Source organism: Tasmannia lanceolata, unplaced genomic scaffold (assembly GCF_043159265.1).
Source record: "Tasmannia lanceolata isolate RefF3 unplaced genomic scaffold, GAP_Taslan_0.1 ptg000044l, whole genome shotgun sequence".
In the NCBI taxonomy this organism is placed as follows: domain Eukaryota; kingdom Viridiplantae; phylum Streptophyta; class Magnoliopsida; order Canellales; family Winteraceae; genus Tasmannia; species Tasmannia lanceolata.
In genome coordinates, this window is record NW_027518721.1 from 18,275,159 (window position 1) to 18,347,247 (window position 72,089).

The 72,089-nt window shown below is 38.7% G+C and overlaps 2 protein-coding genes across 2 annotated transcripts; both read right to left on the reverse strand.

The window, feature by feature from the left end:
* Positions 1-23,559: 23,559 nt before the first annotated feature.
* Positions 23,560-26,953, reverse strand: LOC143863883 (putative lysophospholipase BODYGUARD 1). The gene is made up of 5 exons (XM_077374662.1): positions 26,820-26,953; positions 26,451-26,704; positions 25,846-26,045; positions 24,550-24,817; positions 23,560-24,047 (listed from the first exon to the last, which is right to left on the reverse strand). Exons 2-5 carry the CDS (start codon positions 26,700-26,702, stop codon positions 23,733-23,735), a joined length of 1,035 nt encoding a protein of 344 aa, XP_077230777.1. The 5' UTR covers positions 26,703-26,704; positions 26,820-26,953; the 3' UTR covers positions 23,560-23,732.
* Positions 26,954-37,111: 10,158 nt separating this feature from the next.
* On the reverse strand, positions 37,112-42,538 carry LOC143863882 (uncharacterized). Its single transcript, XM_077374661.1, has 4 exons — positions 42,236-42,538; positions 41,388-41,587; positions 39,257-39,530; positions 37,112-37,599 (listed from the first exon to the last, which is right to left on the reverse strand). Exons 1-4 carry the CDS (start codon positions 42,485-42,487, stop codon positions 37,285-37,287), a joined length of 1,041 nt encoding a protein of 346 aa, XP_077230776.1. The 5' UTR covers positions 42,488-42,538; the 3' UTR covers positions 37,112-37,284.
* Positions 42,539-72,089: the final 29,551 nt, after the last annotated feature.

Below are 72,089 nucleotides of genomic sequence, written 5' to 3' on the forward strand. Positions count from 1 at the left end.
CACTACTAGATGAAAGGTAGAGACTCACTACTAGATGAAAGGTAAAGACCAACTTTGTATAGCTATTTAAACCCATTACTTCATTATACTAGATGAAAATATCATAGAGCTGTTAACTGATCTCACGAAATTAATTTGAACTACCTTTAAACTAAGACAAATTAGAAATCTAAGACAATTTTGTATGAACACAAACCTATGTCATTATCTTTGGCATTCAACAGGGCAGAAATATGCGTATATAAGATTAGATAACAGGTACGTATATATTAATCATGATGACACAATACATAAGATGTGAAAATGTTCTTCATGTGAGTGAAATGGGAATGACAAGACAATAGAAAAGTGCAACCTGTTACAGTACAAGTGTTAATATTCTGAAGCAAAGGGAAATTCATATTATGAAATGATATCTATCAAAATTAATTAATCAGGAAACCACAAATGCCCCAAACGCCAATCCCTTATTTCTGCTAAATCATTTTGTCAAAATAACCAACAATCCATTTGCAAGGCAATTAAAAATCCAATCTTGTGTAATTAACAGGGCCTCAAAATAAAAACATGTAACATGTAGTGAAATGGAATTATGACTTCTAATACCTGCACACATTCATGGACATACATGCACATTCACACATACACACGCGCACACACACACACACACACACACATAAATACTTTCACATACGCATACATCCACACCTTCAAACACACATATATTCACACTACCATATGCACACTCTTTCATCATCAGGTATGATCATGATAAAGCTCACAACTGTTCTAATCTATAAAAATCAAACTAATAATAAAAATAAAAAATAAATGAAGAAACTGGAATTGACTCACCTGTGTTGAGCTAGAGCAATATCGAAATAGGTGCTTATAAATGCAGAGAATCCCCAAAGCAAAATCTTTCACCAAATAGCAGATTTACCAGATCTGACGAATAATTTCACTGTAGCTCTAACTCTTTTTTCTCAGAAATACAAATTTTGGCAAAGTAATCAAAGGCCTAGCTCGGATCTCTCATCAACACTGTCTAAAGCAAATCCTTTCTTCTTTTCCTTTCTTTGACCTCTGATTTCCTATTCTAATCTCATTTTCTCTTTGATCTCCACAAATTTTGAGATAAAAATCAACAAAAACAAAAGGAAAACAATAGATCTGCTAGTTTCAAAGAGGTTTAAGAATAGAATCGAAAATTTAGGGTTTGTGATTTGAGGAAAGTCTCTCTCTGCGAATTTTTAAGGTTAGAAAATGATGAAATTTAACAGGGAATGAAGATCCGTAAAAGAAAATTGATTGGAGACTGGCCGGAGTTCCGATCAGAGATGACCGGAGAACAAGATTTGATCGGAAAAAATGGAGCTCAGTTAGGGTTTAAAGGTCAGAAGTACGGTTTTTAAGATGGAAGAGGTTTTCCAGATCAAATCTCAAGATTTCTATGATTGAAAATCACTAATTTCAAGCTCCAAGCTCTGATTTCAGGTTTATAGGCTTTGATCTATGATTTAGGAAGCAGATAGGGTTTCAAATTGAAAATTTTAGGGCTTCTAAAAACAAATCTGAGAGATGAAAATAGTGAGATGAAAGAAAAATAGCAACGGGGAAGAGATTACTTGTCGGAACTTGGCTGGAATCCGGTTAAGCTAGCCGGAGAAGATGGAATTCCGATCGGAAATTGTTAGGGTTTCAGACGAGATTTAGATTCTCTCACTTGCTTTCTCTCTCTTTCTCTTTCTAAAACCGACTTTATTTTTTTTTAAACTAAAAAATGAGAGAATACGAATATTTATATCAAAAAAATAGGGTGCGGATATTGGCACTACTCCCTTTGATTGGCGCGTGGTTGCGCGGAAATTGATGAGCGCGCGACACAAGCGTGTCTTATTCTAATTTAAAATCGCATCGAACAAGATAAATTCGCCCCCCTACCAGATAAATTCACCCCTCTTTTGCGAACTTGCACTACGACTTTGCCCGACTCGTTCGCTAGGCAAACGAACTCAGATATCGACGAAATTTTGCAGGGACCTTAATGGGACCCTAAGCTAGCATAGGGTGAAGTTTGGGACCCTAGCGGATTGATTTGGTGGGGGTTTGCATAAAATTGGAGGGTTTAGGGCACAGTCAAAATGGGGTGTCTACAGATGCCCCTCTTTGGCAGAGCGTGCTTGTCGCTCGAATGTCAAAGCTGAAATAGACAACACATTTTGACTGGCCCAAAATTGATTTGAGAGAAAGAAAAATGAAGGAGATGATTTTGTGAATATTGGACTTTTGGAAGGATCAGATACCTCAGGGGTTGTGATATGGAATGGATGTTTCAGGGGTTTTAAATGGAAGAGGTGCCTCATGGGTCTTGAATGGAAAGGTCGCCTCAGGGGTCTTGGAATGGAATGGATGCCTCATGGGTCTTAAATGGAAGAGATGCTTCAGGGGTCTTGAATGGAAAGGTCGCCTCAGGGGTCTTGAAATGGAATGGATGCCTCAGGGGTCTTGGAATGGAAAGGTTGCCTCAGGGGTCTTGAATGGAATGGTTGCCTCAGGGGTCTTGAATGGAAAGGTTGCCTCAGGGGTCTTGAATGGAAGAGATGCCTCAGGGGTCTTGAATGGAAGAGATGCCTCAGGGGTCTTGGTTCTTCCTACGCTCGGGGTGAACACTATTCAAGGAAAATTTAGATTTTACGGTCAGGACGAAAAACTCTCAGGAGAAATTGGGTTCCACGCTTGGAGCGAATACTTTCAGGATGAATTTTGGTTCTACGCTTAGAGCGAAATGCTTTCAAAGAGAATTCGGATATTTTGCTCAGTGCTGATGTTTTCTGGGATAATTCGGTTTCTTCACTCGGGGTGGATGCTCTTAGGGAGAATATGGTTTCTTCGCTCGGGGTGGATACTCTCAGGGAGAATATGGTTTCTTCACTCGGGGTGGATACTCTCAGGGAGAAAATTGGTTTCTTCACTCGGGGTGGATACTCTCAGGGAGAAAATTGTTTCTTCACTCAGGGTGGATACTCTCAGGGAGAAAATTGGTTTCTTCACTCGGGGTGGATGCTCTCAGGGAGAAAAATTGTTATCTTCACTCGGGGTGAATACTCTCAGGGAGAAAAGTTGTTCTTCACTCAGGGTGAATGCTCCCAGGGAGAAAAAAGGTTCTTCACTCAGGGTGGATGCTCTCAGGGAGAAAAAAAATATTTCTTCACTCGGGGTGGATGCTCTCAGGGAGAAAATTGCTTCTTCACTCGGGGTGAATTACAAACTTCATTTGTGAGTAGAAACTCCGCTGGGGATAATAAGGCAAACTCTCAATGGAATGATAAGAAGAACTCTCATTGGAATGGTGAGACAAATTTTCAAAGGATTACAAACCCTCAAAGGATTGCTGAGACAGACTCTTAAAGGAATTTGATTGAGGAGTTGAATCCAAAGACTGTGTTCAAGCTCCTCTTTTCTTCAATTGTTGAGAATAATCATCTCAAACATTGTTCATTTGATATCTTTTATGACCTGATTACTCAGGGCATAAAAGATGCCCCTAGTTTGATTTTACTTCCATGACAAATTCACAAGAGAGCAAAACACAGGAAAATGGTTAAAAATGCTTTCATTTCTTGAATATTTGAGGTTACAAAGCTTTCAGGTTTACAATAGACTGCATCTGCCTAACAACCGCTTTTAATTTCTGATGATCTTTGCCATTCCGTATGAACTTGAAAACTTGCTAGATGGACTTGAGAATCTACCATCTTCTGAACTTCGTTCTGCTGTATATTACCCTTGAGGAGACACAAATTCATCATTTTTCACATTCGCCTTCTTGCTTCTTGCTACCCCAGCTTTGGGAGGGATATTAAACTACACAGGCTTCCCCACACATAACTCTGAAGCTTAACCTCAACATGACAGAGAAAAGACCTGGACTACCCACAAATGAAGACTTTGATAGACACAATGACTTAGACTCGAAGAGAGACTAAATATGCTTCTTAATCTGATAAGTATTTTAAGATGGTATAGTCTACCACTCTTGGAATCTTTTGAAAACCGTATTTAAAGGTGTTTTATTCCTCTTTCCAGTATTTCCATCATGGTTATTATCCCTTTGGATTGCTTAGTCTTAACCTCCTTAGCTTATAAAGTGTTAGAAGAATTTCTACTGGCGCTCACTCAGACTTTGGAGTAGTGCCACCGAAGAAATGAAAGTCTTGCTGGCTTTCAGAGGTTTTGTCCTTTATAAAGTCAGTGCCATGACCAAATCGCCTTTTCAGGTTTTTGATTTGGCGGACCGCATGCCTTAATTTTTGCCTGGACTGTCTGCCCTTGCAGATTTTCCATCCAGCAGGCTCTGCACCCTAATTTTTGCCTAAGCCGCCCTTTCGGGTTTTCAGCTTAGCGGGTGAATGACCCTAACTTTTGCCTAGACCGCCCTTGTGGGTTTTCAGTCTAGCGGGTCTAAGACTCCATCATTTTTTTCTTTTCTTTCTGTTTCTCTACAAACCTGGGCCTAAGTACATCAGAAGGACTTTTAGGTAGGCTTGGGTTCAAACAGGTTAACCTTTGGTAAGTTTTCATGTATTTGACCGAATCTGGCCCTCCAGACTGCCTACGTATCCCCAAAGAAATGGGAATCAGGTCCGCGTAGTTCGCCCATTTGGGTTTCAAGAATTGTTTGTTTTGTTTCTTTCTTTTTTGAAGATTTGAAAGATTTGAAGGATTTGACCGAACCTGAATTGATCAGGCTACCTACATACCCTGTAGAGAGGGATCAGGTCATGACGTAGTTCAGGCTATTATCTTTTATGACGCAAGTCATAAAAGATGCCCCTGGTTTGAGTTTATCAAAGAAAGAATGTTTTCATTTTTAAGCTCAAAAGGGTTTTGCAAATGGTTTTTGACTTTGAGGTTGTTGGCTTTTAAGCTCTGATCGATCAAAGATGCCTCTTGGTGTATCTAAGCATAATACTTCTTTAGTTGGTCCAGATTTGTAGGTTCTGTTAATTTTTCTCCATTTTCATTGAGGAGTCTTACGGCTTTTCCAGGCAGGACTTTATCAACAATGTAAGGACCAGACCAATTTGGCCTGAACTTCCCTCTGGGATCAAACACCGGTGCCAGGTAAGACTTCAAAACGAGATCTCCTGGCTTCAACTCTCGGACCTTGACTTTCTTGTTGAAGGCTCTTTCGATTCTTCTCTGATACCCTTGGATGTGATACAAGGCTCTCAACCTCTTTTCATCAATCATCTGCAATTCCTGATGTCTGGCTTTGGCCCACTCAGACTCTGGCAGATTCGCTTCCATCATAACTCTTAGGGACGGGATTCTCACTTCAACAGGGAGGACTGCTTCCATTCCATACACTAGAGAGTATGGAGTTACACCTGTAGAGGACCTGATCGATGTCCTGTAAGCCCATAAAGCAAAAGGAAGCTTGTTCGACCAGTCCTTATAAGTCTCGGTCATCTTACTGATTATGACCTTGATATTCTTATTCGCTGCCTCTACAGCTCCGTTGGTCTGCGGTCTGTAAGGAGATGACTTGTGATGCTTGATTTTGAACTCTTCGCACAGGTGGACTACCTCTTTCTTGAAGTGAGATCCATTATCAGAAATCAGCTCATTAGGTACTCCATATCTGCAAATGATATTCGCACGAATGAACTTCGCAACTGTATTGGAAGTTATGGAAGCATATGAACCAGCTTCTATCCATTTTGTAAAATAGTCAATGGCCACCAAGATGTACTCGTGTCCACTCGACGATTTAGGATAGACTTTGCCAATGATATCAATCCCCCATACTGAAAATGGTCATGGCGAGGTCATAGAATGCAGCTCTGACGGAGGCACATGAATAAGATTCGGATAGACTTGGCATTTATGACATTTCTTCACAAATACGAAACAATCTGTTTCCATTGAGGGCCAATAGAAACCGAGTCTAAGGATCTTCCTTGACAACATTTTACCGTTCATGTGAGGGCCACAAACACCTTCATGTGTTTGTTCTATGAGCTCTGCAGCCTGATCTTCATCAACACACAGAAGCTGTATTCCGTCAAATGACCTTCTGTACAACTCTTCACCACAGATAATGAAGTTGGCAGCGAACCTCTGAAGAGTTTTCCTCTCTTTGCTGGAGGCCTCAGGTGGATGCCCCTTGCCTGAAATGAAATTTCTAATGTCAATGTACCACGGCTTTCCGTCTGGACATCTTGCTGATATCTCTATCGCATTCACATGAGCGGGAGCCCATTGCAACCTTACAGCTAAAGGCTGAACCTCCATTGTCGCGGAAATATCTAACATTGATGCCAAAGTGGCTAAAGCATCAACAAAATGATTCCTTGTTCTCGACAGATGAGTAAAGGTGACATTCCTAAACTTCCCGACCAGAGATGCAAGATAAGTGTGATATGAGATCAACCTTGCCTCTTTTGTTTTTCAATCTCCATTTATTTGACAAATGATCAGGATTGAATCTCCGAATACATCGATGTCTTGAATTCGCAAAGCCAAAGCTGCCTCAAGTCCTGCGATGCATGCTTCATATTCGGCCATGTTGTTGGTGCATTCGAATTGCAACTTGATGGATATCGGGATGTACTCCTTCTTTGGAGATACCAAAACTGCCCATATTCCTTGACCATGATTATTGGCAGCTCTGTCAAAGTACATAAGCCACTTGGAACTCAGAGTCTCTTCTTCAATGTCCATGATCTCTTCATCAGGAAAATCAGCCTTCAGAAAAGCATTCTCTTCAATAGGAGCATCAGCCAACTGCTCAGCGATGACCCGTCCTTTAATTGATTTCTGAGTGACATAAGTGATGTCAAACTCAGACAACAATAGCAACCATCTGGCTGTTCTTCCTGTAAGAGCGGGTTTCTCGAACAAATATTTCAGCGGATCCATCCGTGAGAGCAGAAATATTTTATTCGACAACAGGTAATGTCTAAGCCTTTGAGTCGCCCAAACCAATGCTAAACACGTCTTTTCCAAAACAGTGTATTTGATTTCATACTCTAACATCTTCTTGCTGATGTAGTATATGGGTTTTTCTTTCTTAGACCCCACATCCTGTTGAGCAAGCATACAACCCATTGCTGTATCCGTGATGGACAAATACATCAACAACGGTTGACCAGGAATGACTGGGGATAAGACAGGATGCAAAGACAAACACTGCTTGACCTTTTCAAAAGCTTCCTGACATTCTTCATTCCATTTCTTAGAGGAATTCTTTTTCAATAACTTGAAGATGGGTTCACATGTCATAGTTAAATGAAATATGAATCTCCTCAAGTATTGCACTTTGCCAAGGAATCCACGAATCTGCTTTTCTGTCTTTGGTGGTTGCATTTCTTGGATTGCCTTGATCTTCTGAGGATCTACTTCAATTCCTCTCTCGCTGACCATGAATCCGAGCAACTTTCCTGATGTGACCCCAAATACACATTTATTTGGGTTCAAGCGAAGTTGAAACTTTCGGATTCGTTCGAAGAACTTTCTCAAAGCGATTGTATGCTCCGGCCGAGTTTTTCCTTTGACAATCATGTCATCTACATAGACCTCGACTTCCTTATGAATCATGTCATGAAGAAGAGTAGTCGCAGCCCTCTGATAGGTAGCACCAGCATTCTTGAGACCAAACGGCATCACTCTGTAGTAATATGTCCCCCACTGAGTAATAAATGCCATCTTCATCATGTCCTCAGGCGCCATTTTGATCTGGTTATACCCTGAGAATCCATCCATAAAGGATAAGAGTGCATGTCCAGCGGTATTGTCAACCAGGATATCAATATTCGGAAGCGGAAAGTCATCTTTTGGACTTGCCTTCTTCAGATCTCTGAAATCGACACACATCTTGACTTTCCCATCCTTCTTGGGCACCGGTACAATATTTGCAAGCCATTCAGGGTATTCAACTACCTTGATGAATTTCACTTCGAGTAGTTTCTTAACCTCATCATGAACTTTCAACTCCCATTCTGTCTTAAGTTTTTGGAGTTTTTGCTTCTTCGGCTTGATGCCAGGGATTAGAGATAATTTGTGTTGGACAATGTCCTCACTCAATCCCGACATGTCGTCGTAAGACCAAGCAAAAACCTCCTTAAACTCTTTTAGCAAGGTGATTAATTCTTTGCGCTCTTCAGGAGATTAAAATTTGCCAATCCGTATCTCCCGAATTAAGGTTTCATCACCTATATTTACGGTTTTAATTTCCTCTTCAAGTGGTTTAGCTCGGAGACTCTCCTCTTGTTGAATCATATGTTTGATTTCAAGGGGAGTTTCGTCGGCTACCTCATTAGAGGGGGAGTTTTTTATTATCATTATTAGTTACTTGATCAGGTTTAGAAGCAGAATCAGTAGAAGAGACAAGTACAGGAATATAAGCAAAAGAGTCTTTTATTTCTTTAGAATGAATGATTACATCAGATGACTCGCCCACATCAGGCGTTACAGACTCTAAAACAGGATGAAAAAATAAGTCGACATTAGTATCGACACAACCAGAAACATGTACAGACAAAGAATCAATGAAGATGTCATCAGATTCGGACTTGACGCCACCAAGAATAGACTCGTCACCCACTCCAGGAGTAGAACCGACCTCTACAGTACCTGCATCAAAAGAAAAGTTAGAAATGACAGACTCTGGGACGGACTCAGAAACTGACACAAATTTTGAAACGACTGACTCTTTTGAAGGGACTGGACTATACTGAAAGAATACTTGGGGTATAACCTGTGAGGTCCAGTTATCCAGAGGTCCCTCAGCTAGGGTAATGGAGCTTTTTGGGTTTATGAAGGGTGTGTCTCCTCCAATCATCGCAATGACTGGTGCCTCAACTTGGAACAAGGATTCTAGGAGCTCTGATTCAAATGTCTCAACCCAATCTGAGTCTTGCTTCTCTGATTCAGCTGCCTCTGCAATCTGCTCAAAGAAAAAGTTCTTCGGCAGTTCATCTGCGAAGAAGATTTCAAGACCTGGCAGCTTTTTCCCAGTCTCATCATACCAAGGCTCAGAAAAACCGTAAAACGGACAATCAGCCCCTTCCTTTCTGAACCTGCCATTCATGACCATGCTAAACGGTCCCATTGGAAACTCGAAACCCCGGCGGCGGCATGTAGCCCATCTCAACATGTATGCTTTCATTTCTTGGACTTCCTTTCGAGTAGGCTGATACCCTAACCCGAATAATCCATTCATCGCCTTCATTATTGGCCATTCAGTCAGGCCTTGCAGATTTCTTCCCAGGCCAGCTCCCGGGATATAACCAAACCATCGCATCATCCTTGCAACACTAACATTGGTGCTTGATAGAAACATGATTTCCTCATTCATGGCTTCCTTCATAGTTATAGTAGAGACCTCTACTGAGAATCCTGTCAAGCTGACATCCTTGGCACTTTCCTCAACTGATTCAGCAGTTAACTGCCCAATTTCAGGCTCTGGATCTCCTCATACTGTAATCACCCTGTTATTCCGGACGAATTTCAATTTCTGATGTAATGTTGAAGGAATAACTCCGACCTTATACAGCCAAGGTCGGCCCAAGAGAAGAAAGAAAGAGGCTTTGATATCAAGCACTTGGAATTCGACTTCAAAAGTCTCTCCTCCAATTTCGATTGCCGTCGCTAATGTCCCAATCACACCTCTTCTAGTGCCGTCATATGCGAGTATACCCTGCTCAGATGGTATGAAATCTTCCGGTCCAAACCCCAGGGTAGTGGCAGTACTTAATGGGCAAACATTCAAAGCTGACCCATTATCAATCAAGACTTCCGGCACTCTCTTTTTGTTGCAGATTATGGTGATTCGGAGAGGGCGAACATGGTCTCTTCCTTCTGGAGGGAGGTCTTCGTCAGTAAAAGACAGATCTCGGGAAGCTCTTGTCACGGCCACTAAACTGACCAGTTCATCAGGAGTAATCTCAACTGATACTTGGGACGAATTCAACTCACGGAGTACTACCTGTCTATGCTTTGGCGATGCCAACAGTAAACCCCATATGGACACATTGGCTTGCGTCTTCTTCAACTGTTTCAGCAAATTGTCCTCCTCATCATCTAAACTCTGCTTCTGCTTTTGGTTCTGATGGTCAACCCCTCTTGCAACCTCAACGGGATTCTCGACTCTGAGCTCGGCCGGTTTAAAGACACGTCCACCACGTGTAACATGGCGGAGCTCATCACATGGATCATCCAAAAGTGATAGGTCTTCATCCTCTAACCTTAAAACATATGGGACTTCTTCTTTACTCTCTTCCTCTTCATATTTAAGGACATATGAACATTCTGCAGATTCTGCAAATTCCCCATCTCGAGCAGACAGTACGTAAGGCTTCTCATTTCCTGCATCTTCATCTCCCTCTTCCCATCTCAGAACATACGGCTCCTCAGAGATTACTGCACAGATACGGGAATAGTTTAGAACTACTTCTTTCGTAAGAATTGCATAAACATTTGGTGGGGGAGTTGCATGTGTTGGCAAAGGATTGCGAGTGACATTAGGAGCTTCAACAAAAATTTTCTTTGCCTCAATCATGTCTTGGATCTTATGTTTCAAGGCCATACATCTATCAGTCAGATGTCCGACACTCTGATGATACTCGCAGTAGTAATCCTTCCTCCAATACCTCGGAAGAGGATTCGGAGCCTCCCTGGGTTCTAGCAACTCAATTTTCTTATCTCTCAACAGCTTTTTCAATGCTATCGAAAGAGAATACGGCAAAGGATCGAATCGTCTTGGCTCCTTCCTCTCTGGGCGACCTTCGCTAAAGTTTACCCTCCGTGCTGGCGGAGCGGTATTCACATTGTGAACTTCCTTAGGTGCCACCATTGGTCTTTTTCCTTCTCTTGAATCAGAAGGAACTCTCGATCTCAAACCCTTAGACAATGCATCTTCTATTTGGGTTCCCGTTTTAATGAGATGATTGAAATCAAGAAAGTACTGGATGGCCATGTGATGATAGTATTGCGGTGACAAGTTCTTCACCACGATTTTTATTTGCTCCTCATCTGGCAGACGATGAGTCATCTGTGCGGCCTTCCTTCTTCATCTGCGGATGAAGGAAGTGAAGGTTTCATTGTGGCCCTGCTTCAATGCTTTCAAATCTCTTTTGGTTACGTCGATCCCCTCTTCCATGGAGAATTGCTCGACGAACCTATTGGCGATGTCTTCTAGGGTTCGGATCTCTTCAGATTTCAGGCTCAGAAACCACTTTTTAGCCACTCCGACCAAAGATCGAGGAAACAAGAGAGCAACCTGCTCTGGAGATAGACCATGCTGCTGCAGGAGCGGAAGAACAGACATCAAATGACTTCTAGGACACCCTGTCCCATCATATTTGTCCATGTCTGGCACTTTGAATCTCGGAGGCAGTGTGACTCCTGGATAAATCATAAAGTCTGCCATATTCAGCTTCTTCAGGCCTTGGAACTTTATATTCTCCATCTCTTGGGTCAGCTTGTCCAGTCTGTCTGCAAATACCCTACCCTTATCAGCTCTCTCCAGATGAGGGAGGCAATTCTCTTCTGCATACTGACCATCCTCAAAGTCATCTTCATCAGCAAACACTGCTGGTCTGCCTATCATAGGAGGTGGAGGAGGTATGATTGAAGGATGTTGGGGGGCATTCTCTCTAGAAGTAGAACTTCTATCAGTTTTTAGATGGGCTATTTCTTCATTAATGGTACCCAACTGCGCCAGAATAGCCTTCATCATCTCATTAGTGTCCAGGGCATTATGTCCATTTTCTGCCATTGGTTCAGGTGCAAATTGGATGGGTGAAGGAATTTCCTGGAGATTAGAGAAAGGTAATGCAGGGGAGGTAAAAGAGATTGGTGAGGAAGAAAAACGACTCAGCCTGGAATCAGCGGACTGACGGGACCAGGTTGATTTTGAAACAAGGGTTTTCTTAGGAGCAATGGCTGCTCAATCAAGAATCCTGAAATAGGAGTATAATCACTAGATTAAAACATTGATAATCGAGATAACATATTCTGGTCAAACAAGAATAAGGTAAAGCAAGAACATATTTCATTGATGATGTCTGAACGAGCTACAAAGATAATAACAAGTAAAATAAAAGATATGATGCCATAACAAATGAAACTCTGGATAAACAGATGTTCATGACAAAAGATAGATGAAAATTCTCAATCATCTCTTTCTTCTAGTCTGGTCCTTTTAGGCAGATGATTTTCAATTTCCTCCATCAACCACTGATAATAACCTGGGGACACTCCAGCATGCACTCCTCCTCCAGGTGTTGTTGCTCCAATTGTCCCTCGAGGAGTCCTATCTCGCATACTATGCAAAAGATCTTCAGATTTATGCACCCAATCTTCACAAATGCTTTTGGCAAGATGACAATTAGACTTTTCAAAGGGATGGACTGGTGTTGGACGATAATACTCTGTTTTAAAACCCAAACAAGGACATTCAGTCTGGAGTCCTCCGTATTGACGGAAGATACGGTCTGGGAAATAGAAAGAAGTTTTCTCTAAACCAAGAAACTGAACACCCCTACTGGCTTTGGTCTTGATTATTCCCCAATGACCAAGGAAGAACCTCCAAGTAATCTGGTCGTCTTGACGGGAACTTAACCAATCAGTCCATTCCGATTTGGTAAATTTGAAAGCCTTATGTTCCCACGACCTATGCTTGGATAAAACGATTTCATAGTGTGTTGAAGGTATGAAGATTCGAAGTTTCAAGCAGAGCCAGACATATAAAAGAACTGGAGAACCCTTGAAAGAAGTAGAAACTTTATTGGCAATATCGTCCAATCCATTAAGGGTTTCAGCGAGAATAGTTGGCACTGGATCACTTCCTCGAGAGATTTGGTCAACAAAGTCTAGAAGTGCAGGGGAAGTGTTGTCGCCTTGGTGAAAAAAGAGCCACCTGGCATAAACACAAAGAACTAGAGCATGAATGCGACTGGTTTGATGCTCCTGAGTGCACTTCCCTAAATCAAAAAATGCTTTGACCATTTGCGGAACTGATAAACCCTTATCATTTAAAAAGAAACTGACAGGGTTAGGCGACGTGGGAAACAATTTCTCGAAACTAGTATTGTACCCCAATTTAGATTCAAGTTTGACTAGGGGACCTTTGCAACCATAGCCTAACAAATGACACCAGTCCTCAATGATTGGACACATTTCTTGCTTGCCAAAGCGAAATACATGAAGATCGGGTTGCCAAAATTCGACCGCTGCATTGAGGAAATTCCAATCTATTTTGATGTAGGGTAAACTTTGGAGTGCATCAAGATTATGACCAGCAAGGTTTTCTACATGACGATATCCTCTTTCATCATTCATCCACTTCTTCAATTTATCATTAGACATGATGGTTCACCTGATAATCAAAGGAGATAAATAGGATAAGAATAGGGTCAACCCTAAACACTGAGTTGCAAAAGGAAAGGTATTGACAATAAATCATATACTCAAAGGATACAGGTAGGATATAAACAGATCAAACTTTTCCATCCATGATCTCGATATGATCCAAGGGTGAAAAGATAAATGATAAATACGGATCAAATAGATAGTCAAAGGATGATAGACCATGGCCATAATAATGGCAAAGTAAGGTCAAGGACTAGATCTAAAATCTGCATGATGGATGGATACATGTTTGATCGACTTAGACTAGAAGCTCCTACTAAGAAGTAGGTCCTGGTCTAACAATCAAGGAATACAAGGATGGAATTTATCATTGATGAAACAAAATATAGACCATGGCCATAAGAGTGTCAACACAGAAGCCACTGACCAGGTCCAAATTTTGAGAAATGAATTGATATCAAAGGTAAACTTAGACCAGGAAACCTCACAAGATGAGTAGGTTCGAGTCTAAGGATCAAATTTTACCATCAACAGATCGAAAAATAAACCATAGCCATGAGAGTGACAAAGAAGGAGCCACAAGCTAGGTCTAAATCTGAAAACTAAATTGATGTAATTGATTTGAATTAGATAGGGAAACCTCATTAAATATGAAGGTCCTAAACTAATAATCAAAATAAATAGGCATATATACATATATATACCCTAACCAGGAGCACCATCCCTAGTCTAATCTAGCGGAGTCAAAGCGGTCTTGACTCATGACAGACTGGTGAGTGTACTAGGACTACGTCTGTAGCCACGTAAAGTGAGCTACCCTAGTTTAAAAATAGGATAAGGCCCCTAACTCTAGGCTCCACATGTGTAAGCAACACATATGTTCGTCCATAAATGCAAACAAAAGGACCATGCAATAATATAAAGAGAGTAATGTCGCGAGGTCCACCTGGCCGGGTACATAGTTACGTGTATGCTGTGACTATCGCCCAGCATACGAACTATGTCCGTTTTACACACAAGGTATCCAGGTGTTGAGATACTACTGGTGCGATGGCGCTAGAAGGCGGGTATAGCTCTCACGGCTCCTACTTATAGTATCTCTCCGAGAGTAACCTGATAGTATATCCACAGCAATCCATAGCAGAAAGTAACCACAAAACAGATATATATGCAAGGGATGAGAGTGAGTGTGTGAATCCTTGTTTTCTTTACGCACTTATTTGGTGCCCCTGGATTCTAATGACAAAGGTTCTCATTTATAATGATTTTAACCCAAAATTCTTCAAAATTAGTAACAAATGGCATTTTAATAGAGTTAGGCAATGTTCCAAGAAATTCCAAGCAGAGTCGCCAGCCTGTGGACCCCGATCCGAGAGAGACGGTGAGGAACGAGCCCCACGCGCGAAGTCTCTCTGGATAATCCACGTGAATGGAGAGCTCTACCAATGAACTCTCGAAAGAAGTGCCTCTCACAGCATGAGTGGCGATATAAAAGGTGAGATACCTCTCGATTCGGGGACTAGCCCAGATTCGAGGCGTACCTTAAACAAAGAAGAGCCGCCATCTAAGGAAGTGGGCCAAGGATCCCATACTATGCTCTGTTGCAACAGATAACCAGAGATTATAAAAAGAGGGTTCGTGCCTGGTTACGAATTCGGAAGGTCTAAAGAGCACCTCATCCGCCCAAGTGCAAACACCTGGTCTCTTATGCCATTTATTTAATAATTTTGAAGAGTTTTGGGCGAAAGTCATATGAAATGGGAACGAATATTTCTGAGAAGACGTCTATCTAATCATGCATGTCTCGGAGATGAATAATAAGCACACATAAAAGAAATGAAAGAAGTGTCGCCTAAGAATAACTAGGTTATGAGTATCATACCTAATTAGTGTCTGAATTCTGGTGTGCAAACACATGCATGCTACAGCTAAAGGTATAGGATCTGTACATGAAAGTAAGAAAATACAGCAAAACACACAACACAATTCAATTTTATACATGATTGGACAAAAATGAGTCCTAACTCTAATGCGACCTGACTCGGACCAAGATGGCCGTCCATCCCAGCTGCTCTACGTATCCCGGCCTCGGGAAGAATCGGAGTCAACGTAGTTCGATGCCCTATTCTAAACTACTATGCCTAACCATCTAGAACCGCTATCCTAACCTCGATCCACTAGACTCGACTGATTTTTAAAGCCTTTTTTGTACAATTGCTTAAGTTCATGTGAATTGTAATTTTTAGGACTCTCTATATGCCCTAACTAATGCAAGTTGATTAGCCTTAAGCTAATGCAGGTGGGCCCTATATCCTATGTGTAACTAGGCTGTGCAACCTAAAGAAAACCATGGGCTGACTATATGCTTCCTAGTCTAGCCATCGGTTCGCCTGAATGTCTAACCGATCGACTTGAGGCCTCCTAACTCTAGGGACACTCACACAACAGGACACATCATATCAACAAATCAGGACAGACTCCTAACTCTAAAACACCTCAAACAGCTACGACAGACTCCTAACTCTAGGGGAAGATCTTTTTGAAAAGGTTTTGAATTTTTTTGTATTTTTGGGAATGTTTGAAATGTTTATTTTTAAAGGTTTGGCTGGACCTGGGATGTGGATCCCAAGCTACACTACGTACCCAGTTGAAAGGGATCAAGCCAACGTAGTTCGAAACCGAATTTCCTAACTACTCTCCAAAGGACTCAAGATTTTTGAGATTTTTGGTTTTTCAGATGTTTTGTGACATAAGAGGACAGAATCCTATCATCATAAGGGGAGGACCGACTCCTGATATCCCGCAAAGGTTGGACAGCATCCTATGCTCTGCGGGGGGAATGAACAGAATAACAACTCTGCAAGGGTTGGACAGCATCCTATACCTTGCAGGAGCGGATAGAAAAACACATGATATGATTAGAGATTGGATAGAATCCTAACCCCTATGATGATAGGATTGACTCCTGAAAGAAGGACTGACTCTCTAGCTAAGGGCAGACTCCTATGCTAAGGATTGACTTTGAAATTAGAAGTTCTAAGAAGGAGGTGCTAATGAGACAAAGCCTGTCTCCAAATAATTTGACCTTTTTTACTGAGACGTAGCTTGTCTCTTTAAAAAAAATGGGTGGGCTCTAGATGACTCTTTCATTGCCCTTGCAATAAAAATGACCTAATGGTTTCAAGGTTCTTGTCTAAAAGACCGGGTTAGTCTTATAACAAAAAATAGGGGAGTGCTATTCAGACTTATGCAAGTCCCCTAAGGATGGGCTTGGGCTATCGCCTTCATCGCCCCTGCGATGAATGAATTTAATTTGATGGACTTAACTAATCTCTAAAATTTAAAAGATAAATGATTAAAGCTTAACATTAATATCACCTTATATTTGTATGTACACCGTCAAGTCAAGTCTTTTGATATCCTAAGAGCTATCATTTTTTAGTACAGCTTATCTCATAAAGTTCATTTTAACAACACTATATTCAGTCTTCCAAGCCAAATGTTATACAGTCAATCTTAAAATAAATCCTGCATATTCAGTTCGTTACAACCATAAGACATTTCATACCATAATGAAATCACAACAATGAGATAACCTGTCATTCCAGCTTATTACTAAGCTATCATCTTCTATTAACATAAGAATAAGTAAACTTTGATTTAGAAAAACAAGAAACAAATTACTTCAAAATGCCCTTATTTATGTACTAATTATCATAAGACAATTAATAAGTTTTCAATATCAAGAAATACTTAACATTTTAAATCTTCAAATTATACCCCTTCTTACAATATTTAGTTATTGGCTACGCTCATATAACACCAGATATGCTTATCAAGTTATATATGCTTGTCATCTTAAGGATATTCTTTAATAATTTCAACAAGATGATCATAATACTAACAGAAATTAGTCATATGGTTCAACACAAACATTAAAAGTAAACAATGCTAATGTCCTGGATCAATGATGTAAACATGAAGCCTATACTTATACATTTACCTGTTTATCTTTCCCTGAATAAAAAAAATTACCAGAACTCTTCTTACAAACTTTCTAAAACCTCATTTTAAATCAACAGATGATGTTTACTCCTGTACCATTGGAGACCCACTACTAGATGAAAGGTAAAGACCAACTTTGTATAGCTATTTAAACCCATTACTTCATTATACTAGATGAAAATATCATAGAGCTGTTAACTGATCTCACGAAATTAATTTGAACTACCTTTAAACTAAGACAAATTAGAAATCTAAGACAATTTTGTATGAACACAAACCTATGTCATTATCTTTGGCATTCAACAGGGCAGAAATATGCGCATATAAGATTAGATAACAGGTACGTATATATTAATCATGATGACACAATACATAAGATGTGAAAATGTTCTTCATGTGAGTGAAATGGGAATGACAAGACAATAGAAAAGTGCAACCTGTTACAGTACCGGTGTTAATATTCTGAAGCAAAGGGGAATTCATATTATGAAATGATATCTATCAAAATTAATTAATCAGGAAACCACAAATGCCCCAAACGCCAATCCCTTATTTCTGCTAAATCATTTTGTCAAAATAACCAACAATCCATTTGCAAGGCAATTAAAAATCCAATCTTGTGTAATTAACAGGGCCTCAAAATAAAAACATGTAACATGTAGTGAAATGGAATTATGACTTCTAATACCTGCACACATTCATGGACATACATGCACATTCACACATACACACGCGCGCACACACACACACATAAATACTTTCACATACGCATACATCCACACCTTCAAACACACCTATATTCACACTACCATATGCACACCCTTTCATCATCAGGTATGATCATGATAAAGCTCACAACTGTTCTAATCTATAAAAATCAAACTAATAATAAAAATAAAAAATAAATGAAGAAACTGGAATTGACTCACCTGTGTTGAGCTAGAGCAATATCGAAATAGGTGCTTATAAATGCAGAGAATCCCCAAAGCAAAATCTTTCACTGAATAGCAGATTTACCAGATCTGACGAATAATTTCACTGTAGCTCTAACTCTTTTTTCTCAGAAATACAAATTTTGGCAAAGTAATCAAAGGCCTAGCTCGGATCTCTCGTCAACACTGTCTGAAGCAAATCCTTTCTTCTTTTCCTTTCTTTGACCTCTGATTTCCTATTCTAATCTCATTTTCCTTTGATCTCCACAAATTTTGAGATAAAAATCAACAAAAACAAAAGGAAAACAATAGATCTGCTAGTTTCAAAGAGGTTTAAGAATAGAATCGAAAATTTAGGGTTTGTGATTTGAGGAAAGTCTCTCTCTGCGAATTTTTAAGGTTAGAAAATGATGAAATTTAACAGGGAATGAAGATCCGTAAAAGAAAATTGATTGGAGACTGGCCGGAGTTCCGATCAGAGATGACCGGAGAACAAGATTTGATCGGAAAAAATGGAGCTCAGTTAGGGTTTAAAGGTCAGAAGTACGGTTTTTAAGATGGAAGAGGTTTTCCATATCAAATCTCAAGATTTCTATGATTGAAAATCACTGATTTCAAGCTCCAAGCTCTGATTTCAGGTTTATAGGCTTTGATCTATGATTTAGGAAGCAGATAGGGTTTCAAATCGAAAATTTTAGGGCTTCTAAAAACAGATCTGAGAGATGAAAATAGTGAGATGAAAGAAAAATAGCAACGGGGAAGAGATTACTTGTCGGAACTTGGCTGGAATCCGGTTAAGCTAGCCGGAGAAGATGGAATTCCGATCGGAAAATGTTAGGGTTTCAGACGAGATTTAGATTCTCTCACTTGCTTTCTCTCTCTTTCTCTTTCTAAAACCGACTTTATTTTTTTTTAAACTAAAAAATGAGAGAATATGAATATTTATATCAAAACAATAGGGTGCGGATATTGGCACTACTCCCTTTGATTGGCGCGCGGTTGCGCGGAAATTGATGAGCGCGCGACACAATCGTGTCTTATTCTAATTTAAAATCGCATCGAACAAGTTAAATTCGCCCCCCTACCAGATAAATTCACCCCTCTTTTGCGAACTTGCACTACGACTTTGCTCGACTCGTTCGCTAGGCAAACAAACTCGGATTTCGACGAAATTTTGCAGGGACCTTAATGGAACCCTAAGCTAGCATAGGGTGCAGTTTGGGACCCTAGCTGATTGATTTGGTGGGGGTTTGCATAAAATTGGAGGGTTTAGGGCACGGTCAAAATGGGGTGTCTACAACATCATACGGAAATGATTTTTTGGGAACAACCGATTTATATTGTGGCCCATCAAATGGATGTTTTGGATCATCCTATGGTATAAGCTATACATTACTTTTTGAAAAATACTCGACTAAACGGACTTCCACTACAGGTTGTATGACAAAAATCATTTCCATAGGATGATCCCAACCCATAGATCTACAGAGGTTTACAAAATATGTCATTCCTCTATAGATTATAGGGATAGGATCATCATATGGGAATGATGAAATGGACGGGTTGGATCATCCTCTTGTGTAAGCCATGAAATACATTTTGAAAAATACTTCGCTACATTTTTATTTTTTAATAGGCAAGCTGGTGGTTGGCAGGGTTTATTAAAAAGTACTTCACTACATGGGCTTACACCATGTACATTCTCCCTGTGTAGTATTGTAATAATTTTGTGACAAAACTTGGAAACCAAAAAATATTTCGTACACTCGCTACTTTTTTTATTTCTACATGACAAAATAAAATTGAAACCAACCCTATTTAAGTTTTATTTAGAGGTACCTTCAATTTATGACAATCTCCGTCGTGTAAGCCCACATAGTGGAGTATTTTTCAGAAAGTACTGTACGTCCTACACCAAACGATGATCCAAACCGTCCATATGATGGCCGACAACGTAAATAGGTTGTTCCCAAAAAAACACATTTCCATATGATGATCCTATACCTACAGTTTATAGAGGAACAACATATTTAGGAAACATCTATAGATCGGAGGGTTGGGATCATCCTATGGAAATGGATTTTTGGCACACAACATACTTACATTGTGGCCCGTCAAATGGATGGTTTAGATCAACCTGCGATGTAAGCCGTACGGTTTGGATCATCCGAGTTTTCATCAGGAATGCTTCTTGCAATTCAAATAGGTGGTTCATTATCTATCAGAGAGAGATTAGCTGTGAAAAAAAAATCCCGAATCTAAAGGGAGAGAGAGTTTGATATAGAAACAGATTATTAAAGAAATTAACTGACTTAAAATCCTGAATTTGAAGGGAGAGGAAGAAATTGGATTTTGCATCTTAAAGGACATAGGCTGTCATTTTCTAATTTTAGAAGGATTGGAATGGTCCAAATAAAAAATAGCATTTAATAGGTGCGGCATAATTGACAATTCCCAATTTAGAAAGGACACGTAAGCCCTTTTGATACCAAAGTACATGTGTCTTACTTATACAATTTGTAATTTAAAGGGAAAAAAATAGTTGTCTCCGTCCAAACAGAGAGGACGTGGGAAGAAAAAAACAAAGCTCAGTTAATACAGGGTACGCCTGACTCTTAATTCAGCAATTGAGGGTAGAAAAGACTCTTCAGTCGAGGATACCCTCGACTTATAAAAACACTCACATGCTTCTCATATACCCTTTTCACGAGGGTTTATTCATGATAAACTTATCGAAGCAGTGTTACAAAATGCAAAGAAAATAGATTTTAAGCTTAAAACTGAATTTTGTTGTTTCCCCCATTTTCAAGATAAATCCATTTTCTTTGCATTTTTTGATTCTAAAACATTAAAACCAAGCTTCAATTTATGGTTGCTTGCATGATACTAAGATCACAACGTATATCCCTATTATCCTTGGAATTATTACTCAATTTGAAGATAAAAATCCTTGGAATTATCCCTATTCTACTCGCTTTCGTCGGAAGTCAAAACAAAACTTCGGACTTCCAAATAGAAGCCAGTATACGTAACCAAATTACTGGTTCCATTGACTTCCGACGAAAGGCAGTAGATTTGGTTCCCTAATGGTTTCGAGGTATAAGATGTGGTTCCCTAGTGGTTTCGGGGTATATGATGTGGTTCCCTAGTGGTTCCGGGGTATAAGATGTGGTTCCCTAGTGGTTCCGGGGTATAAGATGTGGTTCCCTAGTGGTTCCGAGGTATAAGATGTGGTTCCCTAGTGGTTCCGGGGTAGAAAATGTGCTTCCCTTGTGGTTCCGGGGTATAAAATATGGTTCCCTAGTTGTTCCGGGGTATAAAATGTGGTTCCTTAGTGGTTACGAAGAATAAAATGTGGTTCCCTAGTGGTTCCGGGGTATAAAATGTGGTTCCCTAGTAGTTTTGGGGTATAAAATGCCGTTCCTTAGTGGTTCCAGGGTATAAAATGTGCTTCCCTAGTTGTTCTGGGATATTAGATGTGGTTCCCTAGTGGTTCCGGGGTATAAGATGTGGTTCCCTGGTGGTTCCGAGGTATAACATGTGGTTCCCTAGTGGTTCCGGGGTATAAAATGTGGTTCCCTAGTGGTTCCGGGGTATAAAATGTGGTTCCCTAGTGGTTCCGGGGTATAAGATGTCGTTCGCTAGTGGTTTAAGGGTAGAAAATGTGGTTCCCTAGTGGTTTCGGGGTAGAAAATGTGGTTAGAATGAATGGATCCCATATGATGATCTGAACCATTACGATGATCTGAATTTGCTAGTCACCTTCGCCGAGGTCACTTGTCGGCTTGGGGCCTATCGTTTGATGCAAAGATTGGCAGAAGTAACATGGGTGCAAAGGTGGCTAGCAAAAACATTATAGCAAAAAATAGTAATCATTACGGATTGTGGCAGAAGTTCTCATGACTAAGATACATAAAGTAGGATCCAAAGAACACTTTCAATCCAATCCAATCGATAAGAGATTTGAATGGATCCTGACTAAGACATAGGTCGATCCGTTGACACCCCTATCTTTTATTAGCAAGAATTATACGAGATTAATCTTAATACTAGAGTATGATTATCCTTAACTCCCTCGTTAATTACCTACTCCCTACACCCATTAGTCCTAAGAGACCTCTTAACCTACACCTATTATCATGGACATTGAAGATTAACACCTGAAGGAGTTTCATTCCCCTCTATCCCCCCTCTTCAGTCACCCTCATTCGTAGGACCAGCTAACAAGTTCTTGTTACAACATTTAATTACTCTGATTTCATTTGGGAAAGCCCCAGTAAGTTAAATTTAGAATGAACCATGCAAATGCATGCTCATTTTCATTTTCTTTATTTTAATTCACAGGCACTCTTAAATTAATTATATCAGATATTCTTCAATGGATATCACCTTTAATCCCCCAAAATTCTCTAAATAATATTCTCAATTTACAGTTATAATGTCCTTTCCTCTTTATTTTATTTTCTTTCATTACATTCGCATTACAGACCTTTAAAATCCTAAAGAGTTAGGAGGATGAAACAACTGTTTGGGAATTTGGAAAACCCCCACATATTGTGCCAGTTAGGGGTGCAACTCCGGTCGATTTTTGGGAATACGGGTTGAGCTTTTACAGTAAAACCGGGTTGGTTCTGGTTGATTCCAATTTTTTTCTTTTTTTTTAGCAAAAGCTCATCCTGACCCCACCCAAATTGCGCCCCTTGCCATTGTATGCAACAACATATTAATAACCTTTATTTTGTGATAATACCCTGATTTTTTTATGAATGACAATCATACACCGACGTTGGTAACAATCATAAACTTGCTTAACTTCGTATCATTAATTATCGTAGTGATAAATATAGGAGGTGGTCCAGGTTAAGTTAAATATTTTGTGGGCGGCAAACGGAGGTTAGATCATGTCAATATGTATAGGCTATTGATATTGGCACTACCATGTTTTAATAATTGCATAAACTATGCTTGCCTTTTCTTTTTTAATTGGCTTCGGAGGTTTTTGGGCACTGTAATAACCTTTTGAGCTTTTTAAGGGAAGTGATATATTAATTCACCCCTTTTTCTTCCTCGAGCCAACCCCCTCTAGTGTATTTATGACTACTATTTCTACTCTTTCCCAGTTTAAATATAATTAAAAGAAGATGAGTTAGTGCAATTATCAAAACATGTTAGTGCAAGCTTCATTAGGCTATGTAAATCCAACATTGTAAAAAATTCAAACCAACACTATTGCAATAGAAGATTTATGAGAAGGAAATAGAAGATCAATATGAAAATGAGCTAATCCAAAGTACAATAGAAGATTTATGAGAAGGAAATAGAAGATCAATATGAAAATGAGCTAATCCAAAGTACACAAGGGGAGAGATATACTCCTCACAAAATGTATTATTTTACGAGAAAAGAAAGAAGAAGCTAGGTAGATAAGTTAGTGGGCTCTTCTCCAAGTAGAAGTTCCCTTAAGATTATATCCCCAACACCGTCAGCAAACACGAATAAGTGGCCACCATTAGGAATTTCATGATACTTAATCCAAGGAAGCTTCTTTGAAACATATCGTTGTAGTTCAAACGGGACAAGCCTATCCTCATGACCTTGCCAGAGATGAACGGATCCTTCATTGTTAGGGAATGGATTGCTTAGATCCATCGGATCAAATTCCCATTTTCCAAATCCGACCATCATATCCCGATGCAGGGATTCGTAATCGCCTTGTTGTCTTGTATGATCCTGGAATTAAGATAAAAAAACTAATTAATAAAAAGAGTCATTATTATTTCCCCAATAATTAATTGACTTATCATTCTAATGAAAACAAATGACAATGTGTAAAATGGCAGGCCTCATCCCATCAATAACATGAGATGTAAAATGGTAGACCCAACCTTATGCATGGGTTTGGGTGGAGATGGTGGACCATCAAAACGTGAGGTGTAGAATGTCGGGCCCCACCCATGCTAGGCATGGTTATAAAATGCTGGGCGCCGCCCCATCATAGCATGATGTTTAAAATAGTGGGCCCACCGGAGCAAGTGTAAAATAGAGGCCCTCATCCAAGCTATGCTTGGGTCTAAACTGTTAGGCCCATGTGGTATAAAGAAACAGTTTTCCAATGAAATTTTTTCTTGGAAAGAAAGCTAACGACAATGGAAAGAAACATATATTTATTATAGATGAATAGATAGGTAGATAGACTGATAGATATGGGTCTTTGTTTGAGAAGATTAGGTACCTCAAAGTGGGCCCCGGTTGCTATCATCTTCTGAAAGATCTCCTTGTCTTGCTGAGAGAAAATATCAGGGCTTCCTTGAGTAATGCTTAAAGAAGGGAACCACTTCTGAGTCATCCACCAGTACAAAAAGGATGGTGCATAGTGAGCGATCCGAAGGGTCCATCGGTCCTGTACGAGTTGTTGTTCGTAGGCATTTCTTGAGAGGTTGGCCGGAAAAGAAGGCCACCACCGGTTTATAACAGGAGCTATTAGCGCTACACCGGCTAACCTACAAGAACATAAGGAACAAAAGCCACAGAATAGAAATCAGAGTCCAAATGATGTGGGTCCGTTCGTGTCAATGCATCCCAACCTTTTGATTGATCTTTTGGATCCAATTCTAAATGTGTGTGACATCGACAGATGATGAGGGTCCCTTTCGAGTGTCTCATGTGTGACATATACACAATTCTTAATTAATCATTTGGGACTCAATCAAATACCGTTGAAAAATAATCTCAGGTGTCCGAAATCCGAGGAAGGAAGGAAAAAAAACTCATAGAAGAAGTTTTTTCTTCCTAATAGTTCAAACAACCAAACAATTTCCCACCATAGTCCGGTCAACCAAACATGGGATTTTTATTTTACCGGGATACTTCTGGGAAGGTTTTTTTCCCACCAATCTCCCAGGAAGTTTTTTGTTCCACAAAAATCCCAAGAACCAAAAAAATTCCGGCAACCAAACGGAATTAGGGGACCATAGCAGAAGGGATTTCACAAACTGTATTTTCGGTATATATTAATATAATATAATATATATTATAAAGAAAGTAAAAAATTCTCCCAAATGAATATTGAATTAAATCAATCTATTTCTCTTGGCTTGACTTATGCCAAAAACACAAGCAAAATAGTAAACACACTATATTTTCTTGGGATTTGCTAGGAAATTTCACGGAAAGGCATTTCGCGGCTGAGTTTTTCATGAGAGAACAGCCACCTCCGATGAATTAAATGAATAAGACAGAATCTGCTGAAAAGTGAGCCTGCGTGGCTGTCTCTCTGCAAAAGTGAGCTGCGAAATGACCCTTCGTGAAATTCCCTAGCAAATCCATGTTTTCTTTATAGGTATAGACTTAGACAACGACACTCTTAACTTCACCATACATAGATAGTAGGATATGCGGATCCTACTGGACCCAACTAAGGATTCGAATAAATCATGACTTAGAAATATGTCGATCCAATTCGAATGGGCCCGCCGAAAGCTTAATCATACCTATCATTGAAAAAAAAAAACCCTAATAATAATAATACCTGTGGGGTATGTATTTAAGGCAGCTCCATGCAGTGTAACCCCCCATTGACATTCCAATCACATAAAATTTGGGTCCCATCTCCAACTGGTCGGCCATCTCTTCAATGTCCATAGCTTCGCTCTTCACCGTTCGTTTTGGATTCGGATCGCTTTCTCCATACCCAGCTCTATCAAATGACAAGAAATAAATCCCAAGTTCCTGAAAAATCAAATGAAAGCAACACCACATTGAATAAGTGAAATCAATCAAAAGGGCTTCGAGCCTTCTTTTTTCGATGGATAAGCTGGGGTTTTGGCAGGACCCTACCGGTTTATTAGATAAAGAGAAAGATGATACATTTATGGGCACAATAAGCCTTCCCTAACTCGGAACACGTGAGAGAGGGAGATCCAAAACTCGGGACTGGACGAACACTAAAATTAAGGGTTTGGATTCTTCCATTTGATAAAACATTAAGGCGATGTTTCTTTGTACGTAATATGGGTGTAAATTAAATAAATTTTATGACCATTTTTTATATGGAAAAATGATCGTAAATTTTGTTTTACTACCAATTTACATTGAGGGAGATTAATGAAGAAAAAATTGAGATTCAAATCCTACCGGGGATACTGGAATTCTGAATTCTTTGCTGCTGCGGAAACCATGAGCAAGGATGATTTTATACTTGGCAGATTCTTTTGGGGCTCCAGTTTCTTTGTAGGCTAGATATCTTCCATCTCTGAGTCTGATTCTAGGCGAAATTACAGGAGGACCATTTGGAGTGCCACAAACCTTTGGAGGGGGAGGTGTCATGGCCTGAAAAGCCCATCCCAGAAAACCCACCACCAAAACAAGTACTATTCTTCCAAACATCTCTGAAAAGGTACAAAAAAATAAAATAAAAATCTCAGGTGTTTACATACATAAAATGCATAGAATATCTGTGAAATGGGATGGTGAGAAGTAGAAATTAAGCAAGAAAAAGCCCACCTAGAAAGGATTTCTAGGGGTCTCTGATGTTCAAAAGAGAGCACTCAGTTTGAAAGGAGGTGTTTGCCTTTGGCCACCGAACATGTAAAAGTAGATGGGTGAGCAACCTTTAAATAAAAGAATGACCGCTGAACAGTCAAAGTCGGTATTCATATTTGCAAATATGATTTAATCTAATTTAAGGGCTGCTAAGAAGACTAAAACCCGTTTTTCTAAAAATAACATTGTTTTGGAATAAGACAAATAGGCAACAAGACAGGTAAATAACATTGAAAATCAGGGCCCAATTTGACTTATATAGAAATGATAAAAATACTCTTACAGTGGTGTAAAATTTCAGCCTATCTAAGGTGGCTGGATGTAACCAAACCTGACCGGAGTCTCTTTAATTACTCTTCTTTGGCTTCCTCCTCCCTTCCTTCTTTTCTACTTTTTCTTATTCTTCTAGATCTTCTTCCTTCTTTTTTCTTCTGTCTCTGGTGGAATATCAAGAAAGGACATGGGAAATATGGGGATAGATGGAAATGGTGTAAAATGGAGATTTTCACTGATTCTTTGATTAATTACATAATATCCTTATTAGTCTTTATATAAAGGACTTGGGATTAACAATTGAAAGATATTAAGATAAAAATTAGGGAGATAATCCTAATCTAGTTTAGTAACCCAATCTAGCCTAACTTCTGTATCAGGTTTAATATTATCAACAACTTGATCTTAATTGCCATTCCAAAAAAAAAAAAAAAACACACACACACACAACCTGATCTTAATCCAATGGTGAGATTTGATAATATATTTTATACACTAACATGCCTCCTCAAACGTATGTGGATTGGAAATCTACATACGCTTGATTACAATACAATTTCCCAATTAAGAAATGGAAATTGAATTCGTCAATTTTCGACGGTGATTATGATGGTCCACTGATGATGGTGGTGATTGATGCTGGTTGCCGAAGAGAATGTCGCTTGCAAGATGAGTAGCAAAGAGCCTCAATGGGCTGGAGCAAACTTGAACCACAATTGGGGATTCTTCATATGGGTTGGTTTTAGATACTAATCTACATAGCATTAGTTTGGGGAAATGATAACAACCCCCCCCCCCCCCCCCCCCCCCCCCCACACACACACGCACACTCACTCACTAACGGTTCCTGTGAGAATGGTTCACTGCTTCAGGATAAATTCACGCCCTTTAACATTTTTGGGGGATTTTATCTGTTAGAGAGAGAAGCGTGTGTGTGTGTGTGGTGGGGAGGAGATATCCTTTCCCTTAGTTTATTATAGACTGGTGTCTGAATGTGAAAAAGTGGGCATCCATGTCATCATGTGTTATGATGATTCGGTTTAAGTACCGATCTTCATGGGAGAGGAAATCTCTTAGGCAATAATGTGGATGGCAATGGCCATTTTAATAATCTTGATACGGTCGAAGGAGGTGGGTTGTTTTATGAACACAATGAAATCAGTGGGTTGACATCTTTGTAGCAAAAAGTGAAGACAAGGGTGAAGCTCTATAGGGCCGCTTGCTAATAGTGATAGGGGGCTATTTTCTTAGTGTAAGAGAAAGAGCATGCAAGTGATGATATGGGGAGGTCGAGTGATGGGCGGAGGCAAAAGATTTCAAGCAGCCACTATTGATAGAAGCGAGAAGTAAATGAGTTTTCAGTGGTAGTGGGGAGCGGTGATGGATGGGTGGACGGCTAGATCGGTCGTTCCTTAGAGAATGGAACTGCTTATGTTTTGATTAGTGACTAGTAGAGGGCTTCGGTCTGATGACGAGGTTTAGGAGTCACTTGCGATGTTTCACGACAAAGCAAGTCAGGCACGCAAGGTTGTGGCCTACGGGGCTTAAACCTACAAGGACAACAAAACAAGGAAGCTATGTTCACAAAACACACACAAAAAGAAATAGAGCACAAAGAGTCATGATACCAATTTAAAATTGTTGGCTTATAGAGGCCATCCGTCCTCCCGGGGGGTGGAGGGGGGGGGGGGGGGGGGGGGGGGGGGGCTTATGGGTGCGTGAACCTCGTGTGGACTTGAAAAGAGGCTTGACAGCTCGGATTGGGGTGCACCCATGAGGTGTGTAGCACCTTATACCCATCCCTCGCTTAGTAAGGGGGCTCTGCAATGCCGTTGATAGTAGTACCGGGTGCTGTGCTGTGGTGGGCCTTGGCTTTAAGAGAATTAGTTGCGCCTCTCCCATTACAAATTGGTTCTGGAAACTTAGTTGCACTAACAATCCTACAAAAATGATGATTTTCAGTGAATCTTTGATTGATTACATAACATCCTAATCAATGAATATATGCATAACATTAAGATAAAAACAGAGAGAAATTACGATAGAATGAAATATTATCTTAATCTAGTTTAGTATCCAAATCTAGCATAACTTCATTATCAGGCTTAATCTAATCTAACTACCTGACCTTAATCCAATGATGAGATTTGGTAATATCTTACACACTCTAACAACTAAGGATTAAATGAGGGAAATAGTGCTTAAGGGGCAGCTTTTTTATACACACAACATTTTTATCGGTGGTCATTAAAAACCAATTTCACCAACGTACATTTACCGATAAACAAAACAAAACTTTGGTATAATGAATCTATATAGGCAGTTTTATGTGACTGTCGATAAATACAATTTGCCAGCGGTAAATAAAATAACATTTACCGACACTTAAAATCACCTGTAATGATGCAATATAATGGCCCGTAAAACCCATAATTTGATCAGTGCCGACCGTTGTGAAACTGATCCAAATTCTAATGTACATTTTGGATTGATTTTCCAGAAGACATTGAACTATTTTTGCCAGCCAGACCCTCCTCAAACACTATATAGACAAAACAGATGAAAAGTTTTCTCTTGATCTCAGTAGCTTATACAATTGAGGGTTCGAGGCTTAGCTATGCCTGGAAATCAAAGCAGGCACAACACTCCCAGATTTTGTAACCATTCACACGTACCCCAAATGGCTTAACAAAGCAAAAAATAGAATATGAATGGACACCATCAGCCTGCAATCGATGCAAGCACTTCAGTCACACAAATAAGACATGCCCAAAGAGAGAAGTTGGAAATCAGAGTAAAAGGGCCAAAGAAAGGAGACCCAAATCTCAAAAACCATTGATTGATAAGACAGATTCTACAGAAGCCCAGAATGATCGAGCAACCACAAAAGGAAATAATGTCAATCTATATAGGTTGTCGCGAGGATGAGTCCCATGACGAGCCTAAGACCCCTGTTCTCTTTTTCTCGATCTCTCTCTAGTTCGCGAAACAGGAAATACTTCTCAAAAATGAATCTATCCCTAAGTTAAAATTCAAAAAGCCCGTTTCACACGGCACCCGCCTTTTATGGCACAACCAAAAAGCCTGTTTTCACACAGCACTCGCTCCAAATTTTAACTTTGAGTAAAAAACGTACAAAAGTTTCATACACCATTTCAAAATACGAAATTAGGTTCATTGAATTCTCCTCACCGCAAGGAGTCCAATGGATTTGGCCGTGCGCGATTTGGAGTCCAATTGAAGGAGTTATGGTCTTCCAAAGTTCTCGAAAACTCCCGAAAAACTCTGGAAACCCGATTTCAGACAAACCAAAATTGCTCACACCATTTCAAAGCATGAAATTAGGTTTTATGGATTCTCCTTGCCGCAAGGAGTCCAACGGATTTGACCGCGCGCGATTTAGAATCCCAACGAAGGAGTTACGACCCGAAACCCCCGAAAATCTCCAAAAATCTCTGAAAATACACACATAGCTTATACTGGGCATCAGCATTCTGTAGAATTTCCGAGCACTCGGAGCGACACCCCTCAACTAAAGCCATTGTTCTGCCAAATTTAGGATAACTCGAAGCTACACCACTCAACTAGGGTCGTTGTTCCGCCGAATTTAAAAAAACTTGAGGCTGCGCTGTTCAACTAACGTCGTTGTTCTGTCGAATTTTGGGAGAATTCAGAGCTACACCATCCGAATAGCGTCGTTACGCCGCCGAATTTTCAGATGGTGTTCTCGTTTCATCGGAAAAATTACATTAATTTTCCCGTTTTCCGCATTTCTATTATAAAACCCAGTATTGGGTAGTTATAGGGTTCGATGTTCCTCTTGCTCTGAATCCTATAACGTAAATCCCTACCATCTCTTTGTAAATAGGGCTACGTTCCCTCTCCTTATCCCACCACTTTATCTCCGGTCCCACCATAGACAAAAGAAATAGAGATGAGAGCTTAGCACTCCGACGGTGTTGGACAAACGGAGGGAACCAAAACCCACCTCTTCTTCGTCGTTTTAATTATCCAGATTAAGGTGGTCGTTACGTGACTCAGGAGTAATCCCTCGAGGACCCGAATCACGCAGTTCTCACCCCTACGCTAGAGGTATTCAAAGAATCGCCTAGGTCTTATCTATACACAATATGTCAATATAAAGGGATATTCAGATGTCCATGGACAAGCCACATGTTATTTAAAATCTAATTAGCATAAGCTTTTCTTTAACTATTAAAATTTTAATTATAAGAACTTCTTGAAAATCATTTTTATTGCTATTAAATGCCTTACATAACAAACATCTACAGTTAAGCAATCTATTTATCGTAATGTGATTTAAATATATGCAAATATTTTACGCAAGCAAATATAAATAAAAAAAATGAAAAAAGTAACAATCCTACAAGAAAGGATAAAAAAATCAGAAACAGGAATCCATCTGTGGGATCCAAGGTGATCATTAAGATCATATGTTAACAAGGATCTATTGATTTCTTATGGGTTACTATTTTGTTTATCTTTCTCAATCGATTAGCCCTCTTTCGATTGCAGGAAGAACATTGTTTATGGAAAATACTTTTCCAATGATATTTTGTCTCACCTGACTTAAAGAGAAATTATGGCTTATTTAGAGGGAAAATATTAGAAATTGGTCACTCTAAACAAAATTTGAACCGGTATGGTTCAAGCCACCTTTTTCATTTGTAATCAAACAAGGAAAAAGCAATAAATTTAGGAATTTTTTTTCCTTTTCCATTATTTTCTAGAAAATTCTTGTAATCCAAACGGGGGCTTAAAGGAGTTATAATTATATATTAAAAATTGTGTTCTAATCAAGTTGGAAATGATTGGAGAACATCTAGACACTATTTTTCTTGTCATTTTTAACTTAGCTCTTCCTTGTTGTGCAAACACAGCTTCATTTATGAATACGTCACAAATTAAATCATAAGTTCCAGGAAAGAAAAAGAAGAAGAAGGGATGGTGATTTTCTTGGGTTGATTCTGAAGCACTCTTTTCACCTCAAAGTAACGGTCTCTTTCTGTCACAAGACAGATCAAGACTTATTTTACCAAACGACGACATTATACATTCCAATATAAAATGCTACAGAGAAGCTGAGAAATTACATGATAAAGTGTTTCTCCGGCCCTTCATCATATAATTTCTCTAGAAGTTATTACATATAGTAATAGAACACTAGTTATTGTTAGTTAATAGGAGTTTTTATATGGTGTCCGCCGGTCAAGTCCGCGCACTTTTTAAGATGCTGATGTTGGATTAAATATCAAGGGTGGTACGTTTGACGTGCCACCTTGACACGGTCGGCCACTATATAATTTCTCAGTTATTAGATGGCCTACTATATGTTTTTTTATGCAAGTGATTAAGCAATTCCGGACAAAGTCATTTCGCAACCCCTCTTTTTCAAAAGAGAGTAGTTCATGGCTAAATTAGTGTAAACAGTGGGCCCCTCTCAACCACTGATCGTTCAATATTGGAACCTTCCATACGGTCACAGGATATACACGTTAGCCCGACTTGGGCCTCATGCATAGTTTGATTCTCTTCCCACTAAGAATTCTAAAATTAAAGTTCATCTAGAACATATGAAGTCGCCACCACGTACCGTTTAGAAAAAAAGTAATAATAATACAACTAACCTTGAAAAAACAACCAGAGACTTTTCGGAGAATTATTTGATAATTATGCCTTTTAGTGCAGTTAATAGTGTTGGTGCCGAAATCAGCTTTGGTCAAACCGGGCTTCCGTAGAGCTCCGATCTATGCACGTCCTGCGCTAAAAAACATGCACTAGGGTTCTCGGAGTTTGGACTTGTATTCACCCCATTTTTTCAAGATCGGAGTAAGGAAAGGTTGCCGCGATGATGACGATGATCCCAAAGGCTTCGCCTCCCTTATTGAATTGACCATTTGCCATTTCATAGTCACGGATAACGGAAAGATTCTCGAAACCAAGTAACCTAAAAGTACATCCAATATCAACCCAAACTTGTCAGAGCCAGATTGCAAACATGGCCCCGAGCTTACCAATCTGAGATCCCAGAGGTCAAACCCGGAAACTAGCAGACACCCAGAATATTCCCAGTTTCCAAGAACCTAGCATAGCTTAGGATTGTAACCCATTCTCCTAATCATAACTGGTTATGAGTTACGATCGTAAATCACATGATAAAAATCGTAAAAAAACAAGAACACAACTTTTAGTCCCAGATCGAGAATTGGGTGAATCTGCATTGTTTTCCACGCCTATAAATAAGTAGGTACGCTAGGCATTCAAGGAGAAGCATCTTAGGCTCCCAAGTGCACTTGTGAGGGCTAACCCTTGCCCCTTTAGTGCCTCTGGAGCTTGATAAACTACCGAAGGAGGCCAGAGCTCTGCCGGAATCCTCGCAGGAGAAATTCCCAAGGAGCATTCTCTTTCCACCGTCGAAATTCCGGCAAATTTGCCTGAAAGAGTTCCCTAAGCAGTTGGGGCGGCGCCATCCTTCGTCGCAAAATATAAGGGATTCGACAATCCCTAGGGTAATCCCTTCCCTTCTTCTCCTTTCTTTCATTGTCATTTCCATTTCTACTTAGTAGTCTTGTACCAAGCTAGTCTAGGGGAACCCATGGAGCTTGGGGCTCCTTAGACCCCAAATCCCATGGCAACTCGCCCATTTCAAGTAGACATAGAGTAATTTACTTTCCTTGCATCATCCCCTTTCCCCACTCCATGTCCCCTCTCAGCTCTCCAATCCCTTCCAAAAGTGACATTAAGCATTCCCCTTGGATGTGCCTTGATTTTGGGATTTTGTAGGGCTCCTCAAACCCCACAGATCTGATCTGTTGTGTCTCTAATTTGAAAGCCATTTGAAAATGCAAATGTATGCAAATTTTCATTTTCATTATTTTAATTCATATGCACTTTGAGATTATATTAGATATTCTTAAATGGAAGTCTCCTTTAATCCTCCCAAATTCTCTAAATAATATCATAAATTTCCAGTTATAATGCCTCGTCCTTTTTATTTTATTTTCTCTCATTACATTCCCATCATAAACCTTTAAAATCCTAAAGAGAGTTAGGAGGAGCAACTCAGGTCGAGTTTTAGGAAGTTGGGTTGAGCTTTTACAATAAAATTGGGTTGTGTCGGGGTTGATAATCGATTCCAATTTATTTTTAGGCCCTGTTTGTTTTGGATTTTGCGAACCGATTGTGAGTCCAAAACTCATTATCTGACTCAAAATTAAACGTAAATTGGAGTCTAATAATCAGTTTTAGACTCACAATCAGTTCTCAAAATCCAAAACAATCAGGGCCTAAGCAAATGCTCATCCCGACGTGACCCAAGTTGTGTCCCTAGCCATTGTATGCAATACCATATTAACTAGTTGCATTCCCGTGCGATGCACGGGGCGAAGAAAAAAATATTATCTTACGGATTTGTACAAATAAATTTAGAAAATGTCCTATTTTTATGGGATTCTTTATTGGAAAACTTTATTGTGTTAAATGCTTATTGCAATTTACATGAAATCAATTTAGAAAAGTTCCTATTTTTTGGGACTCTTTATTAGAAAATTTTATTGCGTTAAATGTTTATTAGAAAAAAGATACTTTATTAAGGTTATGTGTGACAGAGGAATACGTGTGAAATGATGTGCAACATCCCCTTAAAGCGTTTTTAAATTTGGGAATGCAATGGGGGTGCCACGTGGCGCCACCCCAGTTTACCACATTCAGCTTACCACGTAAGCACAAAAGCAAGTGTTGTTTCATTTTCTTTTTAGTATTGAAGATCCACTATGAGATCAGAATGGTTAGAAGATGCTAAAGTTTGGATAAATATGGGGCTTTCTCAAATTATTTTGTGGGAAACATGCTCTTGCTATATACATGATAGGGATAATTCTGGACCAAATATCCCATCAATCTGTAGAGACGAACGCATGTGGCCAAAAATAAATTAACATGCACAGATGAAAAAATAATCATCCATTGGAGCATTAAATTGCATTTTCTTGATGATTGGCATGTTATGTTTGGAAATGAAGAGGGAAGAAAGGGTGAAGAAAATCAGATCAATTATCACCTTAGTTTCATTCATGGAAAATATCTTAAGACCATGGAAATGTTGCTACCTTAGGAAGTCATGTATATGTCCCAGGAATTCTATTAGTGATTCAGATAACACTTCAAACAAACTGTAATTTGGCTTCGATTGATATTTTCTCTAACTGTAATCTTTTTGGGAATGGCTAGCATTCCTTTCATTCAAAAGCAAGTGATTTTCAAAAAGTACAGTACTTTTTGGATGATCCTATGGTGTGGGATATATAGTACATTTTGAAAAATGAAGAACCAGACCGGCTTACACCATATAAAAACAGCAAAAGCAATATGTCCCTGCATACTCAATATTGTAGGAACAACATTTGTCTTGATAATCACATGGTAATCTGTTACATCCTATAGAACGCCATATAAAACCCCCTCGCAGAAAATTACTGGATAGAGCTAAGCTAATTACAAAAGTTTGAAGAGTTTCCACCCATCAAAACAACCTATATAACATGTAACTTACGAAGGGCATCACTATATCAGTATTGGCAATTGCAAGACTCTAGACCTGCCACTCTTCAAAACAGTATTTGTAGCATATCAGTACTCAGCCCATCGCACCATAGTTTTCCACCAACAGAAACAAAAACAATAAACAGGTCGAAAAAGAGGGAAAGCGATAAGAGAAAATGGTTTAAAGAGAAATATAGAAGGTGAATCTTAGATGAGTGAGGGGGGTTTGTAAGAGGCCCGGTCAGTGGTGTGCAACCTCCGTCATCGAGATCCCACTATCTCGTGTTGAAGGATCGTGGCGAGTATGGATTAGGGAGCTGCGACGGACCATATTGAGGCTCACTCTTCAACAACACCCAAGCTCCCATTGCTCTAATTGTAGAAATGTGGGAGGAAGAAGATGAGAAAGGCCTATTTATTTGATAGCTTGGAATACAAAGCGTATTTTTTGTCAACGCATTTAGAAGGGGTGGGATCGTGAGTTTAATGGAGGAAAAGAAAAGATGTTTCAATATGTTTTGTATTTCCTTGCAAATCTAACGGAAGAATTAAAGAAATTTTATCAATGAAGGTAGAAAAAGGAAAGTTTACATGTGTTTTTATTTCCTGTAACGGAAGAAGTAAAGAAATCTTATTAAGAAAGGTAAGGATATCAAGAGATTATAACGGTTACGCGGTTGAAGGGAGAGAGAATATGGGATAGCAAGTGAAATCGGGCAAATGTGGGATGTGAATAGGAAGGGTTGCATACATTTGGAAGGTTACTAATGATAATAAAGGAGGTGATGTGGCATATGGTTGAAGAATTTGGAACGTTCTGCAATAATAGGTCTTTTTAACGATCAAAGAGAACTCATGCATTCTAAAATTGCGTTAAGAGATAGTTATCGATATGATTTTTTTAAATTGCTGGATAGAGGAGGGGCTGCCACTTTACTTATATATATATATATATATATATATATATATATATATATATATATATATATATATATATATATATATATATATATATATGATAACCTTTATTTTACGATATTGCCCGCCCTTATTTTTTATGAAATGACAAACATACCCCTACCATGTTCTCAACGGAGGCTAGATCACCTCTATATGTAAAGGCACTACCATGTTTTAGTAACTGCATAAACTCAGCTTGTATTTTCTTCTTTAATTGGCTTATGGGAGCTGTTGGGAACTGTAATTACCTTTGACAGCTGTTTAAAGGGAAATGATATATTCCCCCATTTTAAACTTGGGACAGCTCCCTCTACTCTAAAAGAGTAGTCATAAATGCACTAGAGCGGGCTGTCCCAAGTAAAAAGAAAGGCGAATATATTACCTCACCTGTTTAAATAATAAAAGACAAGATGAGTTACTGCAATTAACAAAACATGGTAGTGCCAACATCAGTATCCTATGTAAATCCAGCATATATTGTAAAAAATTCAAACCAACACCTTTGCAATAGAAGATTTCTGAGACAGAAATAGAAGATTAATAAGTAAGAAAATTAGCTCATACAAAGTACGAAAGGGGAGGGAAATACTCCCCACAAAGTGTGTATTATTTTAGGGGAAGAAAAGAGAAGCTAGGTAGATAAGTTAGTGGGTTCTTCTCCAAGTAGAAGTGCCCTTAAGATTATATCCCCAACACCGTCGGCAAACACGAATAAGTGGCCAGCATTAGGAATTTCATGATACTTAATCCAAGGAAGCTTCTTTGAAACATATCGTTGTAGTTCAAACGGGACAAGCCTATCCTCATGACCTTGCCAGAGATGAACGGATCCTTCATTGTTAGGGAATGGATTGCTTAGTTCCATCGGATCAAATTCCCATTTTCCAAATCCCACCTTCAAGTCCCGATGAAGGGATTCGTATTCGCCTTGTTGTCTAGTCTCATCCTGGAATTAAGATAAAAAGCGAAATAATAAAACAAGAGTGTCATTATCAAAATAAAGGAGTGCCTATATTATATCCCTAACAATTAATTAACTTATTAAAGGATGGCATTCTTGGCCTCATGCTATGCATGGGTGCAAAATAAAAATAGGCCATCAAAACATAAGGTGTAAAAATGGGGGCCCACCCTATGCATGGACTTAGGGTAGCTAGATATTGTCGGACCCATCAAATTAGAAGGTAAAATGGTGGGTCCTACAGTATCAAAACATGATGTGTAGAATATATGGTAGTCTTATAAGTATTTCTTTTTAATGGTAAGACGTATTTAATTATTAACACATGGAATGCTATGCATGAATGTAGAGTGATGGGCCTCACCTTATCAAAACATGTGTTGTAAAGTGATGGCCCCACCCATTCTATGCATGGTATGGGCGGCCCAGTGCACGAGGCTCTCGCCAGTGCGGAGTCTGGGGGGGTTAGATGTACCCATCCTATGCATGATGTGTAAAAATAAAAATAAAAATCTGTCGTAGAAGAACTTTGTAAAGTTTTTCATGGCAAAGGTTTTCCAATTTGCAATAAAAAATTTCTTGAAATGAAAACGAATGACGAGGTAAAAAACCACGATTATTATATACTAGTATTTTGAGCCCATGCTATGCATGGGGTAAAATGGTGCGTCCTACACCTTCAAAACATGAGGTGTAAAATAGTAGGCCCCACCCTAATGCATAGGTTTGGGTAGAGGTGTTGGACCAGGCCACCTCATCAATAACATTAGGGTTAAAATGGTGGGTCCAACCCTAAATGCATATGTTTGGGCAGAAATGGGACTACCCCATCAAAACATTAAGTGTAAAATGGTAGGTTCCATCCCATACAAAACATGACGTGTAAAACGTTGTGTCCCCCATTGTTGAAAAATGGTGGGCCCCACCCTATACATGGGGTTTAGGTGGAAATGGTGGGCCATCCTGTAAAACAATGTGCCCCCCATCGTTGTAAAATGGTGGGCCCCACCCTATACATGGGTTTGGGTGGAAATGGTGGGCCATCCTTTTTTTATGTGATGGGCCTCACCCATGCCAAGCATAGTTATCAAATGTTGGGCAACACCCTTTCGAATCAAAACATGAGATATAAAGAAAAGTTTTTTCAATAAAAATAGGGCAGTGATAAATGGACCCCCCTAATCTCTCTCTCTCTCTCTCTCTCTCTCTCTCTCTCTCTCTCTCTCTCTCTCTCTCTCTCTCTCTCTCTCTCTCTCTCTGTGAGCACTGCCCTATATGGGGGTCAACCGGTCAAGTTAAGATATATGGGGGTTAGATTTATCACTGCCCTAAAAATATTACACAGAAAGAAAGCGAATGACAATGGAAAGAAACATGCTTAGATAGATAGATTGATAGATAGTATTTGCTAGGGACCATCCCAGAAGTCATTTCTTGGCTCGGACCGGCTGTTGCATGAGAGAGCAGCACATAGGATGAATTAAATGAAAAAGACAGTGAGCATATGTGGCTGCTCTCTCATTCGACAGCGGATCCCAGAAATGCCTTCTGTGATGGTCCCTAGCAAATCCTTACATAGATAGATAGATAGATAGATAGATAGATAGATAGACGTGGGTCTTTGTATGATAAGATTAAGTACCTCAAAGTCAGAGTGGGCCCCGACGACTATCATCTTCTGAAAGATCTCTTTGTCTTGCTGAGTAAACATCTGAGGGTTTGCTTGAGTAATGCTTAACGAAGGGAACCACTTTTGAGTCATCCACCAGTACAAGAAGGAAGGTGCATAATGAGCAATCCCAAGTGTCCATCTGTCCTGTACAAGATGTTGATCGTAGGCATTTCTTGTGAGGTCAGCCGGAAAAGAAGGCCACCACCGGTTTATTACCGGAGCTATTAGTGCCAGGCCTGCTAACCTATAAGAAAATAACCGATAAAAACCACAGATTAGAAATCAGAGTCCAAATCAAGGTTGCCTTGCTTGACTCAGACAAACCGAGTTGACCCAAACTCAATTTTAAACTCAACTTTATGAGAAGCACTTTTTGATATTAGGCTGGTCCCCTTATATAATTCATGGATTTTAGCAAATAATTATCTGTTGGAACAAAAAGGATAAACAATAAAATGGAACTGCAATAATATGAACTTAGATAAAAGTGAAAAGACAAAACCGAGTATAGAATCCTCAAAGATAGAAGTAGAGCTGCTATCGAACGCTCAAGACGTTATTCATCTCTATTCCGGTGCAAGGATTTGATGACCGAACCGTCTCCAGGAACAACAACTGAGTGTTGGTGCACCTCCCAAATACTTAAAGGCGCTCCGAGACTCTCTAAACAACAAAAATCGGGCTCTATAATATTCGGTTGTGGAACATAATCTCACAAATTAAATTGTGGACCAACATCACACAGAACTTTGAGGCTTAGTATGTGGACCTTAATCTCATAAGAAAATGGTTGGCTTTTCTCTCAATTTGCAATGTTCTCTCAATATTTGGTGGTGTCAATGCTTCACCTAAGGCATCTATTGATAGGGTCCTAGAGCAAGCCAAGAGTCTCCATTAATGGATTAAACCAAAGGTCACCATTAATGAAAGAACTCAAAGGACACCATTGATCGGTAATCCAAAAATCACCATTGATGGTAACTATGAAGAGTTAGGCATTTAAAAAGACATAGCCATCATGAACATATTAATCTACACCAATAAATAGCAGTGTTGCATGGATTCATATTGGTGTGTCAAGATCCGACACGGATTCGAAGTGTTGGATTCGGCAAACCCCCAAAAGTAGGATTCAGATTCGGTAATTTTTAAATAAAATAAATTTTCAAATTTTAAAATTTTAATATGTGTGTGCGTATTCATGAAAAATTTGAGGGTAGAGGGTTGAGGCGAGTTTTGAATTAAGAGAGTTTAAGGAGGAAGGGGGTTGATGTTCGGGGGTCCAAGCACTAGGGTTTTTATTAAAATAGTATGGGTTGTGCTTTCATATAAAAAAGTTAAGAAAAACATACGTTTAAAGGAAAAATATAAATGATTCACATTTCAAAAGAGACAACGATGAATCGGATTTGCTTGAAAACAACAGGATTCGTGCGGGATACGGCTACGACAAGAATCCGTGTGTGTCCCACGTGAATCCATATCCGATTCAGATGCGGAGACATGTCGACACGGATTTGGTAGAGGAGGGCAAAAATCCATGCAACATAGTTAAATAGATTCATTAATGAAACGCATTCATTCATCCATTTATGTCATGAATATTTGAATTTCAATGAATACGAAAACCCACCATACATCACTATATAAAGCCACATGCCTAATTTGTACAATCCATTGCTTTGTCTAACTTTATGCTTCTAGGGGAGTATTTGAAACTATCTTGAGTTTTTATTAATTCATTCAGAAATATAATTTCTTAATGAGATTAATTAAAAAAATCCAACATTATGTAATGGTCTGTGATAAGACATTATGTCTAAGAAGAATAGAAAGATCAACCCTTAACTGGTGAGACAGAGACAGATAATGAGACAGAGACAGAGACAGATAAAATCCAACATTATGTAATTGGCGAGACACATGTGTGACGTATGGGACTCGATCAAATACACAGATAGTAGGATATGCGGATCCAACTGGACCCAACTATAGAATCAAATAAATCATGACAGAGAAATATGTGGAGGCAATTGAAATGGAATGGGCCCGTTGAAAGGCTAATCATGCATACCATTCAGAAAAAAGAAGAAGCCTATACCTGTGGGGTATGTATTTAAGGCAGCTCCATGCAGTGTAACCCCCCATTGACATTCCAACCACATAAAATCTGGGTCCCAACTCCAACTGGTCGGCCAGCTCTTCAACGTCCATAGCTTCGCTCTTGACTGTACGTTTTGGATTCGGATCACTTTCCCCATACCCAGCTCTATCAAAGGACAAGAAATAAACCCCAACCTCCTGGAAGTCAAATGAAACCCACACCACATTTAATAATAAAAACCAATATAAAGGGCTTGTATCCTTCCTTTTCATAGACCATTAGTAAAAAAAAGTGATGAGATATTGGATCAAGTGGCAGGATCCTTTATCTCCTTTCATCACGTGCGAAGGTCTGCTAATAGTGTCTCACAGTCAGACTGTACGTGTTGGATCACCGTGGTGCTAGATTAGGCAAGTGGGTTGAATGTGGTAACCTAGGTAGGTTAGGTAGCTAGCTTTAATTAGCAATTAGGCTAATTTTAGTAGGTAGGATTTCTAGAATTATCTCTTGACTTGGTTATGTTTATCTCTTTCTATGTTTAACCCTTTGAGTGTTCTATATAATCACCCATTAGGTATCCAAGAATAATAGAATTTCTCTGATTTTGTCAAATAGTGATGTTGTAGGCTATCCAGGGAGGGAGCTTCTAGGGGTTCATCATTGGAAGTTATAGATTTCCTTCCTCCTTGAGGGGTCATGGTTTGGGATTTTTGGCTCTTTTTCTACTTGGGTTTTCTTGTATTTGATCACCTAAATGACAGGTGGCTTCTGCGATTTCATTCTTTATTAATATAATTCTTTGTCATTCAAAAAAATAAAATAAAAAACTGAGATTCAAATCCTACCGGGGATACTGGAATTGTGAAAGCTTTGCTGCTTCGGAAACCATGAGCCAAGACGATTTTAAATTTAGCCTTTTCCTTTGGAACACCAGTCTCTTTGTAGGCAAGATGCCTTCCATCTTTGAGTCTGATTCTAGGTGAAGTTACAGGAGGACCATTTGGAGTGCCACAAATTTTTGGAGGGGGAGGTGTCATTGCCTGATAAGCCCATCCCAAAAAACCCACCACCAAAACAAGTGCTATTCTTCCAATCATCTCTGAAAAAGTAAGAACCAAAAAAAAATTCTCAGGTGTTTACATAAATAAAATGCATAGAATATATGTGAAATGGGATGTGAAAAGTAGAAATTAAGCAAGAAAAAGCCCACCTAGAACGTATTTCTAGGGGTTTCTATGGTTCAAAAGAGAGCACTCAGAAATTGGCTTTTTCAAAGATGTTTGGGTCTCCCAAACGACAGAGCTTTGGAATGAGACACGTACACAACAAGACAGATAAATAACATTGAAAATGAGGGCCGAATTTGACTTATATATAAATGGTGAAAATTTTTCTACAGTGGCGTAAATTTTCAGCCTATCTATGGTGGCTTGATGTAACCAAACCTGACCGGAGTCTCTTCTCTCAGTCTTCTTTTTCTTCTTTTCCTTATTCTTCTATTTCCTTTTTCTCCTTCTTCTCAGTTGGAATAGCAGGAAAGGAGACTTGAAATAGGGTAAAATGGAGATTTTCACTGAATCTTTGATGGATTACATAATATCCTTATAGTGTTTATATAGAGCACTTTAGGAATAGGCGAATAGCATTGGAAAGATGTTAAGATAAGAATTAAAGAGATACCATTTGCTTTTGTTAGAATATGTGGGATCCAACAGTTGGATTGGGTTAAGATCTCACCGTTGGATCATCTTGGAGGTAGATTGGGTAAGTTGGCTAAATGAAGCAACTAGATACATTAGCCAAGTGGATTAGAAGAGGCATGCAAGAGAGATTAGGAAAGTAGATTTGATTAGGTTAGATTAGAATATTCTAGTGTTATCTCTTTCCATCGTTGTCTTGATTTATTTCTATGTTTATCATGTAAGTGCTCTTTATAAGCACCATCAATTGTCTTTGTAATTTATCCAAGATTAATATAATTCTCTCAAATTTTACAGCTTTTGCGTTGGAAAAAAAATTAAATAGATAATCCTAAAAAAGAAGAATAAGTTAGTTGAGGAATGCTAAACTCAGGAGCGCCCTTGCAGAAATTGGAGGAAAGGGCACCCCATTGGTTGCAACCTCACAAAGTGCAATAAATGCTCTTTGAATTTTACACATTATAAATGCACTTTGTGAAGTTGCAACCAATGGGCGCCCTTCGGTCTAGTATCCCTATATAAATAGAAAAATGAAAATAGAGTAAAAATCCAACAATCTAAATCCAAGAAGTTTTGGCCACAAAATAAAAAGGGAAATGATAAATCCGCCCCTTTTGATCACCAAGAACACCCCTTGTCAGTGTTTGTGGCAATCAGGGGCATTGAATTCTTCTGACATAAGTACCACAACCCCTCTTTGGTCATTGATACACTGCCAGGGGGTGTTCCTGGTGATCAAAAGGGGCGGATATATCACTTCCCAATCAAAATCAGAAACACGAATCCATCTGCTGTACGTGGGATCGATAATTAAGATGTTATTTTGTTTGTCTTTCTCAACCGATTAGCCTCTTTGGATTACAAGAAAAACATTATTTATGGAAAAAAAATTTCCTAGGATTTTTTTTTCTTGGCTTATTTAGATGGAAATTATTAGAAATTGGAGGTCTCTAAACAAAACTTGAACTGATATGGTTCAGGCCACCTTTTTCATTTGTAATCAAACAATGAATAAAGCAATAATAAATGGGAAATGTTATCAGCACTACTGTATTTTAATGAGGGCACTCCTCACTTTATTAAAAGTACTGTATGGCCCTCACCATAAGATGCCCCAAAATTTATTTCCATAGGTTGATCCTAACCCTCCGATCTGAATGTTAGACGGTTGATCCTAACCCTCTATAGATCGGAAGGTTAGGATCAACCTATGTAAATGATTTTTGAGGCACAACCTATTTAGGCTGTGGCCCATCTAATGGACTATTTGGATCATCCTATGGTGTGGTCCATACCGTACTTTTAATAAAATGAGGAGTGCTCTAATCAAAAGACAGTAGTGCTGATAATATCTCCCTAGTAAATTTAGAAAAAAAGGTTTTTCTTTTCCATTCTTTTATAGAAAATTCTTGTAATCCAAACGGGGCCTTTAAGGAGTCATAATTATATATGGAAAATTGTGTTCTACTGTAGTTGGCAATGACTGTGGAGAACATCTAGACACTTAATTTTTTTTTTTTTTGAAGAAATCTAGACACTTAATTTTCTTCATTATTAAGTAGCTCTTCATCATTGTCATCTTCTTCCTTACCGTGCAAACACAGTTTCATTTGTCAATACGTCACTAATTAAATCATAATTTCCAGGAGAGGGAAAAAAGAAGGGATGGTGACTTTCTTGGGTTGATTCTGAAGCACTCTTTTCATTTCGAAGTAACGGTCTCTTTCTTGCACAAGAGTAAGACTTACTTGTACAGTCAAACAACATTATAGATTCCAATGTAAAATACCCATGTTTTTTATATGATGTGTGGCCGTATAATACCCATATTTTTTCAAAGAGTAAGGTATGGCCCATACCATAGGATGATCCAAACCGTCCATTTGTTCGCCCACAACGTAAATAGGTTGTGCCCCCAAAATCATTTCCAGAGGATAATCATAACCCTCCGATCTACGGAGGTTTCCATAATGTGCGGTCCTCTAAAGATCGGAGGGTTAGGATCATCCTTTCGAAATAATTTTAAGGGCACAACTTATTTACGTTTTGGCCAAACAAATGGACGGTTTGGATCATCCTATGATGTTGGCTGTGTGCCCTACTTTTTGAAACATAAGGGTTAATACGCGCGTCCACACAACATATAAAATCTCGTCTAAAAGACACATACTGATCCCTACTTCTACCTCGTTTAAGTGATCAGATCTGTTGATCCTGACCACAACTATTAGGCCGATCACCAAATAGCACTCGATCAGATGATCCGAGGCCTCCATTCCATCAAGCAAAGTTTGGGGGTTTCACAAGAGAAAATAACCATTATTGTTGTAGTAATTTGCATAAGATGTCCATTTGAGATGGGACCAAGATCACGTAGGCGGCCTCCTGATTTTCTACAAGATCAAATGTCTCTATCACAAATAATTGTGCCCCTATGTCCCGACCAGGAGATATCAATTAAAATAAGGTATTAGAGATTATTAATTAGTATTGATCGTAAAAGCGACTTTTTACATAGTCGTTCTCATATTTGAAAAAATACCCAGAAGATATCATTTATAATAAGATATTAGATATTATTAGTTATTAACTGTGGAACTAAGTTAGGCTTTTCAAATTTGAATTGAGCATTAGAAGTTATAATTGTATAGTAATAGAAGATTAGTTATTGTTAGTTATAGATGGCCAACTATATATGTTTTTTAAGGGAGTGACTAAACAAATTTCGAAGAAAAAAAGAACATTTCTCAGTCCCTCTTTTTCAAAAGAGAATAGCTCATGGCTAAATTGTTGTAAACAGTGGGTCCTTCTCAACTACTGATTGTCATAAAATATGTACGTGATTCGGACTTGGGCCAGCATACTTAGTCTGACTCTCTTGCCTGCTAAGAATTCTAAGATTGAAGTTCATCTAGAACACATGAAGTCGCTACCACCAACCGTTTAGGGGGGAAAAATGCCACAACTACCTTGAAAAACAACCACAGACTAGTTAAAAATTTATTTGAAAACTATGCTTCATTCGTTAGTTGGATTTCAAGAATTAGCATCATGCATTGTTAGAATTTTTTTTTTTTTTTTAAAATAATAATAAAAGATTTGAAAAGTCAAAGATGCTTTTTCTTTTTGTTTAAAAATTTGGAGGGAAGATTCAAATTATGTTTTAAAGCAAAAGACTTTTGCATGTGTGGGGACTTGAACCCAAGATCTTGGTGAGTGTGCTTGTGGTGTGTTTTCAAAACCAAAGGCAAATTAATAGTCCCACATCGCTTTGGAAGAAAAGTCTTCTCATCCATATAAGATAGAGAGTTGGAGAAAAGCTTGAGCCATCAAGGGGCTTTAGCATTTGTTGGGTCTTGGGCTTTTAGAAGAGCACAAGCGCATATGTAAATCACACACGCGCGCGCCTCGCCTCGCCGGGCCGTGGCCGTGGTCCGGGTTTGGGTATTAAATAAGAAAAGGTTATTTTTATTGCCCAAAAACGGTTTTTCTTTCTACCCCATGTTTTTTATAAAGATACACCCCTTAATTGCAAAACCGTTTCAAATCTCAACAGTCACAAATATGACTGTTGGAGAGAAACGTTTTTTTCTTTTAATGGTGATTAATTATCCTCCAACAATCATATTCTCATCTATAAAAAGAAGAGAACAGCACCATTGGAGAATATAGTTTTTACAGAAAACATCAAAGTTTCTGCTTGTCTTCTTCCTTACCTCCGTTCTGATCTGAGCACAGTTCTACGGTGATTCCGGGTGGACCAGTCAGCGAGTGCACGTGGACTGGAACCAACTTTGGCTGTTTTATCTTGGAGCATCGGTTCGCGGATCTCGGTTTGCACCGGTAGGGGGCGGATACGATTCTTAAGGAGAGTGACCAGTGGCACGACTCAGCCTTCTTCTTCTCGATCTGTTTTACAGAAACGTTTTCTACAAAAGCTAAGTACTGATTTATTTACATTTCTAATTTCTGGATTCAATCAAGCCATATATCAGACCCTACTGGACAACATCTAATTTGTCCAACAATCTTAAGAATCGTATTTTTCAAATCTGATCATATGGCTTCTGATAATCCGAACCCAACTTCTGTTGATACCATCTCTGTTGAGAATTCCAATCCAACAGTTGTTCGCACCTTTGTTGTGAACAGAATTCTCAACACCATTCCAGATTTTTCCAAGATCGAACGCCTTACTGGATTGAACTATAAAAGATGGAAACAACAGATCTTTTTTGCTCTACAACAAATTGGTGCCGCTTTTGTTCTTACACAATCAAAATCATCTGAAGATTCTGCTGATTTTGAAAACTGGAATAATGCTGATTATATTTGCAAGAACCATCTCTTGAATGGTTTGTCAAATGACCTTTATAACGTATACTATTCATTTGAACATGCTGCTGATCTTTGGAATGCATTGGTAACTAAATATGATTTAGATGATGCTGGAAATAGGAAATATGTGATAGGGAATTTTTTAGACTTTGCTATGGAAGATGGGAAACCTATATCTGCTCAAATAAATGAGTATCAGTTCCTAATTGGAGAATTGGCTAAGGAAGGTATGAAGTTACCTGACACATTCGTAGCTGGTTCTCTTATTGAGAAACTGCCTTTGTCTTGGAAAGATTTTAAAATCGGAATGAAGCACAAGACAAAAGAATGGACCTTAGACCAAGTAGTTGTTCGGATTAAAATCGAAGAGAAAAACAGACTAAAAGATAAGCAACAAAATGCCAAAGAGTATACCTCTAAGGCAAACATTGTTGAGACTAAGAATGATGGGTCTAAGAATCTGAAGCCGAAGAAGGAAAAGAACTTCAAGAAATTTGGACCCAAAAAGAAAGGAGTCTGTTTTGAATGTGGAAAACCCGGACACTACAAGAAGGACTGCCGACACCAAAAGACTGGTTCGTCCAGTGCCAAGGTTAATTTAATCGAGGCAGATGTGATTGCAGCGGTTGTGACTGAGGTAAATCTGGTGGAAAATCCAAAGGAGTGGGTTCTGGATACTGGTGCTACCAAGCACATTTGTGGAAACCGAAACTCCTTCTACAACTACACCTTAGTTAAGGAAGGGGATCAAGTTTTCATGGGGAACTCACAGACCTCAAAAGTCGTTGGTAAGGGCAAGGTCTTGCTAAAGTTAACTTCAGGGAAAGTACTTGCACTTCAGGAGGTGCTGCATGTGCCGGATATACGGTGTAACTTGGTGTCTGGTGCTCTCTTGAACAAGAATGGACTAAAGCTCACTTTTGAAGCAGACAAGGCAATCATTAGCAAAAATAATGTGTTTGTAGGGAAGGGCTACAATGCAAATGGTTTATTTGTTCTTAATGTACTTGAAATCCTGAATGAAAAAGTATCCTCTTCTTCTGCTTACATTGTTGAGTCCTTTGATATTTGGCATGGTAGATTAGGACATAGAAGTGCACCTTACATTTAAAGACTTTGTAATTTAGGTTTAATAAATGAAAAAATTGAACCTAGTAAAGAAAAATGTGAAATATGTGTTGAAGCAAAATTCACAAAGAAACCTCACTTTAGTGTTGAAAGAAAATCTGACTTATTAGAGTTAATTCATAGTGATCTAGCTGATTTTAGAAATCTTGAATCTAGAGGAGGTAAAAGGTACTATGTGACCTTTATAGATGATTACTCTAGATACACTAAAGTATATCTTCATAGAACTAAAGATGAGGCTGAACAAGCCTTTATCAAATATTAAAATGAAGTGGAAAATCAGTTAGATAGAAGAATTAAAAGACTTAGAACAGATGGAGGTACAGAATACTCTATAACTAAGTTCTGTGATGATAATGGTATTATCCATGAAACCACAGCCCCATACCAACCTGAATCAAATGGTATAGCAGAACGAATGAACAGAACATTAAAGGACATGTTTAATGCTATGTTGATAAGTTCTGGTTTACCCTTGAACTTGTGGGGGGAAGCACTTCTTTCAGCTTGTTATATATATAACAGGATACCTCCAAAGAAAAAGGGTCAAATACCATATGATCTGTGGCATAACAAAATGCCTAGTTTATCTCATTTGAGAGTTTGGGGTTGTTTGGCTAAGGTTGGAATACCATAACCTAAGAAAAGAAAACTAGGACCTAAAACATGTGATTGTGTATTCATAGGATATGCTCAAAATAGTACAACCTACAGATTTCTAGTTTTGAAATCAGTTGAAAATATCCTTGAATATAACACTATAATTGAATCTAGGGATGTTGAGTTCTTTGAACATCACTTCCCTATGAAGAAAGAAATTCCTAAAGAACCTAGTAATGATTCAAGAAATCAACCTGAAACTGAAAAGGAATTGGATTCTGAGTTTCAAGAACTCAGAAGAAGTAAAAGACAAAGAAAAGAAACAAATCTAGGAGATGGGATGTTCACCTATCTAATAGATAAAGATCCTGTAACTTACTCTGAAGCTGTAACATCTCCAGATGCTGTATTTTGGAAAGAAGCTATTAAAAGTGAATTAGATTCCATAATAGAAAATCACACTTGGGAACTAGTGGACCTTCCACCTGGAACAAAAGCACTAGATAGCAAGTGGATATTTAAAAAGAAGCTAAGACCTGATGGGACAATTGACAAGTTTAAAGCAAGACTAGTAGCTAAAGGCTTTAGACAGAAAAAGGAGATAGATTATTTTGATACCTATTCTCCTGTTGCTAGGTTATCCACCATTAGGATATTATTAGCTATAGCTTCTATTCATAAATTGGTAATACATCAAATGGATGTAAAAACAGCTTTCTTAAATGGAGATTTAGAAGAAGAAATTTACATTAAACAACCTGAAGGATTCATTGTGTCTGGTCATGAAAACAAAGTTTGTAAACTAATTAAGTCACTGTATGGTTTGAAACAAGCACCTAAACAGTGGAATGACAAATTTGATAGTGTCTTAATTACAAATGGGTATAAGATAAATGAATCCGACAAATGTGTTTATAGTAAGTTTAATGGGGATAAAGGTGTAATACTTTGTGTATATGTAGATGATATACTAATTATTGGTACTAATCTGGACAGTAAAATCTACTAAGAGATTTTTAATGTCAAACTTTGAAACCAAAGATATGGGTGAAGCTGATGTAATCTTAGGGATGAAGATCATCAGAAAAGAAAATGAAATAATATTGTCTCAGTCTCATTATGTAGAGAGCATTCTAAGGAAATTTGGACAATATGATAGTTCACCTGCAAAGACACCTTTAGATTGTCAGGTACACCTAGAGAAAAACAAAGGTGAGATGGTATCCCAAAAGGAATACTCAAGGATTATAGGTTCAGTGTCATATTTGATGAACTGTACTAGACCTGACATTGCTCTAGCAGTTGAAAAACTTAGTCAACACACTCATAGACCAGGACATGAACACTGGCAGGCTTTGACTAGGTTGTTAAGGTACCTAAAGGGTACAATAAACTTTGGACTGCATTTTAAGGGGTATCCTGCTGTCTTAGAAGGCTATAGTGATGCGAATTGGATCTCTGATTCAAGAGATTCAGTGTCTACCAGTGGATATGTATTCACCTTTGGTGGTGGTGCGATTTCTTGGAAATCGGTTAAACAAACTTGTAGTACAAGTTCCACTATGGAAGCAGAATTTATAGCCTTAGCCCTAGCAGGAGCTGAAGCCGAATGGCTCAGGAATTTTATGGCAGATGTGCCTTTATGGCCAAGGCCGGTTCCCTCAGTGTCTTTACACTGTGATAGTCAAGCTGCTTTAGCCAAGGCCAAAAGTAAGACCTATAATGGCAAAAGAAGGCATATACGCCTGAGGCATAATTTGGTAAAGCAATACTTGAGTGAGGGAATAATAGCACTCGACTTTGTAAGGTCGGAGAGGAATCTGGCAGATCCTCTGACAAAGCCACAAATAAACAAGGTGGTTTATGAGACATCGCAAGGAATGGGGTTAAAGCTCGTGGCATGAACCATTAGTGATGGACACCCAACCAATGTGAAAGGAGATCCCTGGAATTTGGTTCAATGGGTACTAACAAGTCACCGGATGGTTTGTTAACACTATCACCCCCTACTCCTAGATGCAAAATGATGAAAGATAGTGTTCACTGCAAATGAGAGAGGATGAGTTATAGACTCTTAATCAGATCATAACCTGTAATGGGTGGTATGTTACTTGCAGTGCATACTTGATGACTGACCTAAGTGAATGTGGAGGTAAGGCCGCTTCCTATGAGAATTTAACGAGTAATTCTCTAGAACATTCATGAGAACCAAGAGGGGAACAAGGCCAAAATGTTCCAAAACTGTGAATGAATCACCAAGGAATCGAATGTAGAGTGTGGATAACAGGTTAGTCAGTTACACCCACGATTAAAGGTTGAAGGAGTCTAACTCTACCCGTACTCGGTAACGTAATCTGTTTATCCTAAATATCGGTTGAAGTCCAAAAGACACCGGTATGAATTCACTCTATTTTCTAATGTGCTCAGATACTTCCGTTTTCAATTTTCAACTGTATTTTGAATCTTGTGGGGGATTGTTAGAATTTTTTTAAAAAAAATGATAATAATAAAAGATTTGAAAAGTCAAAGATGCTTTTTCTTTTTGTTTAAAAATTTAGAGGGAAGATTCAAATTATGTTTCCCTCTCTTGTTTTAAAGCAAAAGACTTTTGCATGTGTGGGGACTTGAACCCAAGATCTTGGTGAGTGTGCTTGTGGTGTGTTTTCAAAACCAAAGGCAAATTAATAGTCCCACATCGCTTTGGAAGAAAATTCTTCTCATCCATATAAGATGGAGAGTTGGAGAAAGGCTTGAGCCTTCAAGGGGCTTTAGAATTTGTTGGGTCTTGGGCTTTTAGAAGAGCACAAGCCCATATGTAAATCACACACGCGCGCGCGCGCGCGCGCCTCGCCACGCAGGGCCGGGCCGTGCCGTGGCCGTGGTCCGTGGTCTGGGTTTGGGTCCGGGTTTGGGTATTAAATAAAAAAAGGTTATTTTTATTGCCCAAAAACGGTTTTTCTTTTTACCCCATGTTTTTTATAAAGATACACCCCTTAATTGCAAAACCGTTTCAAATCTCAACAGTCACAAATATGACTGTTGGAGAGAAACGTTTTTGTCTTTTAATGGTGATTAATTATCCTCCAACAGTCATATTCTCATCTATAAAAAGAAGAGAACAATACCATTGGAGAATATAGTTTTTACAGAAAACATCAAAGTTTCTGCTTGTCTTCTTCCTTACCTCCGTTCTGATCTGAGCACAGTTCTACGGTGATTCCGGGTGGACCAGTCAGCGAGTGCACGTGGACTGGAACCAACTTTGGCTGTTTTATCTTGGAGCATCGGTTCGCGGATCCCGGTTTGCACCGGTAGGGGGCGGATACGATTCTTAAGGAGAGTGACCAGTGGCACGACTCAGCCTTCTTCTTCTCGATCTGTTTTACAGAAACGTTTTCTACAAAAGCTAAGTACTGATTTATTTACATTTCTAATTTCTGGATTCAATCAAGCCATATATCAGACCCTACTGGACAACATCTAATTTTTCCAACAATCTTAAGAATCGTATTTTTCAAATCTGATCATATGGCTTCTGATAATCCGAACCCAACTTCTGTTGATACCATCTCTGTTGAGAATTCCAATCCAACAGTTGTTCGCATCTCTGTTGTGAACAGAATTCTCAACACCATTCCAGATTTTTCCAAGATCGAACGCCTTACTGGATTGAACTATAAAAGATGGAAACAACAGATCTTGTTTGCTCTACAACAAATTGGTGCCGCTTTTGTTCTTACACAATCAAAATCATCTGAAGATTCTGCTGATTTTGAAAACTGGAATAATGTTGATTATATTTGCAAGAACCATCTCTTGAATGGTTTGTCAAATGACCTTTATAACGTATACTATTCATTTGAACATGCTGCTGATCTTTGGAATGCATTGGTAACTAAATATGATTTAGATGATGCTGGAAATAGGAAATATGTGATAGGGAATTTTTTAGACTTTGCTATGGAAGATGGGAAACCTATATCTGCTCAAATAGATGAGTATCAGTTCCTAATTAGAGAATTGGCTAAGGAAGGTATGAAGTTACCTGACACATTCGTGGCTGGTTCTCTTATTGAGAAACTGCCTTTGTCTTGGAAAGATTTTAAAATCGGAATGAAGCACAAGACAAAAGAATGGACCTTAGACCAAGTAGTTGTTCGGATTAAAATCGAAGAGAAAAACAGACTAAAAGATAAGCAACAAAATGCCAAAGAGTATACCTCTAAGGCAAACATTGTTGAGACTAAGAATGACGGGTCTAAGAATCTGAAACCGAAGAAGGAAAAGAACTTCAAGAAATTTGGACCCAAAAAGAAAGGAGTCTGTTTTGAATGTGAAAAACCCGGACACTACAAGAAGGACTGCCGACACCGAAAGACTGGTTCGTCCAGTGCCAAGGTTAATTTAATCGAGGCAGATGTGATTGCAGCGGTTGTGACTGAGGTAAATCTGGTGGAAAATCCAAAGGAGTGGGTTCTGGATACTGGTGCTACCAAGCACATTTGTGGAAACCGAAACTCCTTCTACAACTACACCTTAGTTAAGGAAGGGGATCAAGTTTTCATGGGGAACTCACAGACCTCAAAAGTCGTTGGTAAGGGCAAGGTCTTGCTAAAGTTAACTTCAGGGAAAGTACTTGCACTTCAGGAGGTGCTGCATGTGCCGGATATACGGCGTAACTTGGTGTCTGGTGCTCTCTTGAACAAGAATGAACTAAAGCTCACTTTTGAAGCAGACATGGCAATCATTAGCAAAAATAATGTGTTTGTAGGGAAGGGCTACAATGCAAATGGTTTATTTGTTCTTAATGTACTTGAAATCCTGAATGAAAAAGTATCATCTTCTTCTGCTTACATTGTTGAGTCATTTGATATTTGGCATGGTAGACTAGGACATAGAAGTGCACCTTACATTTAAAGACTTTGTAATTTAGGTTTAATAAATGAAAAAATTGAACCTAGTAAAGAAAAATGTGAAATATGTGTTGAAGCAAAGTTCACAAAGAAACCTCACTTTAGTGTTGAAAGAAAATCTGACTTATTAGAGTTAATTCATAGTGATCTAGCTGATTTTAGAAATCTTGAATCTAGAGGAGGTAAAAGGTACTATGTGACCTTTATAGATGATTACTCTAGATACACTAAAGTATATCTCTTAGAACTAAAGATGAGGCTGAACAAGCCTTTATCAAATATAAAAATGAAGTGAAAAATCAGTTAGATAGAAGAATTAAAAGACTTAGAAGAGATAGAGGTACAGAATACTCTATAACTAAGTTCTGTGATGATAATGGTATTATCCATGAAACCACAGCCCCATACCAACCTGAATCAAATGGTATAGCAGAACGAATGAACAGTACATTAAAGGACATGTTTAATGCTATGTTGATAAGTTCTGGTTTACCCTTGAACTGTTGGGGGGAAGCACTTCTTTCAGCTTGTTATATATATAACAGGATACCTCCAAAGAAAAAGGGTCAAATACCATATGATCTGTGGCATAACAAAATGCCTAGTTTATCTCATTTGAGAGTTTGGGGTTGTTTGGCTAAGGTTGGAATACCAGAACATAAGAAAAGAAAACTAGGACCTAAAACATGTGATTGTGTATTCATAGGATATGCTCAAAATAGTACAGCATACAGATTTCTAGTTTTGAAATCAGTTGAAAATATCCTTGAATATAACACTATAATTGAATCTAGGGATGTTGAGTTCTTTGAACATCACTTTCCTATGAAGAAAGAAATTCCTAAAGAACCTAGTAATGATTCAAGAAATCAACCTGAAACTGAAAAAGGAATTGGATTCTGAGTTTCAAGAACTCAGAAGAAGTAAAAGACAAAGAAAAGAAACAAATCTAGGAGATGGGATGTTCACCTATCTAATAGATAAGGATCCTGTAACATACTATGAAGCTGTAACATCTCCAGATGCTGTATTTTGGAAAGAAGCTATTAAAAGTGAATTAGATTCCATAATAGAAAATCACACTTGGGAACTAGTGGACCTTCCACCTGGAACAAAAGTACTAGATAGCAAGTGGATATTTAAAAAGAAGCTAAGACCTGATGGGACAATTGACAAGTTTAAAGCAAGACTAGTAGCTAAAGGCTTTAGACAGAAAAAGGAGATAGATTATTTTGATACCTATTCTCCTGTTGCTAGGTTATCCACCATTAGGATATTATTAGCTATAGCTTCTATTCATAAATTGGTAATACATCAAATGGATGTAAAAACAGCTTTCTTAAATGGAGATTTAGAAGAAGAAATTTACATTAAACAACCTGAAGGATTCATTGTGTCTGGTCATGAAAACAAAGTTTGTAAACTAATTAAGTCACTGTATGGTTTGAAACAAGCACCTAAACAGTGGAATGACAAATTTGATAGTGTCTTAATTACAAATGGGTATAAGATAAATGAATCCGACAAATGTGTTTATAGTAAGTTTAATGGGGATAAAGGTGTAATACTTTGTGTATATGTAGATGATATACTTTGTGATTTACATATGGGCTTGAGCCTTCAAGGGGCTTTAGAATTTGTTGGGTCTTGGGCTTTTAGAAGAGCACAAGCCCATATGTAAATCACACACGCGCGCGCCTCGCCTCGCCGGGCCGTGGCCGTGGCCGTGGTCCGGGTTTGGGTATTAAATAAGAAAAAGGTTATTTTTATTGCCCAAAAACGGTTTTTCTTTTTACCCCATGTTTTTTATAAAGATACACCCCTTAATTGCAAAACCGTTTCAAATCTCAACAGTCACAAATATGACTGTTGGAGAGAAACGTTTTTGTCTTTTAATGGTGATTAATTATCCTCCAACAGTCATATTCTCATCTATAAAAAGAAGAGAACAGCACCATTGGAGAATATAGTTTTTACAGAAAACATCAAAGTTTCTGCTTGTCTTCTTCCTTACCTCCGTTCTGATCTAAGCACAGTTCTACGGTGATTCCGGGTGGACCAGTCAGCGAGTGCACGTGGACTGGAGCCAACTTTGGCTGTTTTATCTTGGAGCATCGGTTCGTTGATCCCGGTTTGCACCGGTAGGGGGCGGATACGATTCTTAAGGAGAGTGACCAGTGGCACGACTCAGCCTTCTTCTTCTCAATCTGTTTTACAGAAACGTTTTCTACAAAAGCTAAGTACTGATTTATTTACATTTCTAATTTCTGGATTCAATCAAGCCATATATCAGACCCTACTGGACAACATCTAATTTGTCCAACATGCATGACATTAATTATTGTCTAAAATAGTCACCTTTTTTTTTTTGGTAAACTTAAAATATTTATGCTAATTGCAAATAAGAGGCTCTTAACTACATTAATCTAGATTAACTCTTCGTATAAATGATGTTTTCTATTATGTTCTAGTGTGGGTAAATAGTGAGTAAAACATTTGTTTTTTTAAATGGCACAAATTATACTAATAGGAAGGGGAAAACCCCAAGATGACAAATTTGGATCGTCGATATCTTATTTCTTTAGAAACATGCACATATATACATAAAGTGTGAGCTTTGAATCCCTCATTAGTAGGAATTTATTCCTATCCTAGCATGTATATTTCTATCTTTACAAATGTGTGAATAGGTAACTTTATATACAGCCACAATCAAACAATACAGTGAGCAAATCACGTGATATCATGGATATCACAGTGTGCTTTCCTAATACTCCCCCTCAAGTTGGAGAGTGAATATCATGAACTCCCAACTTGCCAATAAGATGATGAAATTGAGCTTTGCCGAGAGGTTTGGTGAAGAGATCCGCAACTTGTTGCTTACTTGGAAGGTAACGATTGCGGAGTAATCCAGATTGAATCTTCTCACGAACAAAATGACAATCAAGTTCAATGTGCTTAGTGCGTTCGTGGAAGACGGGGTTGGCTGCGATGTGTATGGCGGCTTGATTGTCACAAAATAGGGTTGCTGGTTTAGTTAGTAAGACACCCAAGTCGTGTAGGATATATGAAAGCCAAGTGAGTTCACAACTCGCTGCAGCCATGGCACGGTATTCTGCTTCTACGGAAGAGAGAGAAACCGTGGGTTGTTTCTTTGATTTCCATGATAATGGAGAGTTTCCGAGCATGGTGCAGTAGCCAGTCGTGGAGCGATGCGTCATCGGACAGCTCCCCCAATCAGAGTCACAAAAGACTTGCAACTGTAGGGTGTTATTAGAGGACAGGAGAATACCTTGGCCAGGAGATCGCTTCAAGTATCGTAGGACCCGCATGGCTGCATCAAAGTGAGGCTTACGTGGTTGATTCATGAACTGGCTTAAGATGTGAACAGAGTAGACAATATCGGGTCATGTGATGGTGAGATAGATCAAACGCTCCTCAAGACGCCGATAGGATGTGGGGTCATGTAAAGGATCACCATCATCAGTGTTCAGCTTCAGGTTCTGTTCCATGGGAAAATCAACATGCCTAGCTCCAAGAAGACCTACATCATCAAGGATTTCAAGAGTGTATTTCCGTTGTGAGATGCAGATTCCGTGACGAGATCGAGCAACTTCAATTCCTAAAAAGTATTTCAAGGGGCCTAGGTCTCTAATGCGGAAGCGGTGACGAAGGAAGGCCTTAAGAGATGTGATGGCGGCATCATCGTAGCCGGCTACAATGATGTCGTCAACATAAACCAAAACTGATGTGAAGGAGGAGCCATTGCAGCGGGTGAAAAGTGAGTAGTCAACACGAGATTGTTTATAACCCGCGTCTTGAATGGCAGAAGAAAATTTGGAAAACCAATTTCGAGAAGCTTGCTTTAGTCCGTAGATCGATTTGTGTAATCTACAAGTAAGATGCTCTCCCTCATGAGAATATCCAGGTGGAATATCCATGTAGACTTCTTCGTCAAGATCACCATGAAGAAAGGCGTTGTGGACATCCAACTGGTGAAGTGACCTATTGCGGACAGAGGCAACAGCAAGGAGACAATCCAAACCACGGGTGCGAATGTTTCATGATAATCCAAACCAGCCGTTTGAGTGTAGGCTTTAGCGACAAGACGAGCTTTGTATCGTTCAATGCTCCCATCAGAACGATATTTGATTCGATATACCCATTTGCAACCAATGGGTTTTTTGTCTTTTGGAAGAGGTACAATAGTCCATGTATGATTCCTTTCAAGTGCACGAAGTTCAGCCGCCATGGCTTCACGCCAAAGAGGGTCCTAAACAGCTTGAGCAAACGTTGCAGGTTCGGAAGTAGTAGAGATGGATGCAACAAAGTGACGATGAGTGGGGGATAAACGATCATATGAAAGGAAATTAGATAAAGGAAAATGAGTACCTTTGATAGGAAGATGCGATGAATCAGATGATGAAGGCTGGTTAGATGACGTGGCGAGAGAACAATGAAAATCACACAACCAAACGGAGGATTGTCGTGGCCTATTGGAATGTCGAGTGGTGGGAATGGAAGAGGTGGGATTGGGAATGGGATTGGGAGTAGGTTCGGTATCAACAACTATGGGGAGGGCATCAACATGTGGTGTGGATTGGGGAGATGGGGGTGTTGAGATATTGGGTTTCGAAGAAGGGTCAAAGTCGACGGCTGGAATAGGTAGAGTGGGATGTGTAGAGGAGGAAGTGGTGGAAGTAGAAGAAAAGGGAAATGTGGTTTCTCGAAAAATAACATCACGACTGGTGAGATTCAAGGTCGTATACGCGGTAGCCTTTTTGTCCTTGTGGATAACCAATGAAGATGCATCTTGTGGCATGTGTGTCAAACTTATTCCGATGAGAACGGGTGTTGGTGGCAAAGCAAAGGCAACCAAAGGTTCGTAAGTGGGAATACGTAGGCCTTTTATTGAGTAGAACTTCATGGTGGGTTTTGTTAGAGAGAAGTGGGGTAGGTATGCGATTAATGAGATATGTAGCAGTCAAGACGCATTCTCCCCAAAAAGTAACGGGCAAGTTTGCTTGAAAAGGAAGGGCCCTTGCAACTTCAAGAAGATGTTTATGTTTACGTTCAACAACCCCATTTTGTTGGGGTGTTGCAACACAACTGTGTTGGTGTAAAACGCCATGTTCTTGAAAAAAATCTCACATGGAAAGAAAATCATAACCGTTGTCTGTTCGAATGGATTTTATTGTGCAATTAAATTGGGTTTGAACAAAAGCAAAAAAAGACGGTAATAAAGATTGCGTTTCAGATTTAAATTTCATAAGGTAAACCCAAGTGCATGAGAAAAATCATCCACAATGGTGAGAAAAAAATGTGCACCAGAATGAGAAGGTGAGGAATAGCCACCCCATATATCACAATGAATTAAATGAAATGGTGTAGTAGTAGAAATTGAACTAGATATAAATGGTAAACGAGTTTGTTTTGCTAAAGGACAAATATCACAAGAACATTCAAAATTGAAAGAAACATCAGGAATAGACTTGGAGAGTTGTTGAAGCCGCGTAGAGGAGGGATGACCAAGACGTCGATGCCATAATTCATGTTGATGAAATTGAGAAGTTGTGCCAGCAAACGGTGTTTCTGCAAAGAAGTGGTAAAGTCCGCCACGTTCTCTACCTAGTCCAATCATTTTCTTCGTTGTTAGGTCCTGGAAGACGCAATAATCAGGAAAAAAAGTAACTGAGCAATGAAGAGAACGTGTGATTTTGCTAACAGACATGAGAATAAAGGTAAAAGAGGGAACACATAAGACATTGTCGAGATGAATATTAGAATTGAGAGAGGTGGAACCAATGTGAGTGATGGAGGCTGTGGTGCCATTAGGTAATTGAACAGGGTGTAGTGAAGTGGGTGCAGAAGAAGAGACCATATGATCGCTCGCACGGGTATCAATAATCCAAGAATGAGGGCTTGAGAAAGAGGAGTTACAAGTGGATATACCTGCAAAATTTGCCATAGGCTGTGAGGTACCTTCATTAAGCATATACTTAATTTTTTTGATACTCCTTTGGCGTGAAAGAAGGAACAAATGATTCAGCAATGTCGGAGACTTGCTTGGAGGAACTTCGACCAGATTTGTGCAATCGATGCCTCGGTGGATAACCAATCGACTTATAACAACGAGCTTTGATGTGTCCAACCAAATCACAATGTTCACACGTGGAGCGTTCTTTGCGATTATTGCGAGTGTCAACGGAGGAAGAGCGTGTGATGGCATTAGCAATAAGAGCAGCAGCCTCAGTAGTGGGAATCGATGCCATAATTTCACGTTGCTTCTCTTCTTGAAGAACCAGGGAATACGCTTTATTGAGTGGAGGCAATGGGTCCATGAGGAGTATCTGGCCGTGAATGGTAGCATATGAATCATTCAAAACCATAAGAAATTGGAAGACACATTCCCGTTGTTCATGATCTGAAAGAGCCTTGAGAACCCCACAACTACAAGTGGGTAAGGAAATGTAGGATGCAAGTTCATTCCAATAACCTTTTAATTTATTGAAGTAGGCTACGATAGAAGTTTGTTCTTGAAAATGAGAGGAAATGGATCTTTTGATTTGAAAAACATGTGGACCATTACTCTGAGAAAATCTTTCTTTGAGATCAGACCAAACTTCACGGGCAGATTCAGCATAGAGAACACTATTTGCAAGGTCGGGAGTGATCGCATTAAGAAGCCATGATAATACCATGTGATTACAACGAATCCAGAAAGAATAATCAGGAGATGTTGTGGCTGGTTTAACAATGGAACCATCGATAAAACCTTGTTTATTTTTTGCACTAAAGGCCATGATTATGGCACGACTCCAAGAGGCATAGTTGTCGCCATTTAAAGGTTGAGAAACGAAAACAGTACCCAGATTAATCGAGGGATGTAGAAAATAAGGATTGAAAGAATCAATCGATGGTTTGATGGAAAGAGTACCTGAAGTGGATTCGGATTCACGAGGAGCCGACAGACGAAGTTAGACGGGAGTGCGTCAAAAAAGAAGTCAAAGATTGACGGGAGTGTGTCGAAAAAAAATGATGGCAACAATGGTGAAGATGTGTCTGTAGATTGGATGGGAAAAAAACTGTTGGAATTGCAATGATGGAAAGAGAACGATTTTCAAAATCTTAGGTTAATGTCAGACGGAGGCTCTGATACCATGACAAATTTGGATTGTCGATATCTTATTTCTTTAGAAACATGCACATATATACATAAAGTGTGAGCTTTAAATCCCTGATTAGTAGGGATTTATTCCTATCCTAGCATGTATATTTCTATCTTTACAAATGTGTGAATAGGTAACTTTATATACAGCCACAATCAAACAATACGGTGAGCAAATCACGTGATATCATGGATATCACAGTGAGCTTTCCTAATAAAAGATGGATGAGGTTAACAAGAACAAAGAGAAAAAAAAATGGAAGTTGTCAATGAAGAAGCAAAGCTCAAAGCGAAGATAACCGACTATTACTTCCGGCGAGACGAGCCGCAGACGCTCGGTTTACCTAAGTGTATCTGCAATCACGGGTGATGACTTAGAGGGGAGGGAGATTTGGTATTTTCACCCATGTCCTTATTTTCTTATTGGCATTCCCACTTTATTTGTAAAATCCGATGGATTAGCATAAAAAAAATAGCATTCTTCTCCCTCAAAAGGATACAAACAATGCGTAACATCTCCTCCGCCCACAATTCTTCCTTTAGAAGGCAAGGACACTAGAAACAAACTTTCCAAAAAAAAAAAATTAACCAATCCACAGAGGAAAAGACCCAAGACATCCCAAAAATTTCAAGGGTGTAACACAAAACCTTCCCAGCAGAGGAGCAATTAATGAGCAACTGATTTACGATCTCACCATCCATCATGCAAAGTGAACAATGATAAATAATTCACATCTGTCAATTGTGAATGTAGTCCGCTATGATGATTTTGTCGTTGAAGATTGTCCACCCAAAGATGTGTACTCTATAGGAGGGACTGGAATACTCATTGGATATAATATTCCTTTACCTCCTGTTGGGGTCGAAATCGGCGCACGAGTCACATGACACCACGTGGCTCCTGATCCCACAAGGAGCCTTGAGGCCACGTGGCGGGACATGTCACCAGCCATCATAATGACTCTCTTTCACCAGCATGATACCGCCGCATGCCACGGCCACCTTATTGGTCAATCAAGAGCTACCGAGGAACCTGGGAAAATTGCGACACAGTGCCAATCATGGCAAATCATGGAAAGGTCCTGTATATGGTCAATGCCACCCTGAAAAGGCTGAGCTGACCAGCAGCACCGGCAAAGGCACCAATGCCAGTACTCATCCAGAACACATAGCAATCCCAGAACCCAAGGGAACTCCACCTATAAAAGGGAACCTGCACCCAGCCAAAGAGGGAGAGGAAGAAAGAACCAAGGGATGCTTAAGCTCTTGTTTGAAGCTTAGTTCCATACGTTACCTCCAGAGTTGACTTAGTATCGAAAGGTTTCCCCATAGTTCCCAAACTCTGGGCTGCTTTGAGCCTTTGTCTTTGAGCTCAGATCCCTACACCAGGATCGTCTTGTAGACCTTTTGAACCCTGTAGTGCTTGGAGGAAGGACCCACTCAAACACTTAGCCAGATTTGGACCACTACACCTCCTATCCAAATATCATGTCTGTTCCAAGGGGTTTGATGGGGACAATCACAGAAGGCATTTCATGAATGGTCCGTTGCATGCGAGTGCAGCTGCACATGAGCAGATTTTGTCCTTTTCATTTAATTCATCTGAGGTGTCCGCTCTCACATGTAACAGCCCATCTGCGAAATGCCTTCTACGATGGTCCCAAGCAAATCCCCTGTTCCAATTAGGGTAAACTTAGGTATTTAGCCCCTTTATCTCGTACATGAGTCACCTTCTCTCCCTTCATTTATATCCAAATGCCTGAAATGACTTCATTTACATCCAAATGCCTGAAATGACTCAGACCACAACTAAATCATGAAGGAGGTAAGTAATCTAGTAAATTTTTATATCCAAAGTAAATAAATAAATTTATATATCTCATAGTTACTTCTACTCAACTCAACTCAACTAAGCCTTTGTCCCAAACTAGTTGGGGTCGGCTAATGAATCCTTTAGAAAATTTTCATGAAGTTGAAAGGATCTACCCGAGTCAAATTGACTAAGCCTAATCCTGACACTAGTTGGGTTCATCTACATGGATCATTTTCTTCCATTCTCTCCTATCCAAGGTCATGTTCTTTGTTATGTTCCTAGCCCTCAAGCAGGGGCTGAGCCAGGAATTTACACTTGAGGGGGGAGACTAATTTACACTTGCCTGCATTGGGCATTGGGGGGCATAGCCACTAAACTACCGGGGAGACTAATTTACACTTGCCTGCATTGGGCATTGGGGGGCATAGCCACTAAACTACCAAAGCATGCATTGCTGTCCATGCACCTTCAATGGGATTTTTCAAGTCATTGGGGGGCCATGCCCCCCCTCATGCTATATGTGCCTCCACCCCTGCCCTCAAGTCTTTGCTCACTGTTTCTACCTAAGTTGTTTTCGGTCTACCCCTACCTCTTTTTACTCCATCAACTTGACAAGAGTCACTTCTATGTAATGAAGATGAAAATGACCAACTTACTTCTTAATGAAAGATGAACAAAATACAACTGTTTCATAGAAAATGACCAAAGAATCTCATAGAAAATTAACAAAACATCATTATCTCGTGAAAATGACCAAAATGCCCTTATCTCATCAAAATGACTAAAATACTCCTTGGTCATAAAAATGATCAAAATATCCCTATTTCATAGAAAATGTCCAAAGTAACTCTGTCGCATACGAAATAACCAAAACACCCTTATCTCGTAGAAAATGACAAAAATGCCCTTTACTCAAAAAATTTCAAAAATATTTCTATAAGAAATCCACTCACTGGTGACGGTTGGAATCCGCCGCTAAAACTCAAAAATCCTTCTCCAAATACTTAAGAGACAGATGCTAAATGTCTTTGGCGACAGTTGCTCATCTGTCCGTATTCCTCTATAATTGGCGACGAATAATAACCGTCGGCAATCTATTTTGTTTAACATTAAAAATTAAGTAAATATATTTTACAGGGGTAAGGTGGGTGCCCCCTTCCCATCTAATAATTATGGTGGTTCTTGTTGGGTATATAATATAACCCATGTACGTTCTAATATAAGCCCAATAAGATAATGGGCCGGTGTAGTGGGCCTATTTGGGCTAGAGCCCACTAACCTATTAAAACCCTAGTGTATCTAATATATATATAGGGGCTGGTGGCAACAAACTTGGTATTCCAAACTAGATACCTTGGGTGTAATGCTTCAAGCAACCTCTTGCTTGACCTAATTACCTCTAACAATCTTGAAGCAGTACAAAAATCCTAATTTTTTGGATCGGCCCATCTTGGTGGCGGATTGTGTTCTCCGATTTATGTTCCCTAAAGAAAACTCTCGATTTTTGTGGAGAAAGAAATCTCTGGGCATTATTCAGAGTTGAACGGACGAAACTTTATTCTTCCTCTATGATGATCTTGTATTGAGTTTGGGTTTCTTCAACCCTCCAAATTTGTTGAACTTGGGTTACTTCTCTTTCACCTACCTGGTGCAACCCTCGTTCTTCATCAAATTGCAATTGGAAGCCCTCTCACTGGTTCAGAGAATTTCTCTCTTTTTGTGGGTGGTGGAAGTATTAATTGGCCGTGGATTTGACTACCTTGAAATTTTTTTTCGGTCGTGTGTTTTCTTCCCACCCAGAACACGACTTGATCGTGGGGTTCTCATCTCGTATCAAACGATGGTTTCTTCCCTTATTCCATCGTTTTGGGCATGGGTATTGCTTCCTCAAATTCGTTTGATATTGATATTGGCAGCCCCTCACTGGTTGCATCTTGGCATCTCAAAAGCATGCACTCTCTCTTGGTCGGTGAAATTTTGGACCGAGTTCAGTGCCGATTTCAAATTTTTGGGCTGCAATTTTTTGAAACCCTGTTTTTGATACCAATGAAACAAAAAGCTTTCTGAGTAATCGGTGTCAGAAAACCACTTTTGTACTCGTTTTACCGTACTTGGATTTTTTGGGCGAAATCATGGTGGCCTAGAATTGAATTTTGGTGGAGAATAGAAGGAAATTATTTTGGGCGGAGCCTCCAGAAACTTCGTCTTCTTCTTCAACAGAAGAAATTTGTGTGGGCGGATTACTATCCAAATCGTGTTCCACCATTGCAAGGGGCAAACCATCTATTCCTCTCTATATTTGGTGGAAGTGGTTTATTAAGAAACTCTCATAAATTGAATGGTTGGGAGTTCTTGGTGTCTTATACTGTTCATCTGATATAGGAGCCATAACTATTCGAGCTTGGTGTCTTTATATTGTGGTCGTTGGTTGTTGGCTTTGGTTCTCGGATTTGGTTCTCGCGATTCGCCAAACAGGTGCACTCTTTTCAACTTTTATTTCATCTCAATTATAGGATGAATAACAATACTATTCCAGTTGAGATGATCAAACTTTAGTCGTTTGGTGGATCTGAGTTTAACTCATAGAAGCGAAAGACTCAATTCGGTCTAAAATATATGAATTGTTTTTACACCATTTTGAGTACCTTTGCTAACTCGACTGAAGAAGTTGATGAATCTCGATGGCACTCTTTTAAAACTGAAATATATAGGAAAAAGGTGCAAATGGGACTGGATGATCTCAAACGATTCATTCGAATTGAAGATGAAAATCGAGCTAGGAATAACTTGGAGATGGTTAGACAGCATCAATCTGCTGCTAACGCGGTATCAAATCCTAAGAAATTTTCTAAGAAATCCAAGTCACCTAAAAGTGACAATCCCAAATTGGAGGCCAAAAAAACTATCTTTCAAAAAAAAGAAGGGCAAGTGCCACAACTGTGGGAAATTGGGTCACTTTGGAACAGACTGTCGGCTACCTAGGAAGCCAAAATCTGACACACCACAGAAGGAAGCTCATATGATGGTGGGCAGTGCTGAGCCTAAAGGTTTTCTTGCTATGTTAGGCAACGGTAAGGCCAGTTCCTCTTCAGACTGGTGGTTAGATAGAGGAGCCACATGTCATGTTTGCAACTCAAAGAAACTACTTACTGATGTAGTTGAAGCCAAAGAGACCGTTACAGTGGCTAGTGGAGCAGAGACGAAGGTGACTCACACCGGCACTGCAAACTTGGTCCTTTCTTCATGAAAAATACTAACTTAAAAAAATGTTAAAGTGTAGACACCCCATTTTGACCGTACCCTGAGCCTCCCGTGTTTGAGCAAAAACCCAACCAAATTAATCACTTAGGGTCCCAAATTTCACCCTAGGCTAGTTTAGGGTCCCGTGTAGGTCCCTGCAAAATTTCGTCTGAATCCGAGCGCATTTGCCTAGCGAACGAGCCGAGAGATGACCGTAGTGTAAACCAGAAAAGGGGGGGTGGATTATCCTGGATGGAGCCGAACCCGGGCCGAATAGGACAAAATTTTTGGGCGCGCCATATCAAAATTTCACGCGCCTTATCAATCAGGGTGCCTTTATCAATTCTCAAAAATGCCTTTGAATACTGATTTTCTCTCATTTTCTAAAAAAAAGAAGAGAAAAATTTTTCACAGAGAGAGAAAACGAGAGAAAAATCCCAAACCCTAGTTTCCATTTCTGTTTTTCCGATTGATCTCCAGCTACACTCCGACCGATCTTCTCTTCTTCCTCAAAACTTCTTTATCTCTGTTCTATTACTTTGAGATCTCATTAATCCTCTTTCCTTACTATTCGTTTTCAAGATTTTAAAACCCTAGTATCTTCGTTTTTACTTTTGCTAAATCTTAAATCTACATTTTAGCTTTAGATCTAGCTTTAGATATGCAATTTATAACCCGAAACCCTAGATCCAAGGCTAAAAACATAGATCCAAACCTTAACTCCATTTTTTCGGCCATTTTTGCTGGAATTCTGTTGAGATTGCTGTTTGTCTTTCTCTTTTCTCTAATTAGCTTTAGATTTGCTTCGTTTCAAGCCTTAGCTTAAGATAAAGTCTCAGATCTGCAACTTTCTAGAACTTGGAACCCTAATTTCGTGGTGAAAATCATAAGTTCAACACATCTTCGCATCTGCTGCCTTCTAAGCTTGGGATCAATTGATGTTGTCCTAAGCTTTTTGTGAATTTCTGAGATCTTAGAAACTTTTCGGATCTGAGGTTGAAAATTACAAAGTTTGCAAAGAGAAGAGTAAGAGGTAAGCTTCATTTGATTTTTTTTCTTTTCTACTACTTGATCTGTCTATGTCCCAACATGTTTAAGATTTAATTTTGATTTTTCTTCTCTGAATGTTTTCTTTGTTGTTTCATTAGATTAGCCAATATTATTAAGCTGTTATAGATCAGTTTTTTTTTAGAAAAAACATCGTGATTCTGTTATTTGAATTAATATCTTAAAAATGAATGATATATTTCAGTTATTTAAAAAAAAAAAATATATATATATATATATGTATATATATATATATATGTATATATATATATATACTTACTATTCTGTGATTGAGTGATTGAATTTGTAATCTATAAGATTTCTCAATTTTTCATGTTCGAATAATTTGATTTGTATGAAATTATGACCTGAACAAATGTATTCATAATGTTTTCTGATTCATGTGTTTAAAGCACGCCCAATCCAAAGAGATCATAGGAATTGTGTAAAAAAAATATAAAAATGGAAAGGAACTTTCTACTCTTTTTAAGGCTTATGAAAAAATAATCTTCCAAGTAGCATCATATGTATAACTGGATGTTATTATATGCTTGAGGATTAATTTTATATTTTAATCAAGCTACTGTTGGAAATTGACTTCTTCTCATTTGGCAAAAGTTTTTTTTTTTTTTTTTAGGGTATGACAGAATTGCATGGATTTTTTATGATTTTGTTTCATGGGGGATATAATTTCAATCTGTACCAGGATACATCCTGAAGTAGATTTTTCTTGGAATAAATTTTGTTGAAAGTGTTTTCTGTTCCTTATTTCTAATATTGTCTTTTGGTCTAGTGTACATTCGTGTTTAGAATCTTGGCAGGTTAGTAAACCAATAGCTTTGTTTTTATAGTTTTACCATTGTTTCTTTTAAGAATGAAAGAAAAGAGATAGAATGGGTCAATTGCTAGGTCATTTGAAAATCGTGAAGATTTTAATAAGTTTCTGCTCATAAAGTATTCTTCCTAAGATAGTGTCTTATAATTCCATTGTTGTAATGAACCGATAATGATGAGTTCTTTTCATGGATTGTATTGATAAGTTTGGACTTGAGCAGGAATGTGTTAAGAGTGGTATAAAATTTAGATATTGGGTAGAAGTATTATCACCTTGGATAATGTTTGGTTACTTATGATCCCTTTTCTTTTACTGATTTATTATTGTTTAACCTCATGTATGATTGCAGTTCATTTTCATTGCACAATAAGTAGTGGACAGCCCTCATTACTTTTAATATTAGCAACTTTCTCATCTCACAGCAAACCCCATTTTTTTCTATCTCTCATTATGTACCCAAGGTCCCAACTTCCCTAACTAAACCCACCACCATCTCTTTTACCTCCATTACCATCATCTTCATTGCTGCCCTTTTTCATGGTTTCACCCCAAGGGTAGCTCAACTATCGTCATATCTTTGAAATCAGCCTACCCATTCATCTCACATAGCTGTAACAATGATGTTTACTTTGTTCGCAAAATCTAATGCATGGTGTCCGTGATTGAGAGTTGTTCTTATCCCTTAGCAGGTTATGTGTATTTAGAGCTTTCATAAGAATTTTTGTGATAGAGTTTTTATAAATAAGTGCACTGATTGAGATCAGTATTTTTAGATAAGAAAAATACAATGATTTAAATAAAGAAGTGCAGGGTATGAGTTTCATCTAGACTTGAATTGATTTTAATATAGTCATTTGTGTTGAAATATGGAACTTGTGTTGATTTCAATTGTTTGTGAACTTGAGACACCATGAATAATAGCATGAGAATGTTCACACTGTCATTGTTATATATGTATCTTGTGGTGTTGTCAATAATTGAAGTCAGTTGTTTTCTTCGTCTTTTGTATTCTAATAAAAATTTAATAATGCCAACATCACTTAATAGTATTGTGACTTGTAGACCTGTGATTAATGGAGTTTTTGTTACTTGTGTTTCATATTTGTCTTTTGATTTTTGAGGATTGTGCTAAAATACAAACTATTAATCATAATGACTATGATTATATTCTAAATTGTATGGATACTATGGTTTCCATTTATTGAATTAAACCAGGGAATGCATCACACGTATTAAGATAATTTCAACAGTTTTTTTTTTCTTCTTAGTCATTCTGGGAGCATTTATTGTTGTTCATTGTAGTGATGTTACAAATTTTAAACATATTGGATGTAATGTGATTTCGGACAACACAAGTTTAGACTGTCAGGAGATTTAGCTTGGCATAGAATGATGATTAAATTAACTGGAGTGTTGGAATATGTTTTATGTTCATCTTACCTAATAAAAGAGCATAATAGAAGATCACAGTAAGGTGGATAGAAGAATTAGTTGTAATTATTTTCCTCTAAAAAGTTGTTTCTGCTAGTAATCAAGTCAGTGTATATCAAAAGCTTGTCTAAATGATGGGCCTGTTATGAATATGATGATGGGAGTGTGGCTATTTTGATTACTCATACCCTTGCTATTGACAGTTCGCATGACATCTGGATTTTGGGTTTTACGTTTGTAGTTTTGGGTTTCCAGATTTTCAACCATGCTAGCTTTTTCATTCTCACAAATGGTTTTACACGCCTACATCTTAATCTCTTATTAGTATCCCATTGTAGTTTTCTCATTTCCACATGTTGGTTTCACTATATGCATTCATTGGGATCGTGTGAAATGTCCATTCTATTTTGAACTACTAAGCCACAAATTCACAGAAAATGGTAAACTAAAACACTGAAGCCCTTTGAAATATCTTTCCAACGCATATTCGTTCATTAAATTTAGCTAAGTGGTTAAAGAGTTATGACATTTTTAGTAGGCGACATTTGCTAAATCTTTAAATGGTTAAGGTTTTGTCGAATTTGTGCAATTGTCAAAACATGGTTGTGTTAATATCATTCTCTAAACCAAAATTAAGACATTAATTTAAAATACATCCAACCTAAAAATCACAAATCTTAGATTAGTAAATGAACAGAGTAGTGTTGTCTCTTTGTCCTTATGTAATATATAAGCCCAGCTGCCTTTTCTTGCTTTTCTTCTTTGATGGCTTTATGGAAGCTCTTCGTTTACTAATTTTAGATAGTTCTGTAATCAATAACTAATAACATGGTTTGTAAAAGTATTAAAGTATGCTCATACTAACATCATTTTTTTAGGGAATATATATATAAACTAATGTAGTGTTCTGATCTTTTGTTAAGACCTTATTTAGTTTGATCTTTTGTGAGTATATGTAAGTAAATGCTAATTATTTAGATAGAAATTTGGTTATACATATGAGCATTGTTTTATATTCTCACAACATAGACAGATTAGAGATTTATAGAGAGTTTTTCCAATTCTTTTCACTTTAATTACAACTCATTAAGACAATTAAAGAAAGAGAGTAAGTTGAAGTTATTATTACAAGATATGATTGATTTTGATTGAGAGGAAGGAAGCTTTATTGTTGGCTGATATAATTAGAGGAGATATTAGATCAAGCATGCTTTTATGATATAATTCCCAGTAACCCTTTTGGTCTTTATTCTTATTGATTTTTTTTTAGTTCAGAATTTCCTACTTTCTTTCGGAAATATTCTTTGCCTATTCTTTTAGGTCATTTGCTATAGTTTTGATTTTAGCTTAAAGAATTTTCCTTTATTGCAAAGGGCGATGAAGGCGCTAGCCCAAGCCTATCAGTAGGGGACTTGCTCAGTCCAAGTAGCACTCCCCTCTTCTTTTCAAAAGACTTGACCAGTCTTTTATATGTGTATCTCCTAGACATTAGGTTTCCCTCTATCATTGCAAGGGCAATGAAAGAGACATCTTGAGCCCACCCTTTAAGGAGACAAGCTATATCTCAGCAGATAGTCAATACCCTTTAGGGAGACTAGCTATGTCTCAATAGAGAGTCATATTCTTTAAGAGACAGGCTTTGTCTCATTAGTGAGTCACACGTAGGAGGCTTGCTTAGCCTCATCATTAGAAACTCCCTTCTTAGTTGAAGACCAACTTGGTCTGGTAGTTGTCCTAATCCTTTCATCATTGCAGGGGCAATGATAAGGTTACTTGGAGCCCTTCAAAGGAGACACACTATGTCTTATAAGGAACACCTCCCTTGGAGACAAGCCTTGTTTAGAGCCTACCCCTTAGATAATCTATCCAAGTTTCACAAGTAAAATACCCTTATTGGTAGAAGACCAACTAGGTCTGTCAGTTGCTTATTCCCTTTATCGTTGCAAGGGCAATGATAAGGTTACTTAGAGCCCTCGTCGGCGTTTAGGAGACTAGCTTAGTCTCATTGGCACTCCCCTCTTAAGGTTGTGCACTAGGAGTTTTTTTCCATTAGCGTAGGAGTCTGTCCTTAGCTAGAGAGTCAGTCATTCTTTCAGGAGTAAGTCCTATCATCATAGGGGTTAGGATTCAGTCCAACCTCTCGTCAAGTCATGTGATTTTTTATCCACTCCTGCAAGGTATAGGATGTTGTCCAACTCTTGCAGAGTTGTGATTCTGTCCAATTCCCCCGCAAAGCATAGGATGCTGTCCAACCTTTGCGGGATATTAGAAGTTTGTCTTTCCCATATGATGATAGGAATCTGTCATCTTGAGTCAAAAACACTTGAAAAACATTTCAAAACATCAAAAACATCTGAAAAACTAAAAATCTCAAAAATCTTGAGTCATTAGAAGAGTAGCTAGGAAGTCTATTCCGAACTACGTTAGCTTGATCCTCTTCCACGAGGTACGTAGTGCAGCTTGGGATCCACATCCCAGGTCCAGTC

Coding starts and splice junctions, on each gene's coding strand:
- LOC143863883 (XM_077374662.1), bottom strand. CDS start 26,702: ATGTTTGGAAGAATAGTACTTGTTTTGGTGGTGGGTTTTCTGGGATGG. Junction 24,818..25,845: donor CTTAAATACATACCCCACAG/GTATTATTATTA, acceptor ATGTTCTTGTAG/GTTAGCCGGTGTAGCGCTAA. Junction 24,048..24,549: donor CAACCGGGGCCCACTTTGAG/GTACCTAATCTT, acceptor TCTTAATTCCAG/GATCATACAAGACAACAAGG.
- LOC143863882 (XM_077374661.1), bottom strand. CDS start 42,487: ATGATTGGAAGAATAGCACTTGTTTTGGTGGTGGGTTTTTTGGGATGG. Junction 39,531..41,387: donor CTTAAATACATACCCCACAG/GTATAGGCTTCT, acceptor ATTTTCTTATAG/GTTAGCAGGCCTGGCACTAA. Junction 37,600..39,256: donor GGGCCCACTCTGACTTTGAG/GTACTTAATCTT, acceptor TCTTAATTCCAG/GATGAGACTAGACAACAAGG.